The sequence below is a fragment of the Chlamydotis macqueenii genome, chromosome 1, assembly GCF_036417535.1.
Source record: "Chlamydotis macqueenii isolate bChlMac1 chromosome 1, bChlMac1.mat, whole genome shotgun sequence".
NCBI classification, from domain to species: Eukaryota; Metazoa; Chordata; class Aves; order Otidiformes; family Otididae; genus Chlamydotis; species Chlamydotis macqueenii.
Genome location: NC_141556.1, coordinates 135,749,349 through 135,821,437, shown reverse-complemented (window position 1 = coordinate 135,821,437; position 72,089 = coordinate 135,749,349).

Here is a 72,089-nt window from a genome sequence, read left to right as displayed (position 1 = left end):
TTTCTTCTTTAATTTAGAGATTGATAAAGGCAAAAATGTAGCTACATTTATTGCTTTGCCCCACCCATACCTAGCTCTCTAGTTAACGATTCTGTACTGTTGCAGAGATTTACCCTCCATTGTGTAAATCCTTAACTGGTTTAATTAATAATTGCAGCTTGTTCTGCCGATACAGTATTTAAAGGAAGCTGTAACTTGAATTTGAAGTCCAAGATTGGACATAAGCTTTTAAAGGTATTTTAGTGGATGTTGTCCGATGCAAATAAATTTTTTTTTTTTTCTAAAATGTTAGTAATATTTTGAAGACTGATTTATAATATAATGGCTACTGGATCCTAAGAATTGATATCAAAGAATAAAAAGCTCCAGTTTCTTTACTAATTCAAAACTAACTATTTAAGAGCAAAAACGTCAAGGTAACTTCGAAAATGAAGATGACATGAAATCCTGTGAGCAATTTGCAGCGCTCCACATTGCTGGTTTATGACAATTCCTTCAGGCCTGGGATACTTTTTGGTTCTTTTCACTCAAATGACAGTGGGTAAAATCTGTGATCCAGGGAGGTCAGCAGGAGTTGACTTCACTAGTTCTGGATTTCATCCATTACTCACTCCACTTTGAAGTGAGTAATGAGCATGTCGGGGGAAAAAAAATGCTGTAGGAGGGTGGTGGGCATGGTTCTTCAGTGGCTGAGTTGTATCTTCAGGGGTTGAGCCTGCATTCATTTCAGCCAGCTCCTACACAGCAAAATTAGTCCCTGTGGGGCAGCCTGGGTTTTGCTGAGGCTGCTGCCTTTGGAGGGTCATGTAGATCTAGGGTTTCATCCTACTGCCTCTTCCGAGTAGCATCTGACTGTAGCAGCAGACTCGGTCCTTGAGTTCATGCCAGCATGGCAGAGAGGCTCAGGTTGGAGGTTTGTGGATGTCCGTGCTGCTGGAGAAGGAGGGAGCCCCGGGGTGCCGTGTGCTTTTGGGCACGGCCCCAGCCCCCCCGGCAGTGGGAAACGCAGAACGAAGTGTTTAATGAGAATCTAGGGTTCAGGCCTGACATGTTTTGGCGCAATCCATGGGAAGATCTGGGAAGTCCTAGTAGCAAAGGGCCTCCACAGTAATTTAAGCTGATGAGTTCAGGAATCAAGTGAACCCTTTCTTGTGCTTCTAAATGTTTCAGGCTTTCATTTTCTTCTCCATATATAGCAGGAAAGGGATAGGAAACTTCTGTCTGAGCTTCTGAAAAGTCAATTAGACAATCAACTCCCAGCCTCTGATCTTAATCAGGTAACACAGAATGTAACATGACTAAATTCTGAAGCGTGCAGTCTGAACTGTACATAGGCAAATGAGCAGAAGCGAGCGCTTGCTTACCGTGGATTCGCCTGTGGGCAGAAGACCCAAGAATGTATTGCTGAGAGACGAAGAATGAGATACACATCTCTCAGTGTAAGTCCCTGAAAGCGCATGCTGTAAGCCAGCGTAGTTCAGCAAAACCGTGATGGGATGCAAGGCCTCTGACTTCCGAATCGCAAGGCCAAAGTGATCAGAAGGCGGTGCTGGCTGAAGGGTACCACCACCTGCCACGTGCCTGGTGGCCTCCAGTGCCTGGCATGAGGCGGTGAAGCTCAGATCTGTTCTCAGGAGTTACGGCAATAAGCTGCTCCTACTGTTAGGAGCCCTGTTTCTGGCATCAAGGACTGAATAAAATACAAAATCGACTGGAAAGTAAAAGCTTCCAGGTCAAATTGAGGAATTGCTGGAGCCTATCATCCCCTGCTTTGCTCTTTGTTCGGCTCTTCACATGTATTCAGAGAAAAACGTGGCAGATATTCCCCGTGCTTTGCACAAGCCACATTGAGGTGGTCGCGTCCGACACCTACTTTAGAGCAGTGCAATTGATGGCATGAAGCGTGAAGGCTTGGATGGATTGATGGTCGTACTCGGGTATTTGTCTGCGCTGTTTGTTGACTGGCTAAGAAAAGAGACCCATCTCTTTGGCTGTCAGTTTAGAAACTTTCGCCAGCAACAAACTGACTAGGGGAAAAAAAAAAAAAAAAACAGCCCAAAACCTGGTTATGAAAAAGGGTCATCAGAAACAGAAAGGCACATATGGTTTTTGATCTCACACGCTGTGCCGCCCCATTCTCCCAGCCCTACCAGACGACGGCTTGTTCGTGTCTGGTGTGCTGCCTCCCCGCCCCCAGCACAGAGGCAGCCCCAGCAAGGCAACGCGGGGAGTAGCTCTGCCCTCGAGTACTGAATCAAATTCTTCCTTTCTCAATATTTAAGGAGAGTTTTTCTCTCTCTTTCATGTACCTCCCCAGATACCATGAGTTCATGCATACACTGGACAGAAAGCGTATGCTAATGCTACCCAGAATAGATCATTGTGGTATTAAAATTAATTACAGAAATGTGGAGACTTTAATGCAAGCATTTTGGTCTTCTCGGCTATTTTTGTGCAATGCTGAACGTGTGATAAAACACCACTTCCCCTAGTAACCCTTTACTTCCCTAGAAACAGTGCAGAAATGAGCAGTTCCTATTGTGTATTGTCATCGTATATGGCCGCCACATACAGCTGCTGCACAGCACCGTTTTACTAACAAGGGGCTGCACGCTAATCCAAGCACCATATAAAATACAATGAGCACATAGCACAGCGTTCAGGGCCGTAATTCCACGGGGCTGATAGTGGGGGGGGGGGGGGGGGGGGGGAAGAAATAAAAAATGCAGCTCTTGCTTATTCGTTGATATACAGTAGGATGACTATGCAAAGCAACCTATGGCAGCCTGGGCAGAGAGCTGCCTTCCCTCAGATCATCTGATGCGCCAGCTTTGCAGCTTTGTGCGTTTTCAATTCAACAGGCAAGGCAACAGCCAACTTGTAAATAAAATGGGCTATTTTGTTAATTTGGAGAATGGCAATTCCAGACAATGTTTATCCATTATTTGTACACTGTCTGACAGATTAATTTGCTATTGTCCCTGTGATATGATGATTTTTTTTTTAAAAAAGCTTTGCACCTATTTCAAAATTCTGTGACTTATGACAAGAAAGAGCTCATTTTTCTCTCTGTTTTCAGCTGAAGTTAATGACCTGAATTCTGGCATTGCTTTTACCAGGTTTTAAAAATGTCAGACCCCTCTCTGACTTTTTCTCCTTCCTGCTTAGAAAAAAAAAAAAAAAAAAGAATTCAAACATAGTGGGTTCTGAGAGATGTTTAATTTTGCCTCTGGGTTAATGAGCCTTCAGCACACTGGGAGCACAGCAAAGATGATACATTTTTTTATCTTGTTTCTGCAATCATGAGGACTACAGCATTCCTTTTTTCCTTGTAATCAAAAGCTGAATTTCTCAGGAGATTTTTCAGTCTCCTGGAGCTTGGGCTTTATGAAAACTGTCAGGCACAATGAGATCCATGCAATGTAATGAGAATTGGCAAGTGGGAGATTCTCCAACCACTGCTTCCTCACAATAAGAGGGTGCTGATGGCAAAGTGGAGTCAAATCTATAGCATTAGTTTCTGGATGTGATATACAAAGAGTGAGGCTGTAAAGAGTAAATATCTCTTTTTTTAAAAAAAAAAAAATTCAGAATTCCTATGGCCTCAGGTTTTCTGATGGCTCTGGATTTATTGTTTATCTAACATAGATTTTTCTTTCACCAATATTTTGCAAATGAATCAGTGGAAATATATTTCCAGTATTTGAATAGACCCAAATGTTCACAACATAGCCAATCAAAACATTGTCTTGAAAAAAAAGTCATCATCCCGTTGACCAAAGGCTTCTTGGTGATGAAGATTTTTTTTCCCACTATCATCATTCTAATAATTTTATCTTTGGGATGAGGTCCAGGGGTTGAAGTTTGGGCCTGGAAACAATCTCATGTGACTTTGGAGACATTGCGTATTCCGTGAACAAACATTTGCAGTGCCCTTTGTTTGCATGATGTGCATGAATATTGAGTACACTTATAAATTGACTAGAGACGTGTTTAAAAATGGAAAAAAAAAAAAACAAAAACAACAAAAACCCAACCAAACCAAGAAGAGGAATGTATTTGCATGTTCTATAATATTTGCTATGAATAATTTAGTTATCCCTGGTATCTTCTAGCAGTTTGAAGCGATAGCAGCAACATTCATGTCTCTAAAATAAGAGAGATGAGCTAGCTGAAATCTAATTCTCTCTAGGCCAACAGCATGAAATTCATGCTCTCAGGTGATTCAAATCTCACTTAATGTATTTTACAAATTTTCATGCATACTACTTTATGCTTTATTCCCTATAATGGTTCTTTGTTTCCATCTGACATATAACTATATATGATATCGTTTATATTACTCAGGTACAGCATTTCAAAAATGTTTTGAAATGGAGAAATAGTTCTTCAAACCATCACTTGCAGCTTTGGAATTTATCTTTAAGGCCCTCTGTGCTGCCAGATTTTGATGCAAGATAATGTAGAGAAATTTGGAGCTACACAGTAATCTGAAAAATCTGTTGCTGGATTCATTTTCTGTGGATCTCAATTCACCTCACCTGCTCTATATCATCTGGTCTGCATAAGAAAATTGAGCCAACAGAGGGATATTCTTCATCCTTCCCCCTGAACTGGTCATTGCCTCTCAGAAATGACACCAACCCACTAAGCAGAGGGAATAGCAGTCAGTTTTAATATGTGAGAAGGTCTGATGTGGTATGATATTTCCAGAAGGATGGAAATTTCAGCCTTTTGGGAAAGGGCTTATAACACTTGCTTACCACTCCAATGGATCCTAATTTGGGATTGGACAATACTATGGATGAAAACTAATTTTAGGTCAGCTTTAGAGGCTTTTATGGTCCTCTCCAAGACTATACAGTTATAATTATCAAAACTGAGGTGTAAACCAAGCAGAAAAATAGAAGGAAACCTAACTCATATCCAGGATGTCATGTGTGTGATTTCATGACTTACAAATGATGCGGCCGTATCAAACTCAGACAATAAAAATAAAATACTGCTTTAGACGCTGGTGTCCAGTAAAGTTGGGCAAAGGAATACCTGCTTGGACTTTATAACTGTTATTTTTTCAAGGTATTATGGTAGCACCTTGGTGCCTGCCATTAAACAAGAGATATGAAGATGTGTGGTAAAAAAAACCTGTTCCTGCAGGAACAGAGCTGACTCGTGGGCACAGATATGGTAAGATCAGAAGTCTGAATGGAAACTGACTGCAGCAAGCGTGGCTGAGTCGTACATGAAGTAGACCCAAGGCTGCAACAGACTGTAGTCTGCCTTGAAAATGTGACCGCCTGCTTTCCCCTCTTGCCAAATGACTGACTCTGCCAGACTTCCTTTGCATGTTAGCGACCCCCCCAAGGATTTGGCATATCCTCACTATTTGGTTTATTACTAAAATTTATCTTTGATTTATAGGGTTGACATAGGCAACTGAGCCTCCACTGAAGAAAAGAAAGCCCAGAGAGGAATACCAACAGAGAATTGCCCAAGAAAAGTCCATTCTTTGCATTGCACCTTTTTCTTAATGTGCAATGAATGCAACCAATGGTGAAGGAAAGGAGGCCATTTCAGAGTGACATCCCCAGACAGAAAAGTGGATGTGGCCCTGAGTATCTACATTCCCAAAGTGGAAACAATCTTCAGCATGCTGAGCTCCCTCCAGGCTCACAGCAGGTTTATTCGCACCATTTTGGGTTTTTGTGAAGAGGGACCATGTGGACAGGTCACCTATGGTGTCACCCAGCGGTGCATACCACTGGTGGCATCACAGGCCCGGGGCCAGTCCCGGGACACTCCCTGGGGCACCTGAGCCTTTTTTATTTTAAGATCTCTATTCAGCTTTCCTGTCACCTCAGTTACGAAGTTTCAGCCATACAGAAAAGTACCGTAAAATGCTTGAGCCCTACCAGTACTATGCAGGAGTACAAATCAACCATAACCCTACCAGTCCAGGCTCAGTGATGGCTTTAGGCCTGCTTTGCCTCCTATGGAAGGGGCAAATTAGGTCATATGTAACTCTATTACTTAAAGAATCTTATTACGAGATACTACAAAGCGTATGAAGGTTTTTCTTGATTGGGAGCCTGATGCCTAGATCTTAAAAAATCTTGTCCTTAGGTTAGGTCGAAGGCTAGAAGGTGCCATGGAAAGTGACACATTAAAGTGCACATTAAAGTGACTTCCATGAGAAAGCAATACACAATGAGCTTGATACAAACATTCTTATTCCCTAGCAGTAGCAAACAAAGCATTACAAGAAATTAAGCGGTTCGATGAAGGCATCAGTGATTTTAGTCCCATCATATTGTTTCAGCATGAATTAGGAATAAGAAAACTCCTAGCAGTGGAGCTATACCCCACTACTCTGGCATGTTAGGACAGGCTAGATGCATCCCAGACAGCCTCGTCTCCATAGCTCGTGACTACAAAAGCAGCTCATGCTTGCTTGGATCATGCAGAAAACATCGCTCCCAGGAAGAACTTAACGTTTCTTTAATTATTTTTTTTTTTTTGAGCAACTTTAATTACCACTCTGACACACAAAAATCTGCTGCCTGCTTTGCTTTTGGTAGTTGGCTTGCCAGCATTAAGTGGAGGGGGAAGGGGAAGCTCTGAAATTGAGTGAGGCTGTTACAGACGACACCACGTCTCAGCGTGAGGAGTTAGTGTGATGCCAAGAGGAGGACAGGTGAAAAACCTTTCTGGGAAAGATGTAGCCTTTTAGAGGCATCCATACATAGGCTGTACATATCCATACACGGCTGCTTCCCTGATGCTTTGCTTGTTAAAGTAATCTTTGCTATATGTGGGAGGTGTGGGTTACGCTGAGAAATGCCAAAGTAGCTCTCAAAGTCCTTGCCACGTTTTAAAGGTTAAAACTAGGAACAGTCTGGCGTTCTCTGAAAAGGCCTTTAAAAGAAACAGAGCTGTTTAATCACATGCATTGCAGCATGAGCACCATCTCTTTTATATCCTTTTCAGCTGGACTTTGTGAGCTGATAAGCATGGAGTTTGTTTTCAGCAAAGGCCGTGCTGTGGCTATCTACAGTTTGTGCTCTCCGAGATCAAAAAAAAATGGCAGATAGTGTTCTGAGACCAGGAATGGTTTCACACAAGTTTCAATTTGGTAGCCTGAAAGGCTCCTAAATGCATATTTGGGGATAATGCTACTGGAGCAGTTGGATGCTCACAGCTTCCTGTGAAATTTTCCCCCTTGCTGAAGTTAAAGGCAAGGTGAAATGCTGAGCAGGTGTGGTTGCCTTCATTTCAGTGAGTTTTCTAGATGTTCAGGGCACTTGCACATCAGGTAATTTTTTTATTTAAGTGCCTAATTAAGGGTAATAATATAGTTTTAGTCCCTTGCCCTAGTTTATGATATTTGCTTGTATGGGGCCTCTTCGGCAGGACTCTGTCACGATGAGCACTTCTCAGAAGGAATGGGAGTATCCCCTCTCTGCATGACATACAAAGTGCAATTGCATATCTCAACAGTTTTCTCTTCTCACTATCTCCTTTCACATACTTTTATTTTTCACCGAATCCTGTTTCCTTCCCTAAATTTGTTCCCCTCCCTCTGGATAGTCACGCTAGTAATGCCGCTGTTGCATGCCCAGGAAGCGTGGTCTTCTCCTCAGTCCTCGCTCACCATACCCAAACTGTGGGTGTACCACTCCTGCCAGCAACTACTCCCTGCTTCAGATTCTGTGTCTGACTCCATTGTACAGTCTAATAGTCTGCCAGATTGCTTGGTGTCTCCAAATCGCTCACTCTCAGCAGGAGGCTGCTGCCAACTTTTTGACAGCGGGACTCCATCAAATATCTTCTGCCTGAGATGTCTGTACCTTTAAAATGCTCCCTGCAAAAGCTTCACTCTTTCCTTTCACCGCTTTCTGGAATGGCCAAAACCAGTCCCTCAGAGCTGACCCAGAGACGTGTCAGCAAACTGGAAGGATTTGGGGGGCTGCCCACCAGGAAGCAGAAGCTCTTATCCAGCCTTTATGCAGTCCTCCCCCTTGTTCATCTCAGCTTCACAACAATAAGTTTTAGGCTTTTTAAAATTAGGTTGTTTATTTCTTGTGCCAATTCCCTGGACTTATCCCCTGTCACACTGCTAGCCAGCAGTGGGAAGGTTAAAAATGCAGTCAGTTACCAGTGGCAACATACTAGTGTTGTAAATCCTGCCCACACATCTTCAGATCTACTGACATTTGAAACATCTAGGCCTTTTCTGTTAGCTGTACCAGTGTAATTATGTCTCTGTGTATCTTTTTTTCCTACATGTCATCCTCCAGGAGTGCTCAGACAAGTATACATGAGGGATATATATGGAAGGAGAAAGAAAGAAGGAGGCTGAAGTTATAGAGAAAGAAAGGAAGCCATTGCAAATTGTTCGCTGGGGGGTTTGAAAGACCAATATCACATATTAATTGTTGCAATCTAATAGCAGATTATTGGTCCCTTTAAATTATTTTATTATCTCTCTATGAGCTGCACGTCAGGCTGTGCAGGTGAAATCAATTACATTTTGTATCAGTACAGTATGCTTATCTTGCACGGCAGGGATGTGGAGGTGCTGTATGACCTTCTTGTCAGCAGTGCCATAAGCTAACAGACTACATAGTGGGACTGGTGTATATGCTAAGGCAAACACGTGTGACATCTCCATGCGGAGTCCAGTGAATCGTGGCCGCTTCTCATTAGAGTCAGCAGGGATAGGAGACAGCTTCGCTGTAGGTCAGGATTCAACCCCGTCCAAAACGGGCCTGAATGATGTGAGACCCCTTTGTTTGTAAAACACCCCCCCCCCACACACACCCATCCTTACACATCCACACACACAAAAGATGCAATTTCCAGATGCAGTGTGTTTCTAAATGCTGAGAGAATGAGGCTTATACTATTTGGTCAAGGTTTTTCTGCCCTGGCCGCTGCCTTGTGCAGTGGCTAAGACCACTATTATTTCTGCAGGACTTGGTGGGGGTTTACCCCAGTACAGGTGACAAAATGGAGCCGCAGGTGATGGGAATCATAGAATCATAGAATGGTTTGGGTTGGAAGGGACCTTCAAAGGTCACCTAGTCCAACCCCCCTGCAAGGAGCAAAGACATCTCCAACCAGATCAGAGCTCAGAGCCCCGTCCAACCTGGCCTTGAATGTTTCCAGGGACAGGGCATCCACTGCCTCTCTGGGCAACCTGTTCCAGTGTTCCACCACCCTCACTGTAAAAAATTTTTCCCTAATGTCTCATCTGAATCTACCTCCCTCTATTTTGAAACCATTACCCCTCGTCCTATCACAACTGGCCCTGACTGGGGCAACCATGACTTCAGCTGGACATATCCAGGGAGGCAGCAAGCCCTAGCTAGAGTTTTACCTTTGGCAACTTTCTTCTGTGCAACTCCGTAAAGGAGGGTGGGGGGAAAGGGCCATCCCCTCATGTGCAGCTCTGGCAAGTGATCTAGAGCAGCCGGTCATTTTTGTTACTTCCTGCTGGCCCAGGGACTGCAAGGAGGGGACTGTCTGGAGCACAGGCTCTCCTCGGACAGAGCATCTCGCCCATCATCCTTCACACAGAGCTGTATCCAACGATGCATGCAGCATTAAAAGATAGATAGGAAACTGGAGTACCATGCAGTACTTAACATCGGTTTTAAAATTCCCTTGTATTGATTTTTATAGAGAAGTAATATAGCTTACATCAGCGCTGTATTATGGGTATCTTAATCACTCGTGTCTTCAGGCATGGTATCCTTCTAAAATGTTATCGGTGTTAAAAGAAAATGGGCCACTAGAGAGAATAAACTAATAAAAGCTTATGATTATGAAGAAATCACTAGCAGTTTACAGCCTTGTCCACTCCTATGTGGAGGACTATTTATGGGACGGGCACACTTCACGCTGAGTAAAGGTAGCAGTAACCGGTGGGAGTAATCACATGAGTAAACGCCACACCGATGGACAAAGATTTGGCAGGATTAAGTACCCAGTTCTTTTCTCAGATAAATAAATTTATTATGTGATAAAGGCCTGTGCTTTGATCATTGCAAATGTGAATTATTTATAAAACCATGCTAAATTTCAGCCATATACACTGAATTCTTTCAAAGTATTTAATGAAGTCTGAGAAATTATCCTTGGTGATATGTCTTCATGTTAGTGGGCCCTTATAGATTGCTTCTTCCATAGATGGACAGTATAGATTTTTGATCTGGTAATGGACTGTCCACTGCCTTCAGACACTGTTCTTGCTTTTGACAGTAATGAGGCCATTATTACAAATTCAGCACAATTTGTCCACAGTTTATTGCTTGCATAGAAGCAGCGTATCATAGGCAGACATTCTTTCCTTGTATGCAAAACAGGATTTCCAGTGAGGTAGATAAACATACACGAACCCTTAGGAACATGCAAACATTATGGTACTTGACAGATGAAGAAGTATCTCCAGTGTAATTTTGCCATATCCGTTATTAGAGTATATACTGTGCTGTTTAAGGCAAATGATATGCATTGAAGATGAAAACTGGCTGTTAACTTGCATACACCATTCTTGATAATATTTTAAGAATTACTATGTATTTGACCGAGCTGACAAATGTTTTTGATGCTAAACCATGCTTCAGTTTTATCTCAACAAGCAAGGAGGTGTTCAACTAGCTACTGCAGGCATCTCTATTGACTTTAAAAGGGAACTTATCTGCTAATTTTGGTCTTTCAAATTGCACAGAAGTTAGATCACCAAACTAGCCTAAAACAGAGGGTGCAGATACCCTTACACCAAGAACCTGTTATTGCACTCTTTGTTTTGCGGGTTATGTTTCAAATACTCAGCTGGACTAGCAGGGGGTGGATGGCTCCATGAACTGAGCTCGGAGGAACTGTGGAGATTTATATCCACCCCGAATCTTGACACATCGTTTACTGCCTGATGTTACTAGGCTTGGTTAGGAAAATAAAAGTGCTGACATGGATATCCCTTTTTTTTTTTTTACAAGTGGAAGGAAAAGGATCTTCCTTCTGTGGGACTAATCACTGTCCCAGCTCCTCATCACCATTCCTGTCTCTCACGGGTGAGGAGGCTGGTCCCCGCTGAGCAGCAGTCCTTCCTTTCCTCATCCCTCAGTAACTGGCAACGCGCTAACCAAAATAAGAAGGCAGCATAAGGCTGCACTATCATTGCATAGAGAAATGTTTTATTTCTAGCTCAAGGTTCGCCTGGAGCTAGACAAGAGTTACAAACTCCACACTGAGACCCATAAGGTGCCACATTTTATTTCCTGTAGGTCCTACTGTGTTCCTTCTTTGCTTTTCAGACATTCAATCATAGGTGCTTTATCCCTTAAGGCAATGATGATTTTTTAAAAAACCCACACTTTTAACTCAGTCAGTAGTTTAATTGACAAGAATATACATACTTTACCACCTTCAGAAAGCAGGCATGAATATATGAGGATTAAATGAAGTTTTGAATAGGCAGTGGTTTTATTATTCTCATCTTTTTAATACTTTTCTCAGTTGTGACCAGTGATTTTGTTTCACAGTAGGAAGTTGTATCTCAGCAGTAAAATAATAGGACTGGAAATGAATAACTGCCTTCTTCCCATGCTATCTTAAGAGCCTCTAATTTCACCTTTCTTTTATCCCCTATCCACTACTGGATCTGCTATTTACCTTAATGGTAAACATTTAGTGATTTTGGAGCAGCAGTGGAGCTTGTACCATACAAATGTACACCTTTGTTATGCATTATGCTCCTATGATTAATTTCTTTTTATTTAATTTCAATAGGTACTGATATTAGCTAGAATTTCCATGATTTCAAAGACAGAATTTGGGACAGGAAAATGCCTTGATGTTTTCTTTTATGAAAACTGAAATTTATGGATGTTATTTGGTTGATTACAACTTTTGACTTCAGAGTGAAAGCGTAAAAACTTAGTCCACTTTAGGCAGAACAATCTTAGTGAAAACATTATAAATGATGTGTCTCTCAAATCCTCCATGGAATGAACCAAGTTTCAAGGGTTGTTACTGTCATTAACTTCTTCCTGTCTTGTTTTTCTCCCAGTAAATTAAAAGAATGTTAAAACATGTGCATGGCTGATCTCCCATGTCAAAATATCTAACTGATGGTCTTACCTTGTTTTTTTCTAGATCCTGTGCAGTTGTTTTAGTAGGGGTATTTCATACAGGCCCATATGTTGGGTGAATGCTGCATTTAGCAGCATATGTATGTACACCCCAGAGAGTATTAAATTTAAAAGTTCTAAGTATAGACTTTCATAGTTATGTGAAGCATGTATAGGGCCATATATACCCTTATATATCCTATTTAGCATTTGCCTATCCCTACTGCCTTTGCAAATATGATTTTCCTCCTTCTTTGCCTTTCAGTTTTCAGAGTTTATTCCTGTATGTTTCCTAACTGACAGCGTTTCATGCTCCACAACGTTGTGTTGGTCTGTAAGGATGGACCCTTGCATGCCCATGAAAGCAAAGGATCCCAGAGCATCCATGCAAACCCACTCAGGGAGGGAAACTGTAGTGCATATCTTGTAATTAGAAAGTGTACTCAGAGTGTTAACAGTATCAACATATGTATTTCTTTTTTAAAAAAAAAAAAACCAAAACCCAAAAAACAAACCAAAAAAAGGAAAAATTTGAATTACACTGCCACTTCTCTTGTTTAGACTGTAAACTACTGTGAGTGCCTAAACTATCTTTTATGTTACGTTTATGTAGGATCCCAGAAATCATTTGACTTGCACGGGTAAGGACAGATCTGCAAAAGTGGCCAGTTAATTCGGACACCTGTATGCATTGAAACCCTAGCTTTCAGTGGGAGTTCCAGTTGTTCTATAAAGTCATCCTTGCAGAACTGGGCATTTAAAAATTGTGCTCAGGGCAAATTTGAAAAAGCTAGCCCTATGGATGCTACCACGCTGTTCCAGGTGCGGTGGGATCTGTAGGCATTATGGTCGCTTGGGGAATAAGCATCACCTCACCTCTTTCAGCAGGTAATTCAGTATAGGCTTAACTCAGTGCGTACCTAGGTCAATTTGTGTCTATTCATATCAGAGGCACAGCTCGTTTCTATATTACAGGGCTTTCTCAGATCCCTTCCTCTTTGTCCTTTTGTTCACAGTTAGCAAAACTCCCAGTTACTCTGTGACGTTGTGTTACTTCTGACAAAAACTAGCTCCTGTCGTCCCATTTTGGATCAGTTTTTACCAGAAACTTCCCTATCGGTTTTGTTCTCATTGGCTGAACCTACAGATAGGTCTCTCCAAAGTAATTAGAAATTGATTTAGTTTGATTGGGTAGTTGTGTTGGATATTTTGCCCTTTGTTTGATAAGGCACAGACAGCCTTATCATACGTTTTTATGAATCATTAGCCATCAGGCTTTTATAATACTTCGAGTTATCATACTGGGAACTATTTGTCTGGCCACAAATTTAAGGAAGCAAAAGAGGAAGTGCAGCCCAAGACCCTTAAACTGACGTAGCTCTCCTGAACAATAACTTATTTTTGTGCTTAATATCTCAGACCCACAATTTTCCACCTGGAATCCTGGCTAAAAAGGTACTTCAGAAAACCAAGCATTGAACTCTGCTATGTGGGGTTCTGCGACTCCCCTAGAAAGGTTTAGAGATGTACAAATCAAAAAGGACTAAAAAATCCCTGCCTTCTTTTAAAAGTCTCCCCCAGTGGCAAGTATCCCCAGCAGAGCAGCAGCGGGTAAGAAACACACCAATATCGAGACTGGAGCACGCAGGAGGGCATACACCGGCAGATGCTGGTGTGAGGCCAGAGGAAGACTAGTCGCAGCTCTGGTCCCTGGGAGCGGCCTGGCAAGAAGATTTCACCCGTTTTAGGCTACACTTACACGTTTAGTGACAAGCAAAGTTTATGTAGTCCTGCATTCTCCTCCCTCTCACTCCCAAATCCTGCTGAATTACGTCCACGCTAGTGCCATTTCCTCCACTGAGCTGGCAGAGCTGTTGGTATGGGCACATAGTGACCCCAACTGAGATGAAAAACTGCCACTCAAAAGCATTCTCTTTTCTGGCAAAAGCATTTCCCTGCTCCAGCTCTCGGGACAGTTGCATGAAGACTTGTGCCAGCTCAACAGAGAGGTCTGGGATGGAAGTTGGGGCCCTCCAGCAGTAACCAGGGCTGGAAACCCAGTGAGGCCAATGTGCCCACAATGCCTACAGCCTTCCATGTTAGTTGAATGAGAGTTTCCGCTTTCCTCCTTGTTTTGTTCTCTGAAGGTGCTAAACAGTTAGCAGGTGCTCTGTCATTTTGGCTGTTGTAATGCTGAAGAATCTGGGAACTCTAGTCTTTGATAAATAATGAGTATACTTACCTAAGTACACTTATAAGACGAGACAGAGAAGAAAGAGTTGCTGCTACTTCAGCCCATATTGTTCCTATATCCTACCTGCTGGGTTCATTGTTAGATGTAACATCCTCCTCTGACATAGCTGAAAGAGAAGCTAAGTATGACAGATTTATTCTGAACCTCCCACCAAGACGCTAATTCCAGTTTCAGCAGCTATTTGTTCCCTTGCCTTTAGCCTGTTCCTTCCCGGATTTGCCATTTCCATCCCTTCCCGCGACGCGGGGCTCCACACCGCAGGGAAGGAGAGGCGGCAGCCTTTGGGAAGGAGTTCAGCTGACTCCAAAACAGCACAGTTGGATGTGCTTTGCACCTTCTCTGTCCTGCTAAGCATGTAATTCGCACCCTCTGAGAAGTGGATTCTCCTTAACTCCTACTCCCGCGTGCTCAGCGAGACTTGCTGACACGTAATGTATGGCAGCTCGAGTGGGGACCACAGGACTCGGCTGACTCAGAGCTGTCAGCTCCCTGCCAAGGGGCAAAAGGAGAGGTGCGAGTTACAGAAGGTAGAATTCAGAACTATGCCACTCACGATAAATAGCAAGCTGAGCCTAACATAAGGCAAGCAGATGGATGCGGTGCCCTTTGGTTCTCTGCGGCTACAAAAGTAATTCTTTTTTCTTGAGTCATGCCTAGCAATAGTACAATTATTTTTGGACCACCACCAGGACATCACTGATATAACGATCATGTCTGTGGTACAACCGCTGGCAATTACTTGTGGCAACAGTATGCAACAGTGTGTTTAGACCCATTACTTTTTATTTTTAGATGTTTTCACAGCTCAACTTAAAATTTTCTGATTGTCTAGTAGGGCAGAACATGCCCATGTTTGAGTGTCCTACCTGAGATACACTAAAGGACCCTGAATTTCAATAAGTACCGAAAAGCTTCTCTGTCAAAGATAACAACATGAGAAGTCATAGGGACACTCCAAATGCACATTTTTTCAGTACTTTTGTCCAGACACCTGGGTATATTTCATAGAGACTGCTGCCCACAGTTGTACACTTTGCAAACATTTTCTTTTCTCGGTGTGTTATTCAAGGAGTAAGCTGGCATGAAGCTCATAAATATTGATGAGTGTGCATTATTCTTGTGTATTGATTGTATTAATATGTGTTTGCTGTGTAGCATTATTAGAAATGGGACCCTGGGTTGCATCTTGAGAGATACCACTGGAAGGGCTGAGGGTGACATCCCAGCACTTAATTTAGCTGAGGTCAGGGGTCTAATTCTTAGGCAGAGTAGCATATGAGAGCAGTGCTGACGCTCTCTACACAGCCAACAGAGAGAAACATTTCCCTGTGAAAGACAGGGACCCATCTAAGGTTTTCCGTTATTCTAGGCAGGTATACAACTGCTGCCATCCTCCTGTACTCACCTCTGTGGCCTACCACTTGCATCCTTACCTCGTTGTGAATTTTGCTATCTTGCAAGTGGCCAGTGCCATTTCTCTGCTTCTGTGGTCTCTCATGAAGGTGATTTTACTCAAGAACAAGTAGTTAGGAGATGCTACGTATTGTGGTGACTTTTATCCTTTGCTGGAATTTACTTAACTGACAGATGACCGTGGAAAATTTCCTTGTCCTTTTAAGATCTACAGCAAATAGGAAACACTACAAGGGGCTCCGGTGCTGATTTCCAGGACATTTGGGCAGGATTATAAAGCTCTATTTTTCCCTCTTCCCCTTGACACCAGCACTTGTGACATATGCTCAGCATTTGACATGGCTGCAGCTGAGCAACTCCCCATTTAGATCTGAGCTGCATCTGCCTCCAGAGACACAGGTGGAATCTGAGCCATCTGTCTAATGTTAAACGCAGAGACAGCCCAGGGATTGTGCCCTTACATGACTTTTTCTTTTATTTCCTTTAAATAAATAGATTAATAATTCTTAATCTTCTTGCATGTTTGAAAACAATGGAGGGTTGGAAACTGCAGCTGGGAAAATGTTTTGAGGGGCTCTGGAGTACAATAAGGTCATTGACATACTGGAGCAAGTCAAGTGGAGAACAACTAGAGACTGGAGCACATAAGAGGAAAGGCTGAGAGAGCAGCTGGGTTTGCTCAGCCTGGAGCAAACCCAGCCTTAATGGGACATTACAGAGAAGATGGAGACACTCTTTCCACCTATTAGAAACAAGCTTATGACAATCAGGATAATCAAACACTGCAAACAGAGATTGGGGATCGTCCATCACTGGAGATCTTCAAAGCTCCAAGGGCCCTGAGCATCCTGATCTAATTGCAGGCTTGGCCCTGCTTTTGGGCTATTGGAGCAGATGATGCACAGAGATCTTTTGCAAACTGAATTATTCTGTGATTCCGTAATAATTTAGCTCACGGCATGAAAGCAGGAAACTAGCAGCTGTGTGCTAGGGGACAGTATGAGCACTGGGCAGCAGAAGCCATATACAATTTGTATCATATGATCATCACGGCATGAGCTATTTCCCTGCTCTTTCACCAGGTGTGTTACTAGACTAGAGCTATCATACCAGATCAGTATTCTTGTCGTGCTTGGCCATGGCTCACGGTCATTCCTTTTCTCTGAGGACTGAAATTAATATTGGCAATGTAGTGGCTCCTCTGGCATTATTTACACCAGACAGGCAATGTCCAGTCACATAACAATGTCAGTTGTGTTCATATGTTGTTATGTGTGACTGTACCCTCCTGCACTGACTACGGGTACACCAGCCTCAAAGACAACTGGGCAGTTCTTAAACTTTCAGTATTTAAAAGCTTGTGAAAGTATTAAGGTGAACAAATGCATTACTTGCATTTCAACATCCTTACCTGGTGCATTAGTATCATTTTTCATCTGTACAGTCCCATGACGACCATCAGTTTGCTGCCAGTGGCAGGGACATCCTTCTGACTCTAATGTTCGGAACAGAGAAGACCTACCAAAGACCTCACACACTCAAGGAGCTAAAAGCACTCTCTCCTGCCTATGGCTGCAAACCCAAGCCAGTACCCATATCATCCAGTGTCCTTGGCTTATATTCCTTCTGCAGAGATCCTTGCCCTGAGATGCTTGTGGACTCAGTTATCCTTTGTTCTTAATTTAAGAGACATTTGGCTGGAGTTGATTCTGTCTACTTCACAACCTCTCAAAGCTTCTCTCAGCCTTATTTTCCACAGTTTTGCAGTATAAAACATAAATCAAAAATACTAGTTCAGCCAGGCTAATGTTTAAGGGTCTACATCAGGGAAGGTCATGAAATGATGGAGTCAGACAGAGGTCATGAAGAGGGAACTCTGGATGTGCTTGGAGGACAATGCATATAATCTATTTGTTATAAATACAGGAAGTCTTTGCTGACTCATTCAGACACCTGGAGAACTACAGGTGATGCAGGGAATATCGAAATTTGCACTGGCAACCAATATTTTGTGCTGTCAAGCTGGCATATGTCATTTTATTGCGCAACAAGACAAAGACAAACAAGTTCAAAACCTTTGACCTGGAAGTCTAATAAAACACAAGAACCAACACAGTATTAGACAGTATAAAAAAACGATTAAAAAGATAAACACAAAAGAGGCATGGCTTCATAGAGAGATGAGTCACAGGTAATTTAAGGGACCCTGGAGTGGTTTCTGCCAGTTCCATCAGGCACCTCAGTGAGTAACACCTTAAACCCCACCACTGCTTCTGGCCAACTGTTTCAACAGCTCTTCTGCTGGACGAGAGACAAGCAGACAAGGAAGAAACCTGCCCTATTGGCTGTATTTAGCGACATGAGTTAGAGTGTGCTTGTCTGGAAGCACCTCTGTTTCACCTCGTTCGTGGGAGAGGGTAGGAAGGTGGCTTTGGCTTGTGGCCACACCACAAGGGTGGTGACGTCTGGCCAGGCAAACGGCTGTGCGAGCATCATGAGGTCCACCAGTGTTGCTTTCAAGATGACTCAGAGGCTACGGGGAAGGTGTGCAGTGGATGTCACAGCTTCCACCCAGCAGAGTTTTCCTTCCCACAGTCTCCCCATGTCGTTTTGGTTCCCAAGCCCATGAGTGTAGGCTCAGGCTGTGGAGGTGAGGGAACTGTTGCAGTGCTGTCCCTGGGCAAGGCACTGCCACTGAGTCACCACGCGCCACACAGAGCAACCATGGGTCTGCCAGGCAATAAAGTGAATAATGTTTACTATGATAAACTGAAGGCAAAATAACACATGACTGTACCTGGTGCTCCCGGATCTCTTTACTCTTTACATCCACCAGAAAACTTACATGGGTATGGTGGTTAGGATCAGAATTTGAGCCACCCCTTCAGTCATGGTGGTATTAGGTGGTACCACCACAGGCTCTGCAGAGTCTTTGCTTTTAATCTTTTGTCCCTGAAAATGCCGGTGCTTGTCTTTTGGGTGCTCCTGGGATGCAAACAAAGGTTGATGGTTGATGGTTTAACTCAGCTGTCTTGCCCTCATGCTAGTAACCACCAATGACGTTTATCAAGGGTTTTGCTCTCAAGCACGGAGAGCACTGGTGTGACAGGAAGCAAGGCGAAAATGTGTGCAAAAACAGGAAGTGGAGGGGAAACTGGGCATGAATTTAAGAGGCAGGGGCTACGCTGGACAAGGCTGAAGGCCAGACTGAGCCTCAGGGTGAAAGAGGTGAGGTGGCGTGTGATTTCAGATGAGATGCAGAGGGTAAATACAGGCAGCAGTCAGGCTGTCCTGTCCCTTTCATCCGCAGTGCACTTCTCCCTGGCATGAGGATATCACACAGGTTTGTGAGAAGATGGGACTGGGAATCTTTATTTTCATCCTGTGAAAATGTTTGAGGTTTCAGAGCAGGAAAGCAGTCAGCTGAAGGATGGAGGAAAAAGCCAGCTCCAAAGCAGGTAGAAACTCCTAGCTTGGGTATGGGAGTAACTGTTCTCTGTAGACTGGTACCTGGAAAAGATGTTTGGAGAATACAACATTTTGTCAGGAAAAAGATTTTGCTGGAAAATGTTGCCCTTGCATAGCATCAGCGGTAGTCAGAGAAAGGCCTTTCCTCTGCTCCTTCTCATTGCAGGGACTGGCAGAGTACAATCTTTACATTCACACCTTCTTCCCAGAGGCGCATGTTCGATCTCTAGCTATGGCTTGAACAGGATTCTGGGGCTCCATACGTCTGCGCGTGGCCTCTGAGGAAGGCCACAAGCATCCACAGATGTGGGGAATCACCAACATGGACCCCTGAAGCAGTTGTCGTCACGGAACGATGGTCCTCCTAAACGCAGGTTGAATCCCAGGGAATAGGTTGAATCCCAGGGAATGGGATGAATCCCAGGGAAATCAATAAGCTCTAATTTCCTAGAAGCCGTTCATGTAAAAACTAAGGCAGACGATGCTAGAAGCTTTTCACTGCAGAGAATGATGAATGAAATCCATTGTTGTTGCTGCTGCCGCTGTTACTATTATTACTATTAATAAAGAATCACTCTTTCTTCCCCATAATTGCCTTTGAAATGTTTCCCCCGTAGAAGCCGGATCAACTGCTTTCCAAGAGAGGGGGATGTTTCTGACCCCCTGTGCTGTGGTATGTCAGAGTAGTGTAGGGCATGGAGCCGCTGCCCTGTCGAATGTCAGTCGAAGGGGAACGGCTCTGCAGGCATCCTGCTCCCTGGGGCTGCTCTCAGCAGCGCTGCTCCCACAGCAGAGGACCGGAGTGCCACCAGTCCTACGGATGAGGATTTATTTAGTCCAGGATTCTGAAATGGGTAACACAGCAGGCACACCCCCCTCCCAAGCCTCGGTCCTGTGGGAGGAAAAAAGCAAAGTGCCCCAGCACATGTGGGGCTGTCCTTGGGAAAGGGATGGATTTCCTCTTGCTGCAGGCTTCCTGCCGGAGCTGGAGGGTTGTGCAAAGGCAGGCACAGTGCGGCCCAGCACGTCTCAGGCCCGGCTCGTCTTGGGCACCCAGAGCTGCAGATTGCTTACGCCAAGCAAGACACTAACAGGCATTCTGCTCCCAAGGTGGGAGACTAATTTGAATTCTTCGAGACACTGACCTTTTATGAGACAGAAAAAAAAAAAACCTATAAGTAACATCTGCGATAGCATTTAAAACTGATGTCCAGTTACCAGTGCACATCCCAGCAGAGCTTATTTGAAAATGGAAAATGACTGCATTTAAATTTCTTCTTCCTGTAATGAGTGCTAAAACTACAGTTTTTTAAAGCAGTCCTTCACTTAATGTTTACTGCTTTCATGCTCAGTGCTTCATTTCTTCCATATCCTAGTTGGTTTTGTATCAATTATAATGGAACCTCACTTGGGCAGGGACATATGAGGTGCTTTGGTCCCTTCAGCACTTTGCTCAGTAAGTGCCCTGAGACCATTTGCTGAAGCTTGCGCTGCCTTTTGGCCAGTTTCAGTGCAACTGCAGAATCCTACTTTGTCCAATAAAACTGTTGAGACAAGTTTGAGACGGCTCAGCCTGTTGTTTTCAAATAGTATAATGTAGAAGTACATGCATCTTCCCTTACCAGAAAGAAAAAAAAAAAAAAAAAAAAGAGCAGGAAGGCAAAAGAAATGTTTAAAATATTTTCCCGAGCTTCACAATGATGACCGCTTCCGGGTTTAGTGCAATCTCTTTCTCTGGCCAAACATGGTAAGGAAGTGACTCTGTTCCCCGCAGCACAGGCTTGCAAAGAGCTCCTTTCAGCAGCTGGAGGAAGCGAGGGGCGGCTGCTCTTCTCTGCCGCTAGCTTGAGTTCAGAGAAAGCCAGCGGTCTGCAGAGACGCCGTATTTGTACCAAATAAGGGAGGAAGTGATTAAAAATGACTTGTTCCAAAGATACTTACAAATCACTTAATTGTTCTTGATTTACCCCAAATATGAAAATAAAAATGCTGTCAAGTTCAGCATTTGCGTAAAAAGCAGCCCAGAGCAAGAAAAGGGGTCGTGTCAGGCCTTCCTAGCCTGGAGAGGGGATCAAGGCCACCGGCAGCCCCTTGCTGTCTTCTAGGCACTTTCCCTCCACTCTTGGTCAGAGGAACACAGCACTTAAATTTTGCACAGGGCCACATCCGTCCCCATTTCTCACTTGGGGCTCAGCAGCTGCTCTGACCCTTTTACACTACGGCTGCACTGTCTAACTGAAACCAGCATTTCACCAGGGGAACTGAATCAGAGCACCCTGTTGCTCCTACTTGCACCAGGGTATTTCGCACGGAGATCTGGGAGCCATGCGGGGAGGAAGAGGAGGAGGAGGAGGAGGAAGGCGGCTCGTTGCTGTGGCTTTTCCCCTGCCTGCGGCCCCCCTGCACTCAGCCCCACGCCTCTGAATTTGGCCACCTGAATTGCTAACTTTGATGGTATTAATCTGTGAACTGGATCCTCCCTACTTTATGAAATAAATGAATGGTGTATATTTTTACTGCACAATGTGAAAAGGTTCACAATTACTCATTTTCACTGCACTCACTCGATGTGTGGTGAAACCTGTCTGGAGTAGAGCGAGGGCCTTGTAGCCACAGCGGTTCACAACCGCAGCGGAGAGGATCAGCCTGGCTTGTGGCGTGGATGCAAGTACGCCCCAGTACTTGCCCAGTGAGGTGATGCTCAGCTGGCAAAGGCAATCAGGGAAGTCCTACACCTAGCAGTGCCCTACATTAAAATCTCAACTCAAATAAATGCCAACTACCTCTGAATGGGGAGAGAAGGCAAACTCTGGGGCAGCAGATTTCCTCGGCTGTAGGCATTTTAAGTTAAAGCTCTCCCTGCATCAAGTCATCGAAGGTGTGATCTTTTACCAGCAACAGAGGAGAGGTCTGCAAAGTCAGGGGAGGATAGAAAATATTAGGAGCAGTAGACTTTGTTTTGCTTGACAAAGCACTGCCTGAAACAGCGCAATATGCAAATAATAAATAACTTAAAGAGAAAAGGGCTGAGGGGGAAACCTGCGGCCACTTGACAGGGGGAAGGCTGAGGTCCGCTGATTTGGACCCTGTATTTCTGCTGGGCTCCGCTCAGAGGCTCCTCGCCTTTCAGGAAAGAGCACTAAGCAATGGTCCTGAAAGATAGGGAGCAATAGGTCTAGGGACAACTGAAAGAATACCCACAAAAGTCAGCTCCCTGTTTCTATCCCATATCCAGAGCTGCCAAACTTTGTGTGCATCTGTAAATCTATTTCTTTTGAACCATAAGACTGCCTTTTTGTGTTTTAATAGGAAATGATCTGAGAATTTAACAGAATGGTATTTTTAGATAATTTAAGAAAAGGCTGTTGATTGTAGACTTTCATAAGTGGTTTAGTAAATAAATAGAAAACTGAACAAAAGGATGACTTGGTGTTTTCAGTGGCAATTTGGCGGCAATTTTCAGAGATACAATAGTGCTGCATATAAAATGTATTTCTTTTCATATCATGGCTGGCACGAGTCAGATATCCTACTGCCTTTTATTTGCAGCAAATTCATTTAAGAAAATTTGGGTTTAGAGTATTAATAATGCAATGTCAGAAGAACTCATTGACTAAAGCTCTTTGCTCCCATTAATAACAGCTTTTGGAGGTAGTTCTTCATAACTGAATAATGTATTGATTCCTATACCAGATTCCTTCCCAAAGTTTTTTAGAGGTAATTTATGACTGTAATATCCTGTGAAGATTAGCTGTTTCAAAATTCTCACACTTACAGTTTACAAAACCAATTTATTTCCAAATCTTACAAAAAGAGAGAGAGAAACAGAGGTGAATAGAAGTTTCAATAAATATTTGCTATACGACAATTTCCAAAGTGTTATTAAAGTGTATGACTTTTCTTTTAACTCATATTCAGTAGCTGTACAATGTCAGAACAACCGTTTTACCAAAGTTAAACTTCTTAAAGATATTTACTGCATTCAATACTTTTTCTTTAGTTTTTTTTTATTCTCATTATATGCATATTATTTACTATTGCCATTAATGCATTTGAGAATGCATTATTCTTATTATTCTTAATATTATTTATATTGAGTACAGATAGCTTGGCTTCAGTCATTTTAGAGTCCACCAAATAACAAGCAAAAATTATGTTTATACCTCGTTTCAGTCTTCTGACTTTTAATTTAAAAGAGCTAAAACAATAAAGCTTCCTACATCAGCCTTGCCCTAGATTACAAGAGGAAGCCTTGCTTCCATTATTACTTCTATCAAAAGCAAAAAACGATGTTTTAAAGCCTGCAGAATATTTTACTGAACACTTTTTGTGTGTTTTCTGTGCTTTCTGTGAAGAAGTTCATGGGCCTTGAGCATTGCTGAAATTGTAATTGCAAGTGTTTATATAATGAGGTGAGTAGGTTTCACACAGGAATTAGAGTGGGGAGCAGATGAATGTGTCACGGGGAGCCAGAATGAGCGAGGTCATCAGTGATGTTCTTCTTGGATGCGTTTGGAAATCAACATCATCCAATTCTTTCATTATTGACCTTGGTACAAAAACTTGGTCTAAGCTTAAGACATTTGTCAGGGTCACTAATGCTGAAAAGGACAGGAGCATTGTTCAGGCGGACTGGAGGACCCTGTGAATTGGAGCAACAAGAACAGGGTGAATTATAGAAGCACAAAGTGCAAAGCCATGGGCATGGACTCACAAGAAGCAAGGTCCCTGTGTCAGAGGCAGCAGGAAGGACAGGGGCAATGTGGGTTGGTGGCTGAAGATCTGTGAACCACCAGTATGATGCTGCTGGGATTCAGTCTCAAGGGACTGCAAGGAGCGGGACTGCGAGGGGCAGGACTGCATGGCTGGTGTAGTCCCAGGCGGTCCTTTTCCAATCCTACATTGCTGTACTCCTGTGATGCATCAATCCAAGCATGTTCAGCAGAGAAAAGGAAGCTCTAGTACAACTGTACAAGGCATATGTATGAATACCTGGAGAATATTAGAGTTCTTTTATATTAAAACCACCCAGTATTTAAAGTGAAATCATAGCAGAGAAAAGCTCTCTGTGAGAAATGAGAGTAACTAATGAGATGAGATTACTGGATCTTGGCTTATTTATCCTAGCAAAAAGAAAGTCGGGAAAGAATAGGATTACGTCTCCTAAATACATTACTCTGAAAAGTGCATACCAAGGAGGAAGAAGCATGAGTAAAATTAGAGGATAAGTATAGTGATACAGGCAGCTCTGAATTTAGAAACTAATCTTGTGAAATGTCATCTGCAAGCTTCCTCCTTAATAAGTAACCAGTTTTGGGAAGACGCGAGGGGATTTCTACCTTTGCTTTTAGCCTGAGAGGCTGGCCACAATTAGAGAAGAGAAGCTGGGTGGGCACTGCCGACAGCTACTTTGGCGTGCCTTGCTGATTTGCTCAAGGTTAAACTAATTACCTGAATCAGGGCTTTTCCTCATCAGGGGAAAGGGAGGGACTACTGGGAGAGGGAAAATGCAAACTTTGCACAAATAGAGGGGAGAAATCTCCACTGGCACTCTATAAACTCACTGCTAACATAGGCACCCAGAATGGTAATGCTTACCCTTGATTTCTCATTTTCTCTGTAAATCTGTAGGACTGGCTCTTGTATCTGAATTAGGATGCTGAAAAGGCTTTTGTGGCTTGTGGGGAAGGCAATGACCCATGGAGCAGGCTGGATGACACCTCTCCTACCTGTTACCTCTGACTACAGGGTGGTGGTGGACTCAGCCTCAGACAACACCGGGCTCCAGGTGCCTGGTCCTCTGGAGGCAGTGTGGTGGTTGGGACACCTTATGCTTGGGTTTTGTGGAAGCAGCGGCTGGGGAGCCCCAGGTGAGCTGAATGAGGGTGTGCTAGGCTGGGCACAGCCTCGGTGATCCAGCCTGCCTGCTTCTCTGTAAGTGATTAAATCATTCAAGCAGAGGGCAGACCCATAGCAAACTATGACTTATACTTTCTACCACTCTTAAGGCTTTCTCAAAGATACCATGCAAGAACTGAACTGGCCCAGTCCTGCGTAGCTTATGAGTTAAGATGAGCTCACATGTGGTGATTGCCAATTTATGTGCAACAAAGCGCACTAGAACAAGAAGCACTCGAGTTGTGAGCCCTTTTCAGGGCATCTACAGTTCAGACACAGACTGGAGAGAAAGTTTGGATAATCTGTATTAACAGACTGGGAAAGCACTAAATTTCCTTTTTTTTTTTCCCCCCTGTAAACACAAAGGAATGGTGAGAGCCATTGTCAATTTGAAGAGCTAATGATTGTAGAGATGAACTGCGAACCAGCGCACCAGGAGGTGAAACCTGAGCTGTTACTCTGCATTGCCCTGTTAAGCAGCTCGTTCACCATGTTCCTTGCTTTTTATTCACCTTCCTCTTCTTTCAGGAGTTCAAAATCAGTTCAAGGTGTCTCTGGGCAGAAGGATATTTCATAAGGAAAAAAAAAAAGGCCTTAAAACATAGTTCATTCCTCAGCGAGGTGTGTCCTATCTTACATATGTCTAGCTGAATAGTGAGGTGGCTGAAAGATATTATTAGGAATAATTGCTGGTGATGAGCAATTGCAGACTGTCTTTTAAAATGTACCCTTGTATGGAAGCAATGTCAGCCTACAAAAATACAGAAAAAATAATGTTTCAAAGATGTTTTAATGGATGCAGTCAGCACTACAGTACAATAGATGCCTATGTAATGAAAATACTAAGAAAAAAATGGTATTTTGCAATAAAAATTTAGTCTTTTTTGAACTGGGAAAATATTATGCTGTGTTGCAACAACCATTTACAATAAGCATCGCACAGACACCATGAGCACCATTTACTTGCTAATATCAATGCAACTTGGGCTTAATTTAGTCTATTTCAGCTTAGATTGAAAAGATTATTTTTTCATCAGAATCACAAGCAGATAAACTCATAAGAATATTAAAGGATATTAAGGAGTGCCAAGAGGAAAAAAAAAAGATAAACACGGAAGAAATGGTATTTTGGAATTAGTTGCTGAAAGCAGTGTCTGAATTTTTGTGGATAAGTGTATACATCTTCCAGATGTGCAAATTGTGCCTGTTTTTCTTTAAAGCTCTCTTATTTCAAATGCTTATATCTGCTAAAAAATTAATTTGTCCACAAAGATTACTGTTCATTTGAAATTTTGCAGGCAAGCAGCTATCTCAAGAAAGATCCATTATTTTTTAATCTGGCTGCATTTTGTAGTACTACTATTTTGTGTGAAGTTTGCTACCCTTGTTTTACGTAGAACATTCAAAGAAGCTGCATATTAACAAGCAACACTGTAAGAATCTCAATGACCTGATGTTTTTCAGTGCTGTACTTAAATTTAGTCACTGGACTCTTCATGTCAGTTATTGTTCCTTCAAATTTGCTGTGAGACAGAAATCTTGCTGACTTTCATGAAGAACTATAGACACAAGCAGTGATAATGTGCAAAACTAGAGTCAAGTCTGAGAGTGGATTTGAAGAAAATGTACGTGTCTGTGCACAGCACCATTTTAGTTCATAGTGATATTTAATAAGATATTCTGAATCATTTAGTGGTAGTACAGAGAATTTCTGATGGATGAATTTCCAGCGCCAAGTTTTGTAAGAGAGTCTGGAGACTCTGAATGTCTAATTTGCAACATTTTCAAATAGCCTAGTTTTCACTGCATTACCTGTCCTGTAAATCAGCATCCTCCTGGGCAGGGTGAACTACCCAGTGCATTTTTTCTGAAGAGGGTGAGGGAGAGCTCACACGAATTCTCTTTCTACATGTGCTGTGGAGCACAGGGAGCTCTCTGCACTTTAAGGCAGGGACAGGCAGCCAAGGCAGTGCCATTTTCAAGCAGAACAGCCGTTTGAAAAATAAACATCTGTTCTTAGATTTCAGGGTTGGGGGGAGTGTCTGCAACAAGTTATACAAGGGATGCAAAATCTGAGGCAATGGGCTAACTAAGGCATATGCAATGTTATGGGTTTGATTCTGTCAATCAGATCCTCAGGCCTTGCACATTATTCAACACAACTTTAAAATTTTTATTGCTACCTTCCTTGGCTTAGCCTTTTCTAGCAAACCGACACCACTGCCTATTTGCCCAGGATGGATGGAGGCTGAAGGAGGCTGACTCATCCACGTCACAGTTTCCTCATTGTTCTCTGAAGGAAAACTGTGAGCTTGTCCATCACCTGTTACTCCTTTCAAAGCTTTTTTGCAGCCTTACCTGACCTGTAGAGACAAAGAGATGGCCGCTGGATCTACAGCGCAGGGCTAATACCAGCCGCTGGGTAACGAGAGGCTGTGGTATACCCTTACCCTGTATTCCACTGCCCTCCCCGTGCTTCGTTTTGCCCTGGGCCATGATAGCCAGATAATCCTGGAGTTGCAGAGGATGCTTTGCAATGAGAAGCAGCTACAGGACCCTGATACAAAATCTGAGCACTAAGGAAGTACATGGTGGGGACAGAGAGATTGCCTGCAACCTGCCGGCTTTCTGTGGAGTGGGCTCAATTATTAATTTTCTCAGTGCTCAGGATAAAGTAGAAAGGGTATCTGCTTCAGCCTGGCTCAGATATTACATTTTCCCCATCTTTTTTTTCTCCAAATGATGGAGTGATGCTGTACCTGCCTGCTAAAACAGGGTGTTGAGCACATGGTGTGCGAGTGACAGTGGGCATGCTGCTCTGGCACCGTGCACTGGCACAAACGCTGCCTGTGCTGCCAGGCTCCCTCTCCTGTCCACAGCCCTGGCCAGGAGCTGCAACCATCACTTTTGCTGCCCATAGCAGTGGTGCTTGGCCGCGATATACCCAGAAACCTACTTTTTTATCCATCCTCCTGGGATTTATGCAGTAGCCCTTTTACATCTGTGCCCATGCAGACAGCCAGCCTTAAAAGAGAGAAAAGAAATCCAGCTAGTGCTTTTTGTTCTGTTTGCGCAGCCTGAGAGGTTCCCATACACAGGAATCTCCCCAGCTGACCAAAAAAAAAGATGTGGACTGCACTGCACTGTATTAATCTGTGTGAAAGCTGGAAGCAGCCACATTTTCACAAAGGCTTTCCCCAGTGTCCACAGATGAGAGCTGGGAAGACCAAACCTCAAGAGCTGCTCTGAACTTTTTAACTCAGCAAGCCTTTAAGCATGTGCCTAACTTTAACTGCTCAGATAATCCCATGCTTAAACTTGCTGCTTGTGTTGTCTGACTGTGGTCAAAATGTCCTTGGGACTCTCGATGAATGAGGACTAGGGGTATTCAGGGGGCTGAAAATAATAGGTTGGATCCAGCTTACCTAGCTCAGTCGTGTCATTCCATTCACGGATTGACTGCTCCTAGAAATAAAAAGAATAGGATCTGACCCAGGCTTTGCACCTAGTTGGAAATAATCCCTCTTCTGGATTTTGAGAGCAGTTTCTCAGACGGCTTTTATTTGTTCAGCCTTTAAACAGATGGATTGCCTCCAAACCCTATCAAATTCTGATTAAATTGTTGTGCGGGAGTCAACAGGTACATATTAAACAGGCTGTGAGATTACTTTCCATCCTGAATGGCAGCACCATGTCTAATTAGAAAAAGAGAAATGAGGCTGGAGGAACGAGACACAGAGCTGCATCAGGAGCTCAGATGGAGCCAGGGAAGTGAGTACCTAATGCAGTCTGCAAACCTTTGACCAGAGGTTTCAAGGTCTCCTCTGAGGATTGACTAAGCTGCATCTTTTAGTTTCCTTCTGCCTGTTTTTCATGCAAATTGAGGACACCATAGGAGTGAGCAGCTGCTAGGTCCTTAACATGGCCCAGGCAGAAATAAGAAAAAAAAGAAAAAAAATCCCTTAAATAAATGCAACAGCTGTAAGAGGATTTTGAGCTGGAGGATAAGGAAGTTCTGAAATGTTAGAATGTACTTGCTGCTGATGGTTCTACTTCCTGTTGTGACCCCTCTGCAGTGTTTCATAACAGCTTAGGGACTGCTAAGTCCAACGGTGTAATGAGGAACAGAGATTTCTAGTTCCTCCATGCTATCTGCCAGAATTCAAGGTCTCTTTTGTCTGGTGATGACAGAAATTGCAATAGGAACTGAACACAAAAACGATGACGGGCAAAATTCCCCACTAGCTGAAGAAGATTACTGTCTCTGTATTCCCAGAGCTAAGTCTCGTGTACCTGAGTGTGTGTCCTGAGTAACACTCATGTGGCTCCTGGATGGAAATGGCCATGCTAATTTTCAAAGGACTTTGTTAAAAGCCATCTGCACGGCCAGGCTCTGAGGTGTGCTGACTGTCAGAGCAGAAAAGCAATGACAGGATGGGAAGCTGTCGATGGGAAAGTAGCTCTGAGCCATCCCTAAGACGGGTGTCATCTCGTACCAGCTCCTCATGGGCTGCTCTGCCATAGCAAAACACGTAGACACTGATATGCTGCAGGCCTGTCTCCAAGTCCTCTAATGTGCTGTAAGTAACCTTTACTGTACCCTTGAGCTGTGACCAGTGGAGGTGGGGAAAGATGGAAAATAGAAACAAGTGATTATTTGGATAAAGAACCTCTTTGCTGATATACACCATAGTTATGCATGCACACACAAACTCAAAATATTGGTTAAATTCCTTTTGGACCCATTGATTCAGCTTCCCAAATATATATGGATGTCTAATTCTCTGCCTAGGCTTTTGTACTAGCTAGGCAGGAGAAAGGGACTACAGCCTTAAGCACTTCCAAAGCCCGTCTACAGACCTTCAGCTCTGCAAGAGGTGTGTGGGTAGGAACCCAGTATTTGCAGATTGATAAGGCATATTAACTTTCAGAGTGGTTACTGCAGTTTAAGCTCACAGCATTTGTAAAGTAAATCTAGTTAGGCTTTGTTCACTAGCAGTACACCCACACAACAAATACTATGGTAAATGGCAATGAGATAAAATCTGGAAATGCAGCCGTGGAGAAAAATAAAGTATCTGTGGGGACAGGCAGCACATAAGTCATACAAGTAGTTTCAAATCATCATATCGGTGGAGAGACATCTTGGATGGCTGTACTGTGTCCTACAGTGAGACAGTTTACATAGCAGATTGATTAGCTAGTGTCCACTGAACAGATAATAGGAGATGCTCAAAGAAATTAAGAATTTGGCAGAATAAAAGATTTTTAGAGCACAGCTTGTGATGTTTACCAATGTATTTGATCCATTGAAAAGCTATCGTTAAGCAAAGCAATGCTGTTTATCTTATGAACCTGAATTCCTAAGCAGAACAGAACAAACTTTTACTTTCACAGCACAAAAAAATTCATGTGTAATATGCCATGATCGCCAACATTTATCGGATCTTTACCTTTCCCTTCTCTCCTTTTACTCTTCTCCTCTTTCCTCTTTTTTCTTTTATTTATTAGGAAATGTGAATTGCATTCCATCACTAAAACAAAATAATTCTTAGATGAGATGTCCTTGTCTGTATCTAACAGACCATTCCTGATCAAAATTATACTAAAATTGGTCCTCTTCAGTATCTGCTCAGTTTGCAAGGAAACTGCATTTCTCCACAGACTACCAATTTCATTTCATCAGAAGAAATCCTGACCTTCTTTACCTTAAGTGCTGTGAAAAGTCATTATTGAACTGCATGGAAGATGGAAACCATTCACTGAGTGGATTCTTAGCAATGTGTGTTATACAGGCTTCCCAGGGCTACTCCACCCTTCTATCTTTTCCTTCCCTGGATGGACAAGCTGTCATCATTGCCAGCCTCTGCAAGGGGGTTGGGTGGTTGTGTGTTTTGGCACAGTAGGAAATCTTTCCATGCTGTGACTGAAGTATTATTTTATCACTTCTTGGAGACTCTGGATGGATCACAGCTAGTCAGAAGGGCAGAGCCCTGCAGCACAAGAACAACAGACAGACGTGTCTCGTGACTAAGCTCAGATGCAGAAGCAGAAGACCTTACCTTCTTCTGCTGTGCTGCAGCCAGCTTAGTTCCCTTGAGCATTTGGGGCAGCATGAGTAATGCTTATCATGCAGATGTAGATAACATGCTTCAATGGTATCTACTGCCTTTAAAGCCACAATAAGTGAAGATAAAAAACAATGAGATTATAAAGTCTACCACTTTGCATGGACAAAGCAAAACACCCAAAGGACGCTTTTTGATCTTATCCATACCTCCCATGTAAACTTATTAGATGAATTAGAAATATTTTAAAATAGTTTAAATACAAGTGAGAAACCAAGGTGGAAACTCATTTCAGGTGAAGATTTGAAAGCAGACAGCATGATCACTCGATATGTGTTGAGAGCAGAGGCAAAAGTAGGTTTTTACCTAATTGGACCAGAAGGAACTCAGAAATCTGCCTTTTTCTGGCAAAATTTTGAGCATGTTAACCACATCTATTTGAAGTCTAGAGAGGAAGCTTTAATGGAATAATTTTCAGGCTAAGAACCAGAGCTTGACTGGGAAAGTACAAACACGTTGTATAGTTAAACTCTCATTCATCTCATTTACCAATTAAACCTTTCTAGCAGTGGAAAGAGTAGAGAAAGAAATTTAAACAAGATGAAAATTCAGAAAGCTAAGTTTGGAATGGCATAAGAATACGAAGAAGAAAATTATTAGAGGCTTTCTGTGATGAGAAAAAAACAATGTGGAGCTACAAAGGAAAGACAGAGATAGTGGGATGTGAAAATAGTCCTACTGTGCCTACTTGGAGAGTAAAATCTTTTCAAGAAGAAAGGTGATTTCCTGGTTTAGCTCGGCCTCTTTTTGAAATTCAGCATGAGTTATTTTATAGCAATTCAGTTCTTGGCACAGACTGAAGAAAGTTAAAAATTAATGACTTATGGGAAGTGTGTTGCTTATGGCAGAGAGTGGAGCCAAGGTCAGCACCGCTGCTGTACTAAAGGACCAAGCATCACCACCTGGGTTTGACCCAGCACTGACTCACAGCAGCAAGAGGGTCTGGGAAGCCCTACAAGACTTGCCCCACTATGAAGCTCTACAAATGTTGCCTTGCTCAGTAAGACGCATTCCACCTCCAACAAGAACAGTGCTCCGAGAGAAAGCAATATGATCCAGCTGAATTGTGGTGCTTTGATTTAATGCTTCTCTTGCAACTTCTGCCATCAGGGCTTCTGTGACGGCTTAGCTGTGATTGAAGCTGTGTGAGGTGATTTGCTCGGGTGAGTGAGAGCACAGGCAACATCTGTATTTCCCCAAAGTGAATGTTACCAGGTAAATGGCATCTTAAATCGGCATGGGCTTGTCAAAGGCTGGCTTAGGTGCTACTAGCCTGCACTGCTGTCTGCAGTCAACCCACCATTTAATGCTGAATCAGTCCATAAAATGTTTCCAAATGCTTCCCAGCTGGGCAATGTGTAAGAGATAATGTCCCCAGAACAGATACATCAACAGGCCTGTACAGCTTCTTGATGGGCTGAGACTGTTCTGCGGTTTTCTGCTAGCTCAGGTGGTTTTCTTAAAGGGATTACATTCAATGCCTGCAACAAAGGATCACTCAGCGCCTTTTATAATACGTATAGAAAAGTCTCAGTCAAAACTACTGAAGCTGAAAATCCATTTGTAAAAGCAGCTTCGAAATGTTACAGGTTCACCATTTTCTTCTCCAGGTACTTAAAATGGGTGTGATATAATTCTAAGTTTTAGAAAACCTGAGAATGGGGGTTGGACATATATAGTTAAAAAAAAAAAGTTAGAGAAACAATGAAATGAAGGTTTCCTGGCAAAGACCAGGAAAAGGATGTAGCTGCCAAAAGAAGAAACTGCCTTTGATTAACCTTTATATTCAGTGTGCACTTGTGACTCTCTTCATTTGTGTTTCATTGCAGAAAAAAAAAAGACCCTGATTAATGGGATTGCATTAAAATAATTTTTATTTGTAATAGCCTCCAAATATAAATCTGCATATTCAGGACATCTGAGTGCCAGTTATCCTCCTGCCCTTCTCGTAAGTGCCTTGTAGAGGCCGTTCTCTTGAGCACGGGGAGGCTGCGGATGGGGCAGCAATGCCTCTCCTTCGTCTGGCATCTTTGCTGTGGCAGCCCTATTTCTGACATGCCCAGCCATGGTAATGCATGCGCGTGTACGAGGATGGAAGTGGGAGAGCTGTGTGATGGGAGGTGATTTACGATGCCTGGCTGCCAATGTGATTCGTTAAGTAAACCTCTGGAATCCGGCAGAGTGCTAGGAAAGCCGGGCAGCACCAGGCAGAGGAGAGGAGAGCACCTACTCTGCTCTGGGGGATGGCTCTGCGTGGTCATGCACCCATCCGAGTGCCAAGCACCGACCTTAAATGATGGCTGCAAATGGCATTTGGGTTTTTTTTTCTGTTTCTCTCAAACAACCTTTTCTTCCTTTCTTTACTTCTGCCCTTAGTGCTCTCTTTCCTGTAGCTCAATTCCATTTCCTGAATTTTTGCTTTCTTCTCATTCTCCATCTCTTTTCTTCTCTCTTCTTCACCCCATCTCCATCGTCTTTCCCAACTCATTAATCTCTTGCTGTCACTCAGCCTGTGAGCTGCCTACTGCCTCTGCCAGGTGCCGGTGGCTTTGGAGTGAGCCTGGCAGCGGGAGCAGGAACGGGCAGGGTGCCCTGCCTGCAACAAGCCCTGGCCCAGCGTCGGGCAGCAACAGGCTCACTAGTGCACCCACGCCAGGGTCTGATCGCATACGCAGGGTGGGCCCTGTACAGATTTAGCATTTGATGGTAGCTGTCTAGCCTGAGCCAGGCATCTCAACTTCTTCTCTGGTCTAAGGGAGACGTCTAATGTTGGAGGGGTGACTCTTCCTCTGGAGTTGCCCATATTTCCACTATCGAGTGACCTTAGACAATCCACTTTGACTAGATATCCAACTTTTAGATGACTAGAGCTGCATAATACAAATCTCTCTCTAGAACATAGAAATTAATGGAGGATAAATAATTCAGATGGGTGGATCATAAATAATTTACCCTCTGAGAACTCAAGTTCTGTCAGCTCTTTCCACTAAGGGTCTTGGGGCATTTTATTAATTTTGCACAATATCCACATACTACCATCCATACTATCCCACTGAACAAAGCGGAGCAACTTCTAGCAGTTTCCTACAGAAGCTACCACCTTAGGCCCCCCCTCACTAAACAAAACCACCACACCTTCTCTTATAGGTGTCTGAATAAAGTGCAATAATTTCCTGATATTAGCATCTAACGGAGCTATTCCTGTGCTAGATAGGTGGAGGCTTGTATTTTGGAGCTAGAGGCTTTGTAGACAAGTCCCACTGACAGTTCATTGTATGCGTCATTGCACAAACCCTGAATGGAGTTTCGCGGCATCCGATGAGTTCATAGCATACCTGTCCCACAGCTCAGCAACCCCGGGCGTAGGGAGGTTGCAAGTGATTTATGAAGTCACTGCAGAGCGGAGTGCTGGAGCCCAGACTCTGGCTAGAGTTGGAGGGGTTTTTTTTTGGAGCTTCAGTGACACTGACTTCCAGAAGCAGAATTGCAATTCAATATTTATTATCTTACAGAAAGGGCTGTGGCTGTGTCTGGATCTTGCAATGAAAAGCTGGCCATTTTCAGAAGCACTGTAACTAGCTCTATTAAGCCAAGGAGGAACTGGAAAATTTGTCTGTCTGGCTGCTAATAGACAGAATGGAGAATTTGTATTCCAGTCTGTGAATCCTATCAGGCTCAGATAGCAACCTGTTCAACCAGCTTAGCAGCAAGACACTTCTAGGCATGCTCAGAGATGCATCTCTAGGAGTGGAGGAATTTAAAATAGTAAGTATTAGGAAAAAAATCCCCTAAGAGTCAGGGCCAGTGGTTGTTTTTGGTTTTTTTTTTTTTCAGTATAATTTTGGATGTAGAACCTTGTACATCCCTATGGATCCTTGTACATCCTTCCTACATCCTAGATGTATTCCTTCAGAATTGGTCATTGGCCAGCAATGTATTTTGTCCTGACAGTTGTGTTAAAAATTGTATTAAATATGTATCAGATTTGGGAGCTAAAACTCACTTGCATGAGTTTCTCCTCCCAGCTCAGAGCGACTGAACTCAGATGAACTATCTCTCTAACCGCACTATTTCTCAGCAAGATGAAATAATCATGACATCAAGTCAGAACTGAGACAGTATGAGACTGGGGCCTGATGTCCTACTTTTGTCTGCCAAGCAGCATCCTTTCCTTATACAACCCCTCTTCTGCTGGTGGATAGGAGGCTCTTTTTCTCTAGTATCTGTTGTCACAGACGTGGCAACTTCTGATTCAGGCCCAAAGCTACAGTGAAGAGCTGATCTTAGTGGTGCTATGCATCATACAGCCAAACTGCACTATTTGTTGAGAGTGTATTCCTGGAAAGTGCAACTGTTAGTGGTCTGATGGATAGAAAAGCCAGTTTTATCATAAGATTTAGTGTAATAAAGGGGAATGCGTGCAGGGACTTAGAAAAACACACAGTATAAATGTACAGGGACAGGATATACAGTGTGGAGGATGGGAAGGTGGGAACAGGATCATTAATAACAAGTGATGTTGTTTTTTTTCAGAACAGATTGCCAATACGAAAGACCTTGGTTGCTTCATCTGTGGGACTGAAGGACCAGTACGAGTCTTTTAGTATGAGCTCTCTTGAGATCTCTTTTGGAACAGTTACATTTTTGTTGCATCATCATGCCTGAGATACATTAAAGTATACTGAAGATGCAAGATGGCAGCATGGTGTGATGACAATGAGCAGCAGAGCAGAGCATTATCTGACTGGTGATGGAGCTCCGAAACAGGGGATGGAGAACTGACGGAGAACTGTCCTGGGGATAAATAAGATACAAGAGGGAGGATATTCTTCTGATGAGTATGGCAACTCAGTGAAACAAAAACCAAAGAAAGGTTTGTCAGCTCTAATTTTAACCAGACTAGATCTTTTCCCCTTGCTTTCAGAGCAAAATACCCAGCATGTGTAATTGTGTGGGTACATGCAAACAGTAAGCACACTCTGCACTTGGTTTCAGTAGAGCCCATCAGAAGTCATGTCTCCACAATGTGTATCTTGGTGTGCGTGTGTGTTTGTATTCCACAAGCAAGGAACAATCCCTATTAGTTGCTGCGGGCAGGCTTGTGGGCAGGGATCTGCAGGAAATGGGGATCAGCTCACAGACAGCTCCTCGCTTTGACAATGGCGTTCAGCCTGGAACAACTTCTTGAGTGTAATCTGTTTAAAAAGACAAAAGACAGATGCCTCATTTATGTCAAGAAATTTTGTACTTAAATTACACTTCCAAGTGAATTGTGCCCTCGAGGAATCTCTCTGGTGATGTCAGACACTCACATGCCTCCCTTCTACAGAAGCGGTGAAAATGGAGTAGAGAAAGCCAGAGCAATTGGGAGCAGCCTTCCCCCTCACACTGCTGTAATTACCACACAGGAAGCATTACACATTTTCCTCCTCTTCCTAAAGCGCTGCTTCATGGCACTCTTCACACGAGCAGTGAATTTCCATAAGTGAGCGCTGACCTACATTCAAGGCAGAAGCCTCGCTGCCTGCTTTCGGAGTGCGCCCTGGCCACCTTCCAGCTCAAGCCTGAGATTCTCAGCATTTCATTTCCTGGCTCATCCCTGTCGAGTTCGCCAGGGACGGGCTTCACTGCAGAGCATCTGCATGGAAAAGGTCATTGCAAAAAGAAGGCTTGGAACGAATTTTTGTGGTAGGCTTAGACACTAGTCTGGCATAAGTTATAAAAATATATCCTACAATGAACACAAATGAATAGCTAGTGAAGAAAGCAGCAGCCTGGTTAAAATCTGGGCTTGTAAAAATCAAGACCGTGATTCTGTCATAGCGTTTTTTTCAAACTTTGGAAAACTCTTGCCATTAAATGACTTACTGAATTAAAAATGTTAGTGTTTGCCATTGATGCTTCATCCTGCTCTGTACTTTCACTGACAGATGAAGCTACCAACCTGTGAAGCGGTGTAAAAGTATTGAATAGCCTAAAAAAAGCACTAACACAAACCTTTTGCAAGGACAAAACAAGAGTGTGTAAGCTGATTGCATGATTAGTTTGTTAATGTATTACTTCATTTCTCCAGCAGCAGCAGCCTGGCTATGAACTTCCTATTTCTGGCTTGGGTTTTGTTCTGCAAGTTGTTTGGAAGGGCTGCGGGGAGTCATGGTAAGAGTGTATGAATCACCAACATCTTTCACAAGGAAGCTCTGGTCTAAGTGCGGCAGTCCCAGTGGTGTGGTGGCAGGGAGACCAGGCAGACAAAAACCAAAGCAGAAATTAAAGAATTGAGCCAAATATGCTCAGAGATAACAATTTCTGGAGAAACTCAGACCAAGTGTTCCTTCGGATTCACACAGCACAACTTGACAAATACTTCAGAATATGCAGCACTGACCTCACTAACAACTTCCACAGCTATGAGAGTAACTGAATATTAGAAGGTGTTGTCTGGGCTCCAGAAGAGAGCTCACCCTTCCAAGTTACCTCTGCCTAAAGTGGAAATGTGCACAGGCCAGGGAAGCACATTCCTGTCCACTCCATCCTGCCACGCTACATAATCAGAGTGAAAGAGAAACAAAACAAAACAAAAAAAGGGAAAAAGCAAGTCAAACCATCCACAAAAAAAATCCCTCCAAACTTACAGCCCAAGGCCTGAAAATTATGAAAATTCAGCAAACCAAGGGGAACTTTTCTTGACTAGCGACCAAACAGGGAAGATATGGGAATGAGTTGTTAGGGGTTTTGTAGGGCTAGTTCAGATTTCAGATCAACTGGAGCTTGTTTCAGGCAACTGACTTTTTTTCTTCGACACAAAAACCAGAAAGGCTGATGTGGCAGAACAAAAATAACAAACGACCAGGACTTCACAAGGAACCTCTTTCCCAGTAAGCTGGTTACTTACTGGGAGGCTGCTGACCATGGGGAAGTGCTAGCCTGTGTTTGTTTCAGGTTTTTTTCTGAGCTTCAGCCACCTAGGGCAGCAGTATGTGAAGCTACTTCAGCATAAAAATGGTTCAGGAGTGATACAAATAAGAGGGGTGAAGGGAACCTTTGAGATTTTGCATGTTTTGACTCCCAGCTACTTCCCTTAGCCAGGAGGGATTTTCACCTTATCTTGTGGTAACCTCCCTTTCCAGAGGACCTCACTTAGTACCACTCTGCCTGACCAAGGAGAGCAGGCCGGGACTGTTTTGGTGGCTGGTTGGTGCAGCGGTGTCCCTAAGCATCAGCTGGGAGAGAGACTGCTGCTCTGGGTGTGTACCAGGGAATCACAACAGGACCTGACTGCGGTACAGCCTAGCAGCACTGACCCACTGCTGCTGGGCTGCTGCTGGGCATCCCTCCGAAACACCCCTTCTTTCACTTCCATTTCTGCTTTCAAGGCTCCAATGCACCGCTGTGTTTTACTTATTTCTCTATCTTGCTCTTTCTGCTGCTTCTCCTTTTCTTTCCTCTCCCTCATATCTTTCCTCCACTTGTTTTCTCTTCTTCTTCTTGTTCAATGTGTGCTTCCCCTCTGGTCTTCTTCAAAAATTGCTGCTACCACCCTCCACTGCCAGCACTCAGGGATCCTCACCCTTCTTGAACGCTGAGCACTGTTATGAGCTCAACCCCCACAGCAAACCTGATGGATGAACTTAATCCTGGAATTTTTTTTCTGATTGCTATATTATGGAAAAGGTCGTTTTGGCCATGAAGATCTAAGGCTTGCCAGCTGTGGTTTACGTGGAGAAATGTAGCAGCCAAACCTACACCATGCTGACACTAGCTGCTATGTCCAAAGCTAACACTGTGTTAAACCAGGATTTTAATTTGCAAAAGCAAACACAACTGCAGAACTGCATTGTCCAGCAAATAATTCAGTGTTCTCATTTTTCGTGAAAAAGCACGGGAAACTGAAGAACAACACTTGGCCACCAGACACAGCATGAAGCAAGATAAAGACAAATTACTAGTACTGGGCTGCTTTCTTTACGTAATTGCCTGGGGAAATCACCTAGAGCAAATCTGGATGCTAAAAACTGTTTGGAGGGATAAAAATATCGAGCAATTTTTAGTTCAAAAAAAGATGCCAATACTCTGAAACTTGACTATTTTCTCAGTGCTTAAAAGTGAGTCTGCTGAGGTTCCACTCTCCTCTTGATAATGTAAGAGTAAAAGCTTTTCTGAAAGAAACGACACGCACTTGTGTCCTCTGTCTCTATTCAAAACAAGAAATGCTTCTCCTAAAGCAGAAGCACATCTTTCACCTATTGCTGTAAATCGACAGGTCACATGTGGGTATCAGCAACCTGTGCCTTGATGTCATTAAACCTTCTATTTCCTTACTCTCCAGCCTGCCAGAAACCTTTCCAGGATAACTGAGATGACTGAAATGCAACTCTAACACTAGCATCCTTTCATCATGCTTGTATAAATTTACCAAAAAAAAAAAAAAAATCACTAAACTACGAGCAGGCACTAAATAACATTAATAAATATAGACTGGACTAGGACATCAAAAGAAAACTCATCTGGGAAAATTCCTGACATTAACTCTTCCTTTCATCTACTTTGGCTTCTTCAAGGGAAAAAGAGAAAAATCTAGTATCTATCGATGTCTTTTAGGTTGTGGTTATTTTAAATCAAAACCAAAAAGCCTACTTGGAGTGCTGAGGTGATATGAGACAGACAAGTTCTTCTCAAAGGGAGGAGTGTAGATTAAACTTGAGATGGACCAGGGAAAATCCATTTCACCTTTGCTTCCATTCTGTCTTTGGGATCCCTTTCCTCTTTGGTGGCCACAGGATGAAGGGGCAGAAAGAGAGCATGAGGAAAGCTCAGGCTTTGTGTGGCCCCTTCCCTGTGTGATGGCATGGCAAGCTGAGGTTGGGGTCACAAGAGCTGCATCAGCTCCCCCAATGTGGAAGCACCCTCACAGGGACTGTGCCTGGGGGAGGAGGGAGCTGGTGGAGTTGGGTGGGAGTGCAGAGAGCTCCTGCCAGCAGCAGGGATGCACAGCACAGGGGGCCAGGGCACCAAGCTGCACTAGGTTCAAGCTCACTTTGCCAAAGCTGGTGATGGAAGGAGTTTAAAGTGCTTTTCTTTAATACAAGCTAGGGTGCATTCACAATGGGTACATTGTGAATTTGTATCCCATTAGTTAATCGGTTTAAATGGATTGTACAATCTGAAGGAAACAAAGAGTCAGGCGTGGGCAAGACTGCAGGGTGCAAATCCATGTTACAGCCAGCCGATGCTGAAAGGGAGATTCACTCTTCCTCCTTTTCTCCCCTGCCTTGTGCCAGCACTCTGACTGCAGGGTGCTAAGCTAACCCTTTCCTTTGGCACAATGAATATTTTATTTGTTTTGTTCTGTGGGGAAGCAAGGCACCGGGAGGATGCAGGGAGACCGCTATTCTCAGCAGTGGCATGTGTGGACCAGGATCCAAAAATCTACCCATCTCAGAAATGGCAATCTCATAATGAACAGCCTGTCTTCTTGGGTCCACAGGGACTGTGTTATAGGCAGAATTTCTAAGAGTAATTTAGTTTTGAGTGTCCTCATAAAGTCAGTATCTACTCGGTTCGGTTGAAGAGCTTAGAACACAGCTCTAGGCCTGTGCAGAAAACGAAAGGAACAGTATCTTTTCTACCTCTTCCGTGCCTACTTCCTTTATGCAACTCACTAACGTGGCTTAAACACTGCAAGAATGATTTAATAGCCTACACACTACCTGCTAACGGTGATTTAAAAAATCACATCCTTCTTTGGTTTCCTGGACTGAAGTCTGTGTGGCCCAAATCATGGCCTCAGAAAAAAAAAAATGAAAGGTTAATTTTTCCCTTTGTGAAAGACATTAAGACAGTGCCCAGGGACTTGAGCGGCCAAGGATACGTAAGGAAAGCAGCAGCGCAGGGGATTGCCACTAATGCTGTTTGCTGGGATCCTGCTTCTCAGACAGAATTGCAATTTTGCATGTGCCCGAATGACACACGTACAACATACGATACGCAGTCAAGATTTGTGCATACACATCCCTGTTGCATGAGGAAATGGAGAACTTTGCTGAGACATAAGATTCGTACCACATGCAAAGCTCACATTTCTGCACTATGTACAATAAAGCTAGCTTCACATATTACTTTCTGGAGTGCTTTGCAGGCTAGAAAGATAGAATAATATTGTCAAGAGTGGTTTGGAAGATTTCAGAGCAAGAAATTGTGTGACCAAGGATTTAAGAATCACTATTGTACACAAAAAGCCTGACAAGTGTGTGTGGGTGGGAAGGAAAGTCAGCCTGTTCCGTAGGCAAAACCATGATCAATAAGAGCAGAGTGACGGCTAGGCTGTGAGAAGGGGCTTACATTGCGAAGAACTGGGAGAAGTGAGACAGCAATAGCTGCAGTCAGTATAAATCAGTCCAGATTTTAATGATCGCTGCATACTGCAAGGGCTGGGGAGGAAAGAGGCTGTTTATCCTTTGTTGCTTCTCCCTCCCTAACAGTCTCCAGCTGCCCAACCCTTCTGCTTTAGGGACACAGCCCTTGCAGCCCCTTCCTCCTCCTGCTTTACTGGACTTTACCATGGGTTGCCTTTTTCCTGGCCCACCATTTTGTCCACATACCACGGCTTGCACCCTGGTGTGAATACATAAGCTAGTGCTGCAAATCTTCACTACCAGAGCCCCATCCGCTCTATCCCAGGCCCACCAGACCCCCAGGCCCCCTCTCCGAGTTGGGGTGCATTCACTGCTCACTGGTAACAGGCTCCTGTGCAGCTCTTTGAATGCACCCTTAAAAATATCTTTTGCTGTGTTGCCTGCAAAAATCTGAACTGCAATAAGGAAGTGATAGCTTCAGTTTGCTGTGCTGATCAGTGTTGCCTCATTTGCTCTCTTATTTGATCATCCATGTCCACTTTCTGCACAGTGTCTACTTAATGGGGCCAGGAAAAGCCTGTAGTAAGCTCTCTGGTTGCGGTCACGCGTAGCAGAAACCACAGATGAGGTTGCTGGGCACTACATCAATTAAACTTATAATAAGCAGAAATACAAAAACCAATATCAAGCAGCATTTACGTTGGTCTGCCTTGATTATCTGTCACAATGAGCAGTGCCTCAGCTGTTCTGGCTCGTCACAGCTGTCTCATCGTCTCAGAACATGTTATCAGAGTGCTCAGGCCCCATATGCCCCGGTAAAAATGTAAGGCATTCAAGTACAGCCCATGTTACAGGTTAGCATTTATTCAGGAATCAGTGAGTATGCTCTTTAGATTTCTCTTGTGATAATCAAATAATGTGGGTAGAGAGAGGTCACAGACTGGGAAGGCAGTCAGGGAAAAGAGTTCAGGCTGCTGGCCCAGCTTGCTTGCTCTCATGTTTCCTCCCAGTACGTAGAGTTGTTTTCTTCCCTTTCCCTCCCTGTGTCAGGCACTTACACCTGTCTTCCTGGGTCATGACACAGACATGTACAAAACCTCATGGCGACAGTAAGCAGAAACAAAGCTCGAGAGAGCACATTCCTGTCAGCCAGCTGGACATCATCACGCAGGTACTGTGGGCGTAAAGCCCGGTGCATTTTCCATGGTGAGCTTCTGCTCCGCTGCATGCACAGGATTTGCAAAATCTCCTCTGCCGGAAGCAGAGTGTTGTGTTCGCAACTGAGAAACCCTCCTCTCCACTTTTCTCATCTATTATCAGTCATCTCTGGTGTGTCCGAGGCAAAACAAACCCCAGAGAATAAAAAGCACTGAAAATGCTGCTGTAGACCACAGAAGTCATTTGCAGTTGCTGACTGTCAAGTTCACAGCTGGGACACAACCTATATTTGCAGCCAGCCCTCGTCACTTCCTCAGCAGCTCCCCAGACACTTCTAGGGCACACATGCCGGGGTGTGATGGGACCTGAGCAAGCCCATGCTGTGCAGGGCTCTGCAAAGGTGCTTGGGAAGGGAGCAGGATCAGCCTGAGCCGTTGACACTTATCATGCCCCTTCACTGGAGATGCCAAGGAATCTTCCTAGGGTTGCTAGTGAAGGGCAAGGGTCTGGGGGCCACAGGCAGCGAGAGGGAAAGGAGGGGCTGAGCACCGGAGGCAGTGCAGGGAGCTGCCCCCAGAAGACAGCAACAGTGAAGCCAATAAGTGGAGCTTGTTGGAGGATGTGTTATCAGCCGTTTCAGGAACTGGCTGTGATTTTACCAGCAGTTTTCACCAAAGGAGATCAATTACTTCTAGGGCTTCTGGCTCTGCAGCTAACTTGGCTGATGTTTGTGCAGAGCAGACATGCCATAAAGGCACAATAACACAGAGCAGATAATGCCATAAAGAAGGTGGACAAGTGCTGGAATGGGAAACCAGGGCTCTTCATCTTTAGATATATTGGACTCAATGTAACTCAGTAAATGCACGTACCCTGCATGCCGTTGGTGCACCTGGACCCTTGTACCCCTGCACGATGCTCCTCTGGATGGCCACGATGCTGCGGTGGGGGAGACACCCACAGAGACAGAGGGGAAAGATCTGAGAAGAAACAAGATGTTAAGAAGGAATGCCATCCAGAGGGACCTTGACAGGCTGGAGAGGTGGGCCTGTACAAACCTCATGAAGTTCAACCAGGCCACGTGCAAGGTCCTGTGCATGGGTCGGGGCAATCCTAGGCAAAAATACAGACCGGGGAGACAATGGATCAAGAGAAGCCCTGAGGAGATTGGGGCCTTGGGGAAGGATGGTGGACAAGAAGCTCAACATGAGCCGACAATGTGCTCTTGTGGCCCAGAAAGCCAATCGCATCCTGGGCTGTATCAAAAGAAGTGTGGCCAGCAGGTCAAGGGAGGTGATTCTGATCCTCTACTCTGTTCTGCTGAGACCCCATCTGGAGTACTGCATCCAGCTCTGGAGTCCCCAACATAAGAAGGACAGGGACCTGTTGGAGAGGGTCCAGAGGAGGCCCACGAAGATGATGAGAGGGCTGGAGCACCTCTCCTATGAGAACAGGCTGAGAGAGTTTGGGCGTTCAGCCTGGAGAAAAGGAGGCTCCGGGGGGACCTTATAGCGGCCTTCCAGTACCTAAAGGGGGCTTATGAGAAAGAGGGTGAGAAACTTTTTAGCAGGGCCTGTTGTGATAGGACGAGGAATAATGGTTTTGAAATAGAGGGAGGTAGATTCAGATTAGTTATTAGGAAAAAAATTTTTACAATGAGGATGATGGGACACTGGAGCAGGTTGCCGAGAGAGGTGGTAGATGCCCCATCTTTGGAAACATTCAAGGCCAGGTTGGACAGGGCTCTGAGCAACCTGATCTGGTTGGAGATGTTTTTGCTCCTTGCAGGGGGGTTGGACTAGATGACCTTTAAAGGTCCCTTCCAACCCTAACCATTCTATGTTTCTATAAGAGTTATCCAGATGATTACAAGGAAACAAAGTTCCCAGACCACATGCCATTACCTGTCTCCAGGCTGCTTGAGGAAAGCAGTAAAATCCCTGCACAAAGTAGTGTCAGATACGCTGTTCTCTGCTGGAACTGGAGATTGATATAAACCTACAATGACCTGGTTTACTGTCCTTTCCAGCATATTTCTTATTGTCTCTTCTTCTTAGCAATTTAAATACCCACTCCCTGAGCTGGTTTAGAGAGGCATTCAGCAAGCCCTCCTGGGGATAAAGCAGCCTTAGCAGTGTTTTGCATCCAAACCACTGTCCCTTCCTCTACCATCATCATCCCAGGATTACTTCACATCCAGAAAAAGCTAAAAGCCTGAGACAAAAGCGATGACAGCAGTCTCCTAGTCTAACACAGCCCAGGGGCTCAGCAGCTGAGCACCATCTGACCTGTCGAGCAGGGAGTGGAGGAGTTTTCTCCCATAGGGAGAATGCCTGGGGAATCTCAGAGGATGTTTCTGCTGCAGAAAGACAGAGTGGGGCTGGGGGTTTTGGTGGCTCTCCCCACTGAGCACAGGCCTGCCATGCTGCAGGGTGGTGCTGGGTGGGCAGTGTGATGGTTATGATAGGTTGTGTCCCAAGCATATAGATGTCCAACCATATATATGCTGTCAAGGATCCATTCAAGAAGAGATTAAAAGTATCTGAAAACGTCACTGCAGCGAGGAGTCTGCTACTCTTCTATGTAGAGAGGCCCTTTTGCTAAGTACTGCCAGGAGAGACATTTACTTGTTGCTTATATGTCAAACAGCATCATCTGTGCTGTGGCCCCTGCAAATTCATCCTCAGCACTTTCCTGATGCTTTCCTCTCAGATAATATTTCCCTAGAGCAAGAGATCTTGCTTGATTGCCTCTTTTCTGCAGAAATAAAACATAAACAAAAGCACAACATAAGCATGCAAGTCTCCTGTGTAAAGCTCTATCAAGCAGTGCTCCTGCTCAGGGCTGGGTGAATCACCCTGAGCAGGGCTGTTTCTAAGCACACGCTGTATGGGCTTTACAGCAAAATAGGAAATACTTGTGTTTTGGTCTTATAATAGTTGTGTTTGAATCAAAGCAGAGGATTCGTAGCCAGGGTTGGGTTCACAAGAAAGGGCGAGGTTGCTAGAAAATCATAATGATAAAGCTTCCTGTTTTTAAAGGAATGATTATTGCTGCCTCAGAGTAGGAAATGGATGCCTGCTCGCTGAAAAGTACCTTACTAGTTCTCCCTGCCTGCACTTGTGTGCCAAAAAGTCACACAAACAAGTGATTTGTGCTGGAAATGAGAGGAGGCTTCCTTTTGGAGTTTTCAGCTACAGCAAAATTACTACAGGCTTGCAAAATTAAGGATGCTTTGTTTTTTGCTGTTACGCAAACATTAGACTTTCTCCTTGGCAGTACTGAGTGCCCTTAAGAGCTAGAAGTGCTCAGTGTCTTATGACTTTATTTTCTTTATATACACGATGATTAAAACAAAAGACAGCTGTTAATTTCAAGAAAAAAAAAGCCACCACATAATAGATCTTCTGTGACACACCAAAATAACTCTCTTCAGGCAGACACAATTTGGTGTAAGAGTTGTCTGCATTTGGTATTACTTACCATAAGAAGATACTCTTTTATTTCTAAATATATGGGAAAATAGGCTGCATGTTATAGAGCTGCTGCTTATGTTGTGGACAGAAAATGAGATCTCACTTATTTTTTTTCTTCTCAAATGACACTCCACTGAAGGCATGATGTGCCTTCTGTGTCCTGAAATAAGTACCTATCCATTGTTTTTCACCAATGTCATCATGTGCTTTTGTGATACAGGTGATAGATTTTGTATTTGTTCCCATTTTGCTGTGATTCACCTTGAGTCAGTCAACCAGAAGAGTCTGAATCACCCCTTTGCCGCCAAGGCTTACCTTTGCAGTGAGGTAGAAGCGAGGCAGGAGGAGGCGAAGCACTGGGTTCTTTCCTGGTTGTCCAGCCCAGAAACCATCATTCTTTACTCCAGATTGAGAGGATCAAGAGCAAGCTGGCACATCATCGGCTTCTATTCCACCTCGCCACGAGCTGTCCCTGTGGCAAACATCTGATTTGGTTTGCTTCAATGCTCTGAGAAGTACCGGAGACAGGGCCCTTCCCGCAGCTGAGCTGTCATGTAAAGCCCAGGCTTGTCCTTCGCAGGAAATTCATCTGCACTACACATTTGAATTTGAAGGGTAGCCATATAACTGAGTACACACCTGGAATAAGGCTGCGTTTCATCCACTCTGCCCTGGTTCTGACCACAGCAGAGTAACTATTTTGAATTGATAAAAACAGTTTTAAGAAAATCATCTTGTTTCAAAAGAAGAAAGACATCTACCATGGGACGCGTTCTTCAGCAGCTGCCATATTTCAATATTTCCCCATACGGAGAGCATCCCTTGTTCATGTCCTCAAGGTTCAGGATGACTTGAACACCCAAAGCATTGTCAACACTATCATGTGTCCCTCCAGTTGCAGGAGAGCGCGCACCCTCACAGTGCCATAGCACCACAGAAACCTATCCGTAAGAGAAGCTGATGTGCTGAATGATGTGGCATCTACTAGGACAAGAGTATTGTGGCAGCGGCACGCTGAATTTCATTGCAATAGTTTGACATCTGCTCTAAAATGCTCAGATGAGAAAGGGACCCTGCCTGGATGCATTAGCTCCTTGACAAAGCAAGCTTTGCTTTCATTTTGGACCACTGCTGTGGAGAACAGCACATCAGCACAGAATGCAGGTAACTAGAAAACACTGAGTCAGCCTGCTCGGTTTAATAATTTCGCAGGCTCTGCAGGTAAACTCCATGAAAATCTCTGTGGATTTTGAGAGAGAATGAGATTTTACATGCCAGGTGTTGTAGAGGATTTAGTGATCCTTCCTCTTGATTCTAACAGTGCTATAGAAGGTGGTACGTACACTTCTTTGTTGGGTCCCTCCTACACGTCTCTGTTCTTGGAGACTGAAGATAAATTTGGAGTCACCTTGAATCTTTTTTATTTTTTTTCCAGGGTATTTATTGTACAAGTAAGTAGGTAATATGATATAAAGAAGGTACAAAGAAAGTAATTTACCTAGATTTTATGTTTTAGAGTGCTTATGAAATAGTGTGTGAATTTGGGGTCTTGGTTTGTCTTCAGAAAAATCAAGCTTGAAGTTTGGACAGAGCTAGGTGCACTTTTCAGACCACTTACTGGGTTTAGCAGATGAAAAGTGTGAGAAGGGATAAATCACTTAAGAAAAAGATAAAAACAAATCCCAAGAGGTCTTCTTCAGGTTTATTTGCTTTTTGAAAAATGCCTTCAAACTGGTGGGCTTCTGATAAGTTTCTTTGCATTTAGAACCTATTCCAAATACAGGCTTGCGTATTTTCGTGCTAAAACTTTGCAAAACCCACTGTAGGATGCCTGCACTTTCTTCTGTTTTTTTATCTCCTCAGCTCATCTCCTGACTGTGGAGTTACCACTGATTCACATTTTGAGAACTGGATAAGGGTCATTCATTAAGTTCTTTCCCTACTTGTACCATTTTTTAAATGCCTGGATTCTGTCAGGAAATGCTCCTTTCCACACTGGGAGCACTTTGGAGTTGGGCTCCTCTTATCTGCAGTGGAGAACAGAGAAAGGTAAGGATGAAAAAGGTATGGCCGTAGCACCTGCAGCTATTGGAGCAGCTCAGGGATTATGAAGTAGATCATTTCAAGATGCGGTGTTTTATGCTGGGAATGGATGTGTGGCCAAGTGTGCTAAGGACACATTTGTTTTTCAGATATGAGCCAGTACATTGGATTTTCTGCTGTGCTCAGAAACAAACTCTACTAAAGCTAACAGTCCTCCTGTTGCTGCCTCTTGTCCTTCTAGCCACTGGACTTCAATACCCTATGACCATCTTTTGGGGCTGGATGGACTGAGGGCTGGGGCTTCCAAGCCACAAGATTATTCTAAAACAACCTGCTTTGGACTTGTGGCCATGAACAGACACATGTGCACACACCAGGAGGGCAAGCCTCACTAGAGTGAGTGCGTAACACCAAGACATTCACACAGCAGTCTGGCTGAGTTTTTAGTAGACTAAGACCGTGGTTTAGAAAAAGAAAAGAAGCCTTACTGCAGACCAAGCACATTTCTAAGTACACACCTGTAACTCAAGAAGTTTGGGATGGGAACAGAGCAGTTTTCCTCCACAGAGAATCCTGGAAGGCCTTGGGGGAAGGTGGAGTGAGATTGTATTTCTTATTGGTCTTATTTAATATACTCGAAGGGACATGTTTTGACTCTAATATATACATCTCAGAAAAAACCCAACATAGGGCTAGAGTGTGCACTGCAAGCTGAGGCTAAAAGATGCTTAAACTTCAGGATTCACTTCTCTCCTGCCCTAAAGATCCTGAACAGTAATAATACCAATGTACTTCTGATCACGTGTCTCACTAAGACCGTGTTTCCATCAGTCAATGCTTTGAAACCACCAGCAAAATTTGTAATTACTGCCTGGTTGTGGCCTGGATGCTGGTTCACTTGAATTGGACAGGACCAAATAACTCTGCCCAGCTGACCTAGCACAAGTGTGAATAATGCAGGAGCAGCAGGAGAAATTTTTATGCTGGGATTTTAGAACAGTTACACTGAAGGCAATTGCACACCATTGGTATAAATCACGTTCAACACAGGTTAGCTGGAATGACCCTACAGTTTGGTGTGTAAGCTCTGAGATGTGAGAACTATGGCAGCCCATTAACATTCACTACATCCCCCCATTTCATATTCTTAGGTATTTTACCATAAGACTTTTATTTCCTTTTATCCATAAAAATAATTTTGTTGGTTAGTTTGGTTTATATGCAAATGATCTTTCACAAAAGACACTGGTTTGTTTTTCAAGCGTTTAGAGCTAGTTATTCAAGCTAACAGTTTGGTTATACTTTTGAGTGATGGTTAGTTCAGCATGTTGGTAAAACTCATTTTGCATATGAAGTAGCAAACAAGCAGAGAGATTTCTCAGTCATTACGAAGGGTGTGTTACATACAAGGCGTAGCCCTGACTTAACAACTGAGGAATGGTCAACACTTTAGCTAGGTGGAAAATAGCTCAGACTTCTAAGAAACAGAAGTGAAATGACCACTTAGCTAACCCAAAATATTTCTGGTGGTCTAAGCAAAAAGAAAGTAAAATAAGTAAAATAAAGGAAGAAAAGTAGAATGCCTGAGGTCTCCACCAGGATTCCTGACACACTGTGTGGGCAATATGGAAACCAGGCTTATTTCAAAGCAAAGCCAAAGCAAAGAGAAGTGGAGCTCTGTGTTAAGGGTATCCTGAAGTCCCAGAAGGCAGCTGCCTTCGTCTGTCACAGATGACAAGATTAGTTTAGCAATGGGAAGCTTACTTGAGAGGCCAGTAAGTAAACGACTCCTCCAAGTCATTTGCTAATTTGGATTAAGGAGGGAAATACTTTAAACTCTTGTCATAGATACCAGCTGCAAGCCCCGGCTAGGAGAAATTCAATAAATTCTTTTGTGCCAAGCAGCAGTGCTACTGCATGAATCCTAATCTTGGGACTGTGAATTAAGCAAAGGTTGCTCATTTGACAAATGGTAAACAGAACATCATTTATGATCTTAACTTTAAAGTGTCAAGTGATAGATTGTCATCCAAAGTTCATGCAAATCCTGAAGCTGCTAGAGCTGCGTAATTATTTATTTCACAAGGAATTAGTGACAACAGGCATTGACTTTCAACCAATGAGAATTTGAAGTTTCTCCTTAACCTTAATTTTGTTACAGATATATTTTTCTTTTAAAAAATATTTCACGTGCAGATTATTTGCAGTGAAAGCAAAATTCTCAAGCAGTAACCAGATTCTGAATTGATGAGCAAGGAGCAGTTTGATTTCTCTTCTGCTTTTAGCAGCCTCTGGGATTACTTTTGCTTTCAGAGAGGCAAAGTTGAGCAACTGTTGCAGGGTATTCATTCCCAGCGAGTAACCTGTTTTTAAAATTCAAGCAAACATGATTCTCCCCCCAGTGTCTGTGAATTCCAGACATCCAGCTGGGTGCTGCTGATAATGAAAAGGAACTGACAGCTACGTTCCAGCTGTCCCAACGCAGAGTCAACTTCTCTGTTGTGTAAGGAGAAAACCAGCCCCGAGTCTTGCTAGTCACCCAAGGGGGAGCAGAATGATTTGGCACCAGAGATGCTGTCTGGCATGGGTGCAAGTAGAATGGTAAGTGGTAAAGTAAGAGATCTTGCACTTCCATGGCTGAAAAAAGCAATCAGCCTTTCAATGTTGAGTAAAGTATGAAGCAATCCATCAACTTAACATACAATATATTTCCTTTCCATTCACATCCTTGCCTGGTATACTCTCCTCAACCAAAATCTTAATGCTGAGGCTGGATGCATCACAGGGCGTGATGAGCAGATTATTTCTGTGGAGGCAGAGCAATACCCCTCCAGTAGCGCCAGGCTCCAGCAGTAATGTGTATGCACGGGTGTCACTCTGAGCATGTACAAATGTGGTTCTTTGTTCCATCAGCTGCTCAGCGTGTGACGGGGGCTGTTTCGGAAACAGGAGTTCCTTGTTTATGCTGTCCTGAGGATGAATGAATATACACTTACTGGGTAAGATATCCTCACATTAAAAGTTCAGCCTTTCAGCCATGAAGAGTTAAAATTGCCATGGCCTTTTAAAAAGAGCTATCAATTTTGTGATTCTTGTCTCCTCCCTCCAGTTTTAGTGAGTAGTACGTGCCAGCCCTGATGTCCCTCCGTGCTTTGAATTTACAATGGTATGGAAACAGCAGCGGTTACATACGTATGCTCCTGCCTGCTTTCTTCCCCGTCCATTGCTTGCTGTTCTTAAGGCACACAGTGCAAACTTGCGAATCATAACCTTGCCTGGATCCACCGTCCGTACGAGTGAAGGAGGTTACTGTTGGAGTTGCAGCATCCCTCAAAGATATTTGCAGCCTCAGTCTGCTGTGCTGAAGTATTTTTCTATGTTAATTAACTGATTTTTTTTTTTTTTAAGCTTCTAAAAAGGCGGTTTTCTGCATCTCCTCTCTGCAGTCTGTGATCCCAGTGGAGGAATTTTTGCAGGGCCTGATTGCCTCTATTTCCTAATAATTACTTGCTAATTACCTTTTGCCAGTGAACATTTTCTAATAATTACCACAGTGGTATCTAAGAGAACACTTCCTGCCTGTAAGAAGCAGGTAAGGTATCTACAGTAACCATGGAAAAAACATCTGGTATATAGAAATTTTCTGAATGAAATATCAATGCAAGTTAGCAGTGGATTTAAATGATCGCACAAGAGGTTTTAAGAGGCAGCTTAGCATACATGCAATCAGAAAAAAATATTTTAGATCAAATAAACAAGTTTTCCATGCCCAGTTTCATAAGTGTTGCCTTTCCTTGACAAAGGACATTGTTTCTAGTGCAGTCTCTACTGCTGAAGGCATTTAAATATTATTCTGTTTTGATACCTGCCATTAGCACATCCAGATGAATTAAAGCAAGCCGATCCAATGCCACAGTATGTTCTAGAGGGGACAGGTGACGCTGTGGGATGTTCCCACAGAACAACCACACTGCTGACAGGCATAGAGAAATCGGGAAAACTGGCCAGGAGCCAGGGAATACGGCTATGTGGCCAGCTCTCCTTCCTACGCAGGTTGTTGGCTGCATCATAACCTGGGGTTAGTTAATGTTACCAGAGCTGTGTGAGCTGCTCCTGCAATGTGTGTAGCGCGGCAGTGTTGCCTCTTGTCTGCTGGAGCATGCAGGAAGAGAAGAGGTTCAGTAGGCACTCAGAGCAGGAGAGCCACCATCCAAGCATCAGTTTAACCTACATATGTACTTTCCTACAGAGAATTGCACAATAGTTTGCATTGGAAAGACCTTTAAAGGCCATCTAGTCCACCCCCCCTGCAAGGAGGGACATCTCCAACCAGATCAGAAATGCCCTTTTGCAATTCCTCCTCAGCACTGCAGATGCCTGGCTCCTGTGCAGCAGAGGGAAGAAGTCAGATTTAGTGAGTGTGTCTCAAAAACGTGTTTGGCTTTTGTAGCATTTTGTCTTTACTACCCAACGGTGCCCATTGAGGTCAGAGCGCTGCATTCACTCTCGCTGTGCACACACCAACACAGAATGTGGAAAACATCTTTCTGTTGCCAGCCAGTGTTTTTTTTCCCCTCCCTGTAATCATTTTAAGCACCATATAATCTATGGTACAGAAGTACATCTACTTAGGTGCAGAATGGCAGAGCTCTGAACATGTGGTGGACAGCATACCCAAAGGAAGATGCTGCCACTGCTGAAATAGTCCTTTCAGATCTTTGAGCCTAAATTAAGTAAGCTTGCAGCTTTCATGTCATTTGCTGAAGTTTTGTTAACCATCATCTCATTTCTCTCCTCTCCTCTCCTCTCCTCTCCTCTCCTCTCCGAACCTCTCCGAACCTCTCCTCTCCGAACCTCTCTGAACCTCTTCGAACCTCTGCTCTCCGAACCTCTCCGAACCTCTCCTCTCCAAACCTCTCCAAACCTCTCCGAACCTCTCTCTTTTCTTTCTTTCTGTTGTTAATTTACCTGTGCAGCAGAATTGATGCATTGATGTCAACTTGAGGAACACTGAGGAACAGAGATTTATGCTGCAGAACATTTCCCAGACAGCAATGGCAGGGTGACTGGAGGAGCACAGATGAATGAAAGACAAACTATGCTAGAATTACAAAGATCTGAGCCTACCATCCTAAGGTCAAATGAATACCTTTGTTCATTGAAGTAATCCTGCATCTGTCAACCAGTCATTGGTATCCTACAGTGCATCAGGAGCAGTGCAGACACGATATGAGTGAGGCAAAGAGAAACAAAACAACAGGTGAGGAGCCCAGGTTTGGCAGCACGAGACTCCATTAAACACCCCAGCTGTCTGGTACAGCCAGGTCCAGCGTGGAGCTATTTGAACATGGGTCACTGAATTGTTCCCCCCAAAGACGGTGCAGGGCACTGCTAAGGCCTCAGGTTGAGTGTGGTGTGAGGACTAGTGTCGAAGGCCTGAAAGCAGTGGGGCTGCCAGGACTCACCACAAGCAAGAGTTAGAGGGGACTCTCTTTCGCCACAACCTGCTGTCTCCTGTTCCCCATCTCTAGTACTGTGACTTTGCACTGAAATACAGTATGTGTTGAGATTTCAACATGGGAAGAGGGACTGGGATCCCCTCACCCTTTCTAATAAATCCATCTCTGATTCATCAGAATTGACAGTAACCCACGGGAGGAAAGGAAAAATGAGGCTGTGGGTGATGATCATGGTCTGCCTGAGGATACTTTACACAAACAGGGCCAGGGTTGCATGTAGAAGAATCCAGGGAGAGTAGTGTTAAACATTGAACAGTGGGGACAAATTTTAGTAGAGAGTTGCAGTACACAATTATGAATGCATATTGAATGTTACCTACTGAGACGAAACATTCCTGAGTAGGGAAGGGACAGAATTTTTTCTATATCTGTCCAGAAGAGAGGTCACTCAGACTAAATAGAGTTTTACACAGAAGAACTGAAAACAAGTTAATAAAATTAGTAATGTGACCTTTGTATCTAAAGCACTAGTGACTTTGTACGCATTTTTTAAAGTATTATTGTTGTGAATTTATACATCACGAAATTATTCCAAAAAGAATTTGGATACACAAATTTTACCTTATTTGCTCAGAAAAATAGTTCTTACATATAGCCTCTGTTTAAATAGCAAGGCTAATAACCTTAGAGGAGAATAATTAATGTATTCCTTGAATAGAAGAAATAGCCACAAAATCACATTGTGATCAGACAAATCTTTTGTACAAATATGACTTCCTATTCGGAATGTTATTTTGAATATGATGATTTATTTGCACAAATATTTACAGTGCTGCTGAATTCTGCAAAGATTCTTGTGAACTAAAACTACTTGTGGAATTATTAGTGAATAGCAAAATAAAAGTGGTTTTAGACACTGCTTCAATTAATGAGCTGTCTTATTTCCAGAAGTACTCAAATGCCATATTGCTACATTCACCAAATGCATGGAGAGAGTAATAACAGTGACTAATGAGCTATAGCAAGTGCCTTATTAGAAGGAACTAAATATATAATTCTTGCTGACTCTGAAGGAGCACCTGCAAATATTTGTATGAGAGACTGTGAGGCCTTAATTCCGATGTACTGCTGAACAAAGGTTGTACCCATCAAAAAGCATCACTGAGGTTGACAAGATGTCTTCTGGATCACCACACCGGTATGGGTGAATGATGATAGTGGTGCCAGGCTTGAATAGAGATGAAGGAATTATTAGTGTGGTACCAGTTTGGGGGCAAGATGATAAGGAAGAGAAAAAAAATCTAAAAGTTTCATGACAAAAAAAGAGAAAAATCTTAAAGGCGCAATCTGAGTCCACATGTGAAGAGGAATTCCCATCTTTGGGGTAAATAAAACAACTAGAAGGTCTGTTGGCATGAGCTGGCCTGTGCTGGCAAGAAGATGGTGAATACCAAGTAGTTGGTGATATCCTCTAACTCTAAGACTTCTGTGATTCTACAACTCTGCTGTGACATCCAAAAATCAAGGTTATCTCCTACAGGCATGCGGTACCTCAACTTCAACATGAAGCATAAGTTCCCAGAAGAGACTATACTTTTTTTTTGTGACTTTTCTCTCTGTCTTCTCACTCTTCTGTGGACTACCAAGAGCCTGCGAAGGGAAGACCAAGTCAAGCCTTTGAAAAACATCTGGGTCACCACCCAGAAAATGCACCGAGGGGCTTCTGAAGAGAAGCATTTCAGTTGCAATAACATGGAGAAATGTAGACATGCCTGGGGATGGGATGGCGAGGAAGAAAGAACTCCTCTCTCTTACTCTCTCCACTCTGAATTTGATATTTTTCATGGGTCCAGGTTTTCTAAATGCAGAGAAGCCTCCTCCTCCATTCTCCCAAGTCATGCTATTGCCTATCACAGAGCCACAGGCTGTGATGTCTTCTTCCCTCCTGTTCATTTTCAGCTGAAACAGAAGAGTAGGCAGCAGTATGTAGCTGACACACAGAGGAGCAAAGGAAAATGCTTTTATTATGTGCCCATAGTTTTTTATTAAGGTTCCAGCAGGATCTTTCTGCCCAGGGACTGAGATTACCTAGTACAAAACTGAGAGGGTGGGACATGGGGAATAATGAGTCCTAAACAACACAAAACTGTATTCATCAAATCAATTTAGGCTACTGGGAGGCCAGGGAACATTATGGAAATGAGACAACTGAGGAAAGCAATGTCTAAAGACCCAGGAACAATGGGCTCCACTTTCCCAATCTCGTCTGGGAGGCAAAAACGCGATGCAGAGCCTTGGTGGCTGCGGCTCCCGCATCTCCCTTGTGCCGCACAGCAGCTGTCCCAGCACAACAGGAGATCTTCCCTCTGAGGGGTTGACCCAGAGAGGAGATTTCTGCGTGACTGAGCGTGTACACGCTGCGGGGGCTCTGGCAGCCCCTTTTTTTTTTTTTTTTTTTTTTTGTGGCACCGCAACCCCAAATCTCTGTTGACTGCCAGGCTAAATAATTCCTTCCTCTCTCTCCCTTGCTGTTTACACTCTCAGATTGTTGTGGACAATTACCAGAGTTCGCCTTGGTCATTGTTTCACCAGCTGTTACATTAGCACATATTTTGTTCTTTCAAGTTTTCTACACATGTCATCCACTCCACTTCCTGGGATGGTTTTTTTCAGAATTTCCTCTGTTTTGTCTGAGTATTTTTCATACAGAATCATTTAAAGCTGTATGCAAGGATACGTTACTTACCATACCATTTGTTATTGGAATTGTGAGAGCAGGGGAAATGTTAAATTCTTAAATTCAACACCAAATTTATTGCAGAGTCATAAAAAGTGCTCTTGACAACTTTTGGGCTATCTTGAAGCAGTAAACCACAGGTGTGCTTCCCAGTTGCTAGGTAGAGATGAACATGTCTAGCAGGTCCCAATTGAATTTTAGGTTGGGAGCCAGATAAACATGATTTTGGTCCCACTTGTGTGCCGTATATCTTGCATCCCTTGGAAAGCTGCTGGGCAGGGGCACAAGGCTTTCCCGCAGACCTCCCAGTGGGGACAAGCAAGGGGGCAGGACTGCAGGGCAGAGGGGCTGTGGGGAGCCCCTCTCACGGAGGGCTCACGGTCTTAGTGCGTACTGAAAGGGAGAAGGAAAATCAAGGGAAGAAGACAAGGTTATAGCAACACATCTGTGGGTGGTACAATGTCTGTGGGTGGTAGAACTTTAAAGCCCAAGCTAAATTTTTCTCATTAACATGGTGTGACTGGGTATTGTCAAAAAGCTTAACTTTGTAGTGACTGCTGGCAAAATATTTGGGAGTGGGGTGAAGAAGAGGAAAATACTTAACTTACAAGCCAGCACTGCATAGCAGTGTGTGATTTGAAGCATCGTATAATGAATAGACAAAGCACAACATAAGACAATGCCTCAAAAAAAAAAAAAAAAAGAAAAAAAAGAAAAGAGTCTTAGAAAAAGAAATGTGAAATACAACATGGTTACCTGACTTAGCCTCACCTTATTCAGTCATTACAAAGCCCAGATATGTTTAAACATCTGAAAGACAAGCCTTACTTAAGGAGAGGCAACAAGTGCAATTTCAGTTGTGCAACTGCATAGTTGTCAGTTGAAGCTATCCTCAGCATTCTCGGCTGGCTTGACAGGAGGGATAAAGGCAGAAACAGCAGCTGAAGGTAGCAATTTCTATCTTCTCCTCTAGCAATGAATTCAAACTTTTGACTGGACAGAAATGTAGAGAGGTCCAGGGCAAACACACCTGCTGGTACCTCTTGACTCCGAGTATTGCATTCCATTAACAGATTTTTTCGTCAGCTATGCATGTGTTAAACTTCAATCCCATCCTGTGTCCTTCTCCATCCTGCATGCATTGTATACAGAAAACCAACTGATGCTTGAGGAAAGGATGAGAGTGGTGAAGTGATCCTTCAGCTCCTTCCCAGCTCCTCAGGTGCTCTCAGCTTCCTGCTAACAATATGGAAACTTCATTTTTACTCTCTTTATTAGAAAATCCAGCAGGGAATATTGCCAAGTTCCCCCAGTGCTGGAAACCAGAATTTTGGTTCAAGTCCAAAACTGAAAACAGTATTGTGAGGTCAGCCTAGGTCCCCAGAGAGCTGGTTCCTCCTGCTACAAAAAACAGAAGAAAAAAGGCATGAACAGCTTCTGCAAGCAAGATCTCACACACATTCCTACATAACCTACATGAACACATCTTGTCATAGGTTGTGCTAATGCCTAACCTCTTTGTGACAAACAGCCTGGATAAATTCTTGAACTGAATAAAAACCAAGCCACCTAGCCACTGGCTTTCATTAAACATATTTTGTTTATATCTCTATCCCTCTCCCAAATTTTGTTGGCACCTGTGAATGGGCTTAGACCTTAAAACAGACAAGTAGAGAGGCAGACAGAGTGATACACACAGACAATGTGGTTGCACAAGCATTATTTCCTTTGGAAACTAGACAAAAGAAGAAATTGGCTCAAAGTGCATTTTACAAGCCTGCCTATTTTTACTCTTTGGATATTTGAATCCTCTGTGCCCAATCTGAATAAAATGCATGTTGGATGATGCTGTTCTAATGGAAAATCAAACAGCTTAAGCCCAATGGCTATGATGGAAACAAATATTGTTTCATGTATTCAACTCTCCAGAGGGCTACAAACAAAACAGGAGTAGATATATAGATTATATTAATAATTAAAGTATCTTTTGGGGGCCTTCCAGTGTTTTGAGCTCTCTCTCTCCCTCCTGTACTCGCATGCAGTGTCTCTTTCTTTCAGCTCCCTTGTGCTTCCAGGGGCCTCCATGCAGGGCAAGTCTACCCTCTGGCCACAAGCTGCTGGGACATGACCCTCCCTGAGACCTGTCAGTGTCACACCATGAGGGCGCTCCACTTCGGAGCGACTCTTGCCCTCACTCACCTGGAGGAGAGTCATCACGGCATCTTTTTTGGTTTTACTCACAGCGGGCAGGCGCATTTACCCGTTTCAGGTTCCCAGAGCTTAGTCAGGCTTTTTGCACCATGTGGACCAAATCCAGTGCACCTCTGCAGCTGTGGATACCTTGCTACCCTGCTCATCATACGTGGACACCATATATAATTGCATATGTGCTGTACTAGCAATACAGCTTGTACTGTACCATCTTGTTAATGGGAACACTGTGCAAACCTACAATTTAGAAAAAAGTACCATAACTCTATCTTTATCTGTGGGAACCAAGTATCAGTAGGTGATAATCCATGCTTTACTGGCAAAGCTTTGTTCAGTAACAGCGATAAACACAGATTGGAGACAGACTCCATGCTATTTTTATGAAACATATTATTATTTTGATACTTTCTTCACTTAACAGCCACAGAGGAATTATAGGATGAGTGTTGATATACCCATAGTAATATTATGTCACATATTAAATTCCTGCCAACCAAACTGTGAAGTCAGGCATTACCATTTCAGATGTACCCTGACTACTATAAAAGTAAGTAAATCTGTGTTGGGGATTAATGCCCTTTCTCTCAAAGAAGTTAGATCTACTTACACATACTTTTCCCTAAAAAAAAAATATATATATTTTTTTCCCAATGATGTCAAAACCAGTTTCTTTACTTGACTGCCTTGCATTTTTGCCAGATGAACTTCTTTGACATTAGTGTTCCTGTGAAGCTAATAGGAAACACCCCTTCTCCTTCTCTTACATATTTCCACCCCTAAACCATGCATACTTTTATTGCATATTTTTGGTAATATCTGAAAATTAGCCAGTCAGGTGTCTGTTACCAGACCTCCACGATCATGCCCTTCAGTTGTGAAAAGAGCTGGGGAATACGCTGTGTCAGCCACCCCGTGTTAACAATCATCTCAATTATTTTATGCAGCATCTTTTTCTGCTCTGGTAATAACAATCTACGTTTTGTCTGTGACTTTGACAGGATTTTGCTTGTTTGTGGTTTTTTTTTTTTTAAAGTCACAACGCTTCACAACAATCCCCCACTCTGCATTTTACTCCCCAGCACTTTCATCAAAACCTCCAGAGAGTGTGCTGGAAGCACATTTTCCCACTAGCCTTCTTTTTGATTGGAAATTCATACTTTCAAACTGAAAACCAGCTCTCTTTTCATCAGAGGCAAGAAATTATTTATGTCAGGTTCATTTAACAGTGCCTTCTCATAAGCAAAGATAAAACATTTTGTGCACGAGGGACTAAGGCTGGAGTTGCCCTCTCTGGCGCTGCTGGTCAATGCCTAGGCTTTGCTGGAGCTGTGATGTACAAACTGCTGCTACCACTGTTTCCAAAGATGCTGAGGACCCAGTGACAAGCTTACTTCCCTCCCAACTCTTTTATTTTCCTGTGAAAAGCCTTTGGTTATGAAAGGAGCCCAAAAGGGTTCCCAGGGTAGAGCTGCATGGCCACAGCGCTGTGCAATGTTTATCCAAGGGCCCCTGCCAGAGCCCTGCTGATGCCTCAAGGACTGAGATATATTTAGCACCAGTCATCTCTGCAGAAATAGCTCCTATTTTGACTGGTGCACAACGTTTGCTTTTTTACTTCCTTTATTCTTAGGGATTTACTTAGCGAGAGGACTTGTTTTATTTCCTGGGGTGGCCAGTCCCGGCTCTTCTGCTGCAGACTGCAAGGCAATGAGACTGCCCAGCTTCTCCCTCAGCCCCCGTGTGAGGGACATACGTTGTGGCACTGTGGCCCTTGATCTCTAAACATTTCAAAAGCTTCCTCTTCTGTTTTGGTCCCACATCTATCCAATGAATGCAAGCTCCTAAAAAAGATCAACAGACCAATACATTCCAAATACAGCAACAGTTGCTTCCTTCTCCCCTGTGTATTGTTGCGGCGTCAGTAATGCTGAGCTCACACAATGCTGTAGTGAGGACGGAGAGCAACACGGTCTGTCCTGAATTTCACTTGTTTACACCCTGCTGTCTGTGGCTTTTCCTTCGATGTCACTGTCATGGGGATGACATTATCGTGGACCAACATCCAGCTCGAAAGGAGAAAGAATTTTAGTTGTTTTCATGCTGATAACCCAGGCGCCTTCTGTTGCAACGTAATCCACCAGCCCCAGGCAGAACCCCTTAGCAGGGGTGACATCGCTGTCCTTGCCCCCACAACATACATACTCTGTGGGCATCAGTAAGCACTTGCAAAACTTTATCAACAAATTCACTTTCTGCAGCTTTTCCCCAAGCAGTGGGCTTGGCTGGTGTCTCCCATGCCACACTCAGCTTTTCTTGGTGAACTACGACTTGGGGATCCTCAGGCCTTTCTGCTTTATGTCCCTTTGCCGAGGGTGTTTCGGGCTCTCTGCCTGCAGGGCAAGCACCCTGTCCATCCCTGCAGGGTAACATCCCTTGCTTGGCACCCTCTCACTGCCTGCCCAGGAGGAAACAGGAGGTCTTCCAGGGGCCTTGGTGTCTCGATACAGCCCTTGGTGTCAGCTAGGTCTCCTGCCAGGGACTGCGCCAGTCCCTCCAGCTCAGCATCTCAGCTCTCCTGCTTTCAGTTGTTCACAAGCATCTCTCCTCACTCTCTAGCTAAGGACAAACTGCTTGCAGGTGTGCAGCACGTCGCTGGTGTCCATAGCACAGCTTCGCACAGTCCTGACAGAGCTTTTCACCAACAGAGGAAACGGAGGAAAAGCAAAGGGATGTGGCTGGTCCAAGTGCAAAGCCTTCGTTCACCGCACAGTGCTGCCTCCCCTGCAATGTATAGGGTAGGAATGACCCACAAGTTTCTGATTCACCGCAAAATCTCATGATTAGCTGATATTGGGGGATTTGCCTTCAGCTCAGGGCTACGCTAGCCTCTGGGCAAAGAATACTCTTTGTTCTGCACACGCCACGCTTTTTTCTATTAGCCAAACAACGAAGCGAGGCAAACAGGCTCATTAGTGATAATGCTGCCCACGTTTTCTGCAGAAGTTGGTACTACCTGCCTCAGCCTGTTGTGTGTGGGAGGGACCTGCTGGTCCTGCTGTGAATAACCACCACTGTTTTTGTGTAGCTAAGCAGAGGGCTGAAAAAAACGTAAGGATAACGAGAAATGTGCCTCCTATCCGAAAGAGAAGGCGCAATCTCTGGCTTCGTTTACATAGCTACCTTCAGAGCTGATCTTGACTGCAACTGTGTTCAGTTTGTTTTTAGGAGCAGCACCAAAAAGACATTTACATAAGCACAGCATCCAGACACCAGAGTAGTCATATCTGACAGACCATCAAATGGAGTTTTTTAATGGGAAAGTGCACGTATAGGCAGTTCATTAGAGTTTGGGGGGCAATTTACCTCAGAAGTCCCGTGAAAAAACAAAGCAGAGCTCTCTACCATGAACTTTACGTATGATTATATTATTGAACCATCTTGCTGCATGAAAATTCAATTTACGTTTTCCACATAATTTATTTTCCATTTAAATGGCTTTTTAATTATTCTCTAGGCAGTAAGCAAAACAAAATATAATTTATGGCACTTTTAGTAACAAATCCATTGTTCATTTTCCTATGGAGCTGAACACACTAGCAAGGCAATTTTGAAGTAGCTTTTATTTAGATAGCCCTGATGTTTTCCAAAGAAAACATGTACCAGCTCCACAGCCTGAGAGTGAGAATGCATCTTTCTTTTACCAATGGTTAACACACAAACACACAAAATGCCCCTCCAGACAAAAGAAAAGGTGCTTGCAAGGCTTTTGGAGAGACCTCACAGTACAGGAACACAGCAATTGGTAAATTCCTCTTTTCAGGTCGTTGGGATTTTCACATGGCAATGACTCCTTTTTGCGACCGCAGTATACCAGACATGAATAAAAATCAGCATGAATAAACAGCAGACTATTTATTTGGAGGTCATACTTCCCTACCATCATTCAGCACAACAAAGTTACATGTAAGTTAAATAAATTAAATATATTTCTCATTCATATTTTTATGCCTAACTGCTCCACAGTCCCAGATACCATGCAATCATGTAATGAAAGACAGATGCTGCCATAAAGAACTTGCAGCTGAAACAAACTATGCACAGAAATGGGAGATGCAATAGAGACACTGAATTATCAGATCTGACTAATTTAATGTTTGGGTCCAGAGCCATCCCAGCAAAATTTTATCTGGAGTGCTGCAGTTAGGAGGAGAATCACCAGGATCCCCCTGTAGAGTTGGTGGAGAAGGGTGGTCCTTGCAGAGGGGGATCGGGAGCTCAGCTTAGCACCAAACGAGGGAGCGGCAGGCCTGCCACCCACTGACGCTGGCAGGGGAAGGAGTGAGCCCATGACCCCTGGCTGGTTGCCACACTGCATTATGACCATCCTGCTCTCCTGAGATGTCTGGATGAGGGAGAGCTCCAGCTGCGCAAACCTCGGTGTCATCCCTCTCCTGGGGGTCCTGCATCCTAGGGAGAGGGTGACCTTTCTCTCTTGTTCGGAGGGTGCTGCTCTGGGCCCTTCTCCAACACGGCTGCACGGGAGCGTGGATATCTGCACCACCATCCATTGCTGGTCACCTGTCAACTCCTCCAAAGCTCCTGCTGCGTGCTGACCCCCATGCACCTGAGCGTAGCAAAGCCCAACACACATCAACTTTCCCAGTGATTTTACTGTTTGTTTCCGCTCAGCTCTGAACAGTTGCTGCCTGCCGTTGATGCTACATTTGGTTGATGTTCCGTATCTTTGTTTTTTCCTTTTTTTGTTGTTGTTTTTGGTTGATTCTATGGAATGTTTTCTGAATCATAAATCCACTGCTCAACACTCTTGCTTTGTCCCCCATGGAATGATTTTTATCTAAAGCTCCATTATTCTGTATTTAGTAACAAGAGCACTGTGTACCCATCATAACACCACAGCCAGCCCACAAGGCTTTTGTCTTGAATAATGTCCAGAGTTACCATTTTTTGGATGGCCTTTCAAGAAGTAACAATTTTGTAGACAAAGAGCACTTGACATTTTCTGTAAACCAGGTAACATTCAGATATTCTGATGAAAGATGTGTTATTCATCAAAATTATGGTTTATGGGAAGACAGAAACTATTCCTAGAATTTAACAGATTCTCCAGGTAGAAAATATATTTTAATAAAAAGCAAAAATGTGTTATCCTTAGTGCTTTTCAAAATGATATTTGAGCAATAGTTTATAATAAAGGAGTTTAAATATTGAAAACAAAATTTAGCACTTCCTTTTAGGACAAATAAAATATTTGATTTCTTCTGAGCAGAACTTTAAAAAAATCTCTCTTTAAAAAAAAAGTCACATGACTTGAAAAATATCTTTTAAGTATGATGTGATTCAGCCAGCAAACTGAAAAATACACAGCTCTGGTCTTAGTTTGGGCATCCATAACAGATCTAGCCTCAAGAGTGACCTCTGGAAATCTTGGCTTCTAAGCCCTGATGCTATTGGTAATACAATATCAGAAGAAGTACTTCATTACAGACTACTCTGTACCTGGTACTGCAGAAATCTTTCACGGAAGACATATGATAGTTGGTAAAACTATAGAAAGCTGCCACTTATTCTCAGGAGAAGACTTTGCAGCAGATGTCTCAGGCAGGCTTGAGCTTACCTGCCTTGCCTTAATTTCTCCTCTGTTATTAACTCCTGTTTAACGGATGGGGTATTACTAATTTGCTGTCTCCTTTAGATCTCAAAGGAGCTTGGCTGCAGTTAGAAATGGAACCAAACAGAAAAATCATTAACAGCAAAAACTGGAGGAGCAGGAAAAAAAAAATTAAAGCTGCTCCACAGACACGATAATACCAACTTTGTAGACTGTACACTGTTGTCATGGCACCTGGTGTTGACTGCAACAGGAGACTGGGTACCGACTATGGAGGTGACTGGTGTCTTGCACCCCACGATTCCCTTCAGCCTGTGGAGCTCAGAATTCTGGCCTGAGTACTGCCCTGTTTATGAGCCAAGCTTTCCCTCAAAGAACAAGCAGTGTTGGTAACATCTGGTGACTCCTCAGTGACAAAAGGACAAGTCAAAGCCTGGTGTGCCTTGAATTCCACAAATTGTCTTTTTTTTTCTTGGCGGCTTTAGGAATGTTGAAAAGAATGAGGGAAAAGATGCTAGTGTTGCTTCTGGAGGAAGACTTACAGACCAGCAGCCTAAGAGTGACCAGCAGACTTGGATCCAGCCAGTGAACTGAACCTCGTGGAAACCAAATCCACAGAGGATCCACAGGGAAACAAATTCCTGAAGCTGAACACAAGCTGATTTTGGGAGTACGTTCCACACTAGAGTTAATATGACACTGCTGTAAGGTGCAGATAACCAAGGTTCAAATCCCTGCACCATCTTCCATTCACACAGGGGGCTGAACCTAAATCTGCTTGATCTCAAAGTGCTCTACCTGAAACAAGTCCATGTAGGTTTCTCAGTTTCTTCTTCTGGAAATGTTCTCTTGTGAGTAAGTAACTGGATATGAAGAAAGGAGAAACAAGTCTCCAGCCCTAGGAGTTGAAATCTTTCTGCAATTAGGAGCAAGCTCTGGACGTGTGCTGGGTCTCCAGCATCTTGACCGTGCACTGTTGACTGTCTTAGGTGGGTATGTCCCAATCCCTCTTGTTTGACAAGGAATCACTGGGCCTGAGGAGCTACTCAAAGTCTGGTCAGAGTGTATGTAAGTTTCTGAGTGAGCATAGTGGTATTTTCTGATGGAAAGCATTTGCAATTGAAAAAAAAAAAAAACAACCAAACCTGACAAACTCCAGGTATGCTACATGCGTGTATTTGATTATGTGAAAATAATGCATGGTTGTTTCCATTTTAAAAAGAACAGATCAAAAGTGCATAGCATATCTCATGAAGACTTCACTTCCAATGAATTCACCTGGAATTTTCCAATGGATTTAATTGAAAGCAACACTGAACCACCAGTGCTTCTTTTTACTTATTTTGCCACTTGTAGATTACTTACTTCTTACAATCAAAGCTACTTATTCCTACTGTAGAAACAGAGGAATGGAGAGCTTCATTGAGACTAAGCTTTGTATTAGCAGCTCAGATAACTTCAACTTTATGAGCATGTCAATCATTTGTTATAATTCTGTTAGCTTGGTTGCTCTGGCTCTTTGCTGTGTTTGGGGTAACCGCGGCAAAGTGGTCATTTTAAAAGCACCCCCATGAGTTGTTAGAGGTAAATTTTAAAAAGTTTAGATTCTCAGGCTTTTCCTCCTTTAAAAACAGAAACCAAAAAAAAAGTCTTGCAGATTGCCTCAGGTTGAGCCATGCAATCTCACCGAACAGTCTCCCAAAGCAGCCAAATACTGCACTGATGGAGTGGAAGTGCTGGGAGCAAATCCTGGGTGTCCTGGCTCCTGCAGGTCCACCTTGACTGGTCAGCCCACCTCGCCCCTCACCCACTGTCTCCTTTGGACTGGCTTTGGACCAAGCCCTCAGATCACAGAGGGAACTGAGATCAGTCACAAGATCGTTTTTCATTTCTGTTGTCAGGGTTGTTAGAGTTACTTTTACTACTTGTGAAATCTTTCCTGAGAGGGAAGAAGGCCTAGCTAAGGGAAAAATAAAAGTATACAAAATGAAACTGTAAAATGAGCTTTTTCTGCAGAATTAACTTGGTTTTAAACAGCGGACACATTTGTTTTTGTTCTTGCAGTTAATTTGCCATGAGTGTGCACTAACCTGGAATTTGACATGTACAGGAATAATCCCATCCTGACAGACCTGACATAATAAACCACCACATTCCTGTGGTATTGCAAAATATGTAAATCATTTTTAGAGTCTGTTTTAATTATAATCTTTCTTTCTGGTGAAACGTCGATGAGTTATTGTTCATAACATAAACTCACTTGGCAGTCCAAATGTCTACACATAAAATTCAACAGTCTCCACATATTTTAGAGAACATCAAGGATCAGACTAAGAAAGCATGGGAAAATATTGCCATCAGCAGTCACGGGTCCTGTTGCCCCTCACTTGTCTAGAGACTGCTGACTGAAAAGCCATTTCACTTTCTTCCCTTCAAGCAGAGATGAAAATCCTTAGCAGTGTGCGGGTCTTTCAAACCGCAGCCTGAGGAAGAGCCTGATACAGCAAATAACATCAAGTGTGCTTGCAATTTGAAGTTCCCACTTGGCTGAACTAGGAACCAATTTATTCTTTGGATGCACCAATGCATCCCAAGCTCAGCTGCTCTAATATTCATCAGTTGTACTCTAATTAAAGCCTACTTGCAGTTATCTGCCAGCAGGAACTGGCAGGCGTATTGGAAGTATCTTCAGCTTCAGGGAAGGTTGATATGACCCAGACTGAAGCTGGCTGGGAAAAAGGTGGTGATACTCTGACTGGGGAAGCGAGCATTCTCCCAGGCTATGTCTGAACTCATGCTCAGTGCTGTGCCTCGCAGTCTCAACTCCCCAGGCAGCCAGCAATGGTCTTGTTGAAGACCACTGCCGTTCCTGGCTGCCCGCTGCCCAGGCTCCCCCTGGACACTGGCAGAGAAAAAGGGAAAGGAGTGCATCCCAAGGGGCAGTTGGGATGCAACAGCATCACTGGGAAATGCAGCCAGGCACTACGGTTTCCATGTAGCTCCACAGGGAAGAAACAAGCCATTACGCATGCCACCCAGTGCTCTCTGTACATCTTACAGCTTTCTGTTTCAATGATTACTTTCAGTTTGTTTATGCTGACAATCATTTACTAGCTTCTCAGCTTTTCCATACTTTTCCCCTTCTTTCTGTCTTTTTTTTTTCTTCCAGTTGCTATTAATTATGCTTTTAGAGCTACTGCTTACCCCCTGTAATGTATTTGAAATTGTGTCACGTATTTAACAAAAAGCTGCCTGACTGCCTTTATGGTGTGGGCTCTGTGGCTCAGCTTTACTGTGGTGAAAACTAAAGAAAGGAAAAAAACCCCTAAAGACTACAGAAGGAGCTTCAGTGTCCAAATCGTCCTTGCAACCAGGCAGGAAGTGTCTCTCAGTGGCACGCCGCAGGCTGTTACACAGAGAGCTTGCACAAGTCGTTTAGAAATGAGAAAAGAGCATCGTGTGCTTCCTGTGCAGATCTGAGCCACCCTTGGCTCCCGCCTTGAGCTGCGGCAGGGGCTCAGCCTCCGAGAGGGGCCAGCTACCCCTCTGCAAATTCCCCCTGCTCCCTCCTGCCTTTCTTCAGTACCTAAATATCTTTGGGGCACCCACTGACCCCTCTGTACAGTACTGGCCTGTACTGCTTTTTACACTGTTTGAACAATTAAACATTTAGACAATCAAAGTGTTCTGTCTGGAAAACTGGACCTGATATGTTGTGTCTTAGCATCTCTTACAGCCCAGAGGTCTGCTTGTACTAGGCCTTTTTTCCCCCATCCTTTTCCTTCTTTTCTAAGGCAAAATAAAAAGCAGTGCAATCAAGATAAAAAGATTTCTCTTTTCTTGTTTCTGCTTTGGGTTCATAATTAGCCAGCTTCAGTTCCAGTATCTGTCATGGTGGAAGCAAAACTGCCTTTGTGATATCTGAAGACTGATGAATCACTAGGTTTGATTGTGAAGCACGCAATTAGTGATTCTACAGAAAATACAATCAAGTAGCAGACAAGTGAGCCCATGCATACAGTTTACAGGCTATTTAGCTCCCACCTTCACATTTTAGAAGCTGAAGAAGCTGAAGATTAGATGTAAAACTACTTTCCAAATGCCATGAGCCCTTGAGAAAAGAGGTCAAATTTTCAGATGTTCTGCACTCTCAAGTGGAGCGACTGTAGCCAGATGTCAAAAAGTGCCAAGTCCCCGTTGCCCTCAGCTACATTACATTCATGGACACGGTGTGGTAATGGAAGATCAGTCTGTTTGAAAATCTGTCCCCACTGATGGGACTGGGCAGTGTAAGAAAAAAAAACCTTTGACAGAATTTCAAATACTAATTTGGAAAAAATTTTAAAGTCTCTTTCAACAAAATATGTCACTTCTTTCATCAAAATGGTGTTTTCCAGGAGGAACTCCAGCTTTTCACAGTTTTCTTATGTTTGTCAGGAAACCCCAAAGCCCAAATTGCTTTTCAACAAGAACACCAATTGCTTTTCAAGTAAAAATTTGGTAACAATAAATACGTCTTTGCTAAAAGCATACATAACAACACGTAAAAAAAGTTTTAGGCTGTTGCAATCTGTTTTATTACTTTTCTTCCCCTGATAAACACTGTTCCCACATCTTAAAAAAAAAAAAAAGGACGAAGGCAAAACTGTAGACTCCTCAAACCATCTCCTCATGGCCTCTGTAATCTCTGCTATCAAGATTAATTTTTAACCCTCTGCAAGCAGCCAAGCATGACAATTAGAATGTAATGCATTGAGAAAGGCCCTTTTAAAAGCGCTCATCCCCAGCCAGCACTTCCCCAGTTTAGAGGGATTACGGCAATTATGACACGGACTATTGGTTGGCAGCGAAGGGCGAGAGACAAGAGGGAGTATTCATAATCCTTAGTCCTTTCTTTGGCCTACGCAGAGTGGGAGGAAAGGTGGATTTTGTTTCTTTGGGATCCCATTGGATAACAGTGAGGAAGGAACTGGCAAGTCATGAATGCATGGCCTGGGAGACACAGGTCCCTGGCACACCTAAAGAGGTTTCCCACTGCTCCCTGGAGCTGACTCTGAGTTTCAGGGCTGCAGGGTTGATCCCACTTTGCCTAGCACTCCAGTGGAGATGAAAACAGACAAACCACTGGGAAAAAAAGCAGATAAACAAAGGACCATTTGCAAATTGAAGTGACTCCCTTTCACATGCATACCAAAGCTGGACAGGAGCCTCTCTGATAAATTTTCCTCTCTGAGAGCTGTGGTGCGTGGCTGCATAATCTCACTAGCTGTTGCTCTGAAAGCAACTATAAATGTTGGGTTGTTGCAAGAAAACCCACATAGGTTTCCTGTTTCTTGTGTTTCAAGATAAAGGTTGCACACAGCATGAGCTCAGTTTTTTTATAGCAGTTGTTTTCTAGCACGACTAGAGTGAAGGATCTACAATTAACTCAATTTCAAGCAGTTCAAAACTTCTCAGAATAATTAAAGTCATTTGGCACAAACGGCCATGCCACCAGACGCTGAAATGCACTCATCTGTGGGAGGTTTTGACATAAAGCGTCATCCCACCTCCTAAAAAAAAAAAACCCCACAAGACGCTGGTCTTTGTTAGTGGGCTCATAAACCAACATGGGTTGGTTTGCAGACTCAGTAAAATTATGAACATAGCCACACTTCAGATCAGAGCAAAGGCTGGTAGCTAGCTGCCAGAATCTGGGGAAAAATATTGCTCACACTATCAACCTAGTGTGTATTAAAAAAAAAAAGGGGGAGATCTGGAGGAAAAGAGAATTACATTGCAGTGTAGCAATCTCTCCGCTGCAGTGGGTTGTATCCCCTGCACTATCCTCTTCTAATGGCTTCTCTTTAGCTTGTTCCCCCTGGAAACAAGAGGCAGCCAAGATGTGAGGGAGAAGCAGGCGTGAGTCAGCGTGTGCCAGCACCGGGGTGGCTGCCCAGCCTGTCGTGTGCGGGGATGTATGGGGACAGCTGCGACGCACGCTGCGGCGGAGGAGCAGCTGTGGCAGCCCAGGGACAGTGTGGGCTGGGGAGAGCTGAGACGTGGCCTGCACAGGCAGGGAACCGCACACGCGCACTTGCCTGCACGGGGACATGCGTCGCTGCGGCCGGCACTGTGAGCTGTGCTGCAGCTCGCTCTGATGTACAGCTACGTAAACTCATACCCCGAGCTGAAGTCGAGGAAGTTGCACTGATGTAAATCGACTTGGACATAAGAATCGCCTCCTCTGCCCTTGTATGAAGTCCCACTGGGGATGCTGCTACCGTGGCTTTGAGGTTTATGCTTCAGGTAGGGCACAGAGAAGTACAAGGGACCTGTACTGGCACGTATCATTTCAGTGTTTCCCTTCAGCTGACAGACCAGGCACCCTTCAAAAAAGGCAGGCGGAAGCTGGTACTGCTCCCAAGAAGTGCTGTTCTGAGAGCTGAAGGAGACAACTGCTGCTTAATGAGGCTACAGCACCCCTGGCACCTTTCCCAAGCAGAAAGCACCAAGCAAGGCTGGGACTGGATCACTCAAAACTTGTGTCACCGCAAGCTTCTCTGCAATTTTCTACCATGAGACAGAAAGGCGGTACCACACCCGGCAAAAAAAATACCAGTTTCCAGAGGCTGACAGTTGAACATACTCTGAACTGCTGGTGTAAGGGAAATTAGGGTGAGCTCCTGTGTGAAGCACTGCCTACCTCAGCTAACAGAAGAACAGCAAATATTCATCCAAAGTTTCTGGCACTGAATCCGGAGCCCCCACACCTGAGAAAAGAAATGTCACTTGGACCCGTTAACCAGAGGAAGCCAGCATTACTCACAGAAGTGTGAAATGTCCATGTAGCCTGGGTGGAGGGTAACCACATTCACTAAGACACCGCTGTGCAGTAGCAGTATGTAGAAGGTCTGCTGGTTGTTTTAACCTCTATGGCACAAAATCCTCAAGTAAGACCTAGAGCTTTCTTCGGGCTTTTGCCACTAAATTTCACCTACAGCCTCCTTCATGGGATAATGAAAGCATGCATACACTTCATGATGTCTTTCTTTCAAGTGTTTAAATCTTTAAAACAAAGTCCAGAAACCCTTGCTCAGCTGCCCCCTAGTTTAGAGGCTGTTAAATTTCACAGATACCTTGCTTTATCACTATGTGCTTGAAGTTGTAGTTCCCTCTCTGTCCAGAAACAGCCTAGTCCTGATCAGACTGAACAACAGGGCACCTACTCGATCCCTAAGCCCATTTTAGAGTCAAAATCAAAGTATTTCTCCTCTTTCCTCCTCTGAGAAAGCCAAGTCAGGCAGGTTTACCTTGAAGATGCCTAGTGCTCACCAGCAGGATCCTGACAGAATTCAAATGCTTCCTTAATCTAAAACAGTGAAGTGGAGGAACTTACACAACACATAAATAGCCAGACCTTTAGTAATTTAAAATATCTGAGGGATGGGGCATCAAGAGACTCTAATTTGCTGGAGAGGCTTAAACATTAATGCTTGGTGAGAAAGCAGCAGCTTCTTGGGCAATTCATGCAGTCTGGTCCTTTTGACTCACCATGCATCTCTCTTGTAGCCAGCACACAAATATCTCCTGTCACACAACATGGGTGGCTGTGCTAGCGTGGGAGGTGATCTCTGCTAAACCTATCACCAAGGCATAGGGCCACTCCTACCATGTGAAGGGATGTGCCACTGCCAAATAAGATGTACAACACCTGCACACCATGATGGGGCAAGTTCCTATCACATCC